Source organism: Triturus cristatus, chromosome 7 (assembly GCF_964204655.1).
Source record: "Triturus cristatus chromosome 7, aTriCri1.1, whole genome shotgun sequence".
Classification (NCBI taxonomy): domain Eukaryota; kingdom Metazoa; phylum Chordata; class Amphibia; order Caudata; family Salamandridae; genus Triturus; species Triturus cristatus.
In genome coordinates, this window is record NC_140590.1 from 591,691,804 (window position 1) to 591,763,892 (window position 72,089).

Consider the following 72,089-nt stretch of genomic DNA (forward strand, 5'->3'; position numbering starts at 1 on the left):
TAAAGTAACACTGCATGACTTTTCGTGGCCCTTCCATGGCTATTGCTGTGGATGTTCCCATGCAACATCTATGGAACCTGACACATTCCAAGATTTACAATGTTTTTTTAAGCTGAGAATACCTTAGAATCCTATGCCTCTCCTGAGGAGACCTAGGAGTGGTGTAATGAGGAGAAATACTTCTATCTCTCCTCCTTTTTTCCTGTTTCTATACGTGTAGAATTTTGCAACATGCATAGAAAGAGGTAAATGTAACCAATTATTGTTTTTATGCAGGAAGGTGCCACTTCCTACACAAAAACAATCATCATCGCTAGGAAGACACCCTTGCAACATGATGCAAGGGTGTCTGCATTGGGGCACGCCCACCATTTGTGGGTGCAGGGGGGAAGGACAGGAATGTGCCAGGTCTTGTAGTAGATATGACGCATTCCTGCTCTTTTATTTTGATGCAGGGATGCACAGCAGGTAGGCTTGCTGCGCTGTAGTGTGTTAAAATATAGTAAATAGGGCCCTGGATGAGCAAGCAAGAATCGAAGTATTGAAGATTACTTGTAAGTAGTACAGGCATTACCTCCTCTTCTCCATCCTGCTTCCATTCCTTACTACCTTGTGTGTATGCCCAAGCAGAATGCCCTGGCTTCATCATGGCCTGATGAACACAAAACCCATCAAACAAAACCAAGATAAATAAAGCGGGCGTGGTTTCGGCACCACTCAAGATGGCCACCTGAAGACGGAGGTCGGCCGCATCACGGATGAGCCGTAACATTTTGGTGCTTGTGCCCAAATTACAGGCACCTTAATAGGAACACACAGGGATGCAGACTAATCGTTTTGTTAGGTGAAAGGCAGCGTGTTTCTTATCGTCACAGCCATTTCCCCAGGAGAAGCCACCATTTTGGATTCCTACTATCGGATCTCATGGAGTCGCTCCTCACAAAGTAAGAATTATCTATGCAGCGGGTTGAAATTCAGTGCCTAGAAGCCTTACTCAGTGAATTCACCAATGCTTTCGTCAAATAACTTTTAAGGATATCATTATCAATCTTTTTTCCTCCTAATGCTATTTACCTTTCTGGATTTATCCCTGAATTCTTTGCTCTACTAAAAGTCTATGTGGTACTTATTTGTTGAAAGCACAGCTAGAGAGGGTAGAGCCTGACAAGTACTGGTAGCCTACAGAAATCCACTAATGCCACTTTAATATGACTCGATGTGACTAAATGTTATCTGGGCTTTATATGCCCTTTTGTTTGAAAATGTTGTACACTATTGGAAGTCTGAGGCTCCCTGAAGTGCCATTTCTAAGTGCAGGTTAGGCTGGAGGAACACATGCGTAGTCATTGTCCTGGCACTGGTCCACTTTGCATGGGGAGATTAAGGAAACCACAATTCATTTTTACAGCCAAAGGACGTCCCTTGGCTGATTTGAATAACTTCTCCTCATCTTTTTCGTCTACAGAAAATCAATCTCTTGCTGCTGGAGAAATGGCTAACTCGACCTCTGTTCGCAGCTCCATGGCACACCCTGGCCCTAGTAAGTCTGGCGCTTTTAAGTCTTCACCGCCCTCCTCTATATCAAAAAGGCTAAAACAAGATTCACCTTCACCTGAAAAAGCAGGGCCTCGATCTCCTTAGTGTTGTTGTTTGAGGAAATGTGGGCGTTACGCCCATTTTTGGAGGAAACCAATAACAGAATACAGTACCTAGTCGACAAATGGTCATCAGTAGTAAGTCGTGTATCAGTAATGGAGCAACAACCTTCGGTGGTTCAGGATGAAACGCATTAGATTCACTTCTTGAAGAGAGAGTTGAACAAGCTTCAACAACATACAGATGATTTGGAAAACAGGAATAGAAGGAACAATCTACATATTTATGGCCTGCCAGAAGCTTTGGAGGGAGATGACCCAGTCTCCTTTTCACTTCTTTCCTGCCTAAACTACTGGATATATCCTCCTCAACCTCGCTCAATATTCAGAGAGCTCATAGACTTGGTCCTCGTCCATCGATATCCACACCTTCGACCAAACCCAGAGGAGTCATTATTCTCTTTCTCAAGTTTATGAACTTGATTTTGGTTCTTTCTGTGGCCAGATCTTAACGCCAAGTCCCTTGGCTAGGTTAAAGGGTGTTCCTCTCTCAGGATGCTTTCAATGCAACTGCAACAAGAAGAAAATAATTTCTCAATCTTCGAGCTCCTCTTCGTTCACTTGGAGCAAGATATGGTATTTTTCATCCATGCATTTTTTAAAGTAACTCTTCACAATAATACTACTTCATTTGAAGATCCAGCGGAACTTCAGAAGTTTATTCAATCTCATACTTCGAATAGCATGGATACTGCTGGTTCATGTAATGGTTCACTCTAGTGTCATTGTATGTTTTGATTTGCATATTTGACTCTTTTGTTTTTCCCAGAGAATTGAATTGAAGTTTTTTCTATGCCTTTGTTTAATATTCTCAGACTGTAATTTTTTATATAATATATTGTTTTTTGACATATCTTACGCTGTATATTTTTTGTCTTATCTCTCCCCTGCAGGTTAGTATGAGGGAATTTTGTATGTTTGGTCCATTCTACTCAGTGTTTTTGGTCGTGGTGTGGCTGTGCCTCCCCCTTCTGTGGACGTGTCATCGTCTTATGTGTCGTCACCGCCCTTGTTCTATGGTTTTCTTTTTTTTTCAGGTATGTGTTTTTGATCATCCTTTATGGATTTGTACTATCTTTTCTTTTGGTACTATGCTTCTATTCCACTTGCATTTCCCTTTTCTGGTTCTTGCCCCATTTATCTCTCCCTTTTTCCATTTGTACCTGTCTCATCTCTGTTTTGATCTTTCTCTTTCTTATATTATTTTATGGAATTTTTGTGTATGCCTCACTGCTTTCCAATAATACTTTTTCTCTTGTATATAATTCAGAGTAATTCCATGGAATCAAAAAGGTTTGCTTGATCCAATTAAAAGACAGAGAGTCCCATTAAGATAGATCTAATCCTGATCTAGTTCTCCTTCAGGAAACCCATTTTACACAGTCTGAGGCGCTGAAATTCAAATGAGCATGGGTGGGATATGTGTTTGTATCCCCGTTGATGGGTAAAAGGAATTAAGTGGTGATATTGATAAGAAAGTCCCTTAATGTTAAGTTGGTTTCTCAACAATGGATGATATGGGTAGGTGGATTATAGTAAGCCTTATCATAGATAATGTTCCCCTTACCATTATGAATGTCTATGCCCCAACACAACCTGATACTGCTTTTTAGCCCTCCATTGCACACAAATTTACACAATTTCATGACTCCTAATTTATTCTTGGAGGAGACTGCAATCAAATAATGGACCACATTTTAGATAGAAAATCTTCAGTTGTTTGGCCCATAAAAAGCATAAACAATTTCAATCTGTTATTCAGAAAGGAGGCTTGGTAGACTGTCTAATCCTACTGCCCAGGAATTTACTTTTTAATCTGCCTCACATGGCTGACTTTCTAGATTGGATCATATATTCCTCTCTAAGTCCCTTGAGCAACCTATCATACAATCAAATATTTCCCCAATTGTCTTCTCTGATCATGCTATGGTTATTACAGACTTAGATTTAGTTCCCCCTCCCCTACACAGATGGAAATGTAATAATCACTTACAGCAAGAGGCTCAATTTTCCAAATGTATTTACTGCTTTTGTCTCTGATTTTTTTTCTTTCAATGACAATGCGGAAATGTTCCCTTCCGTGCTCTAGGATACTTTCAAGACATTGGTATGAGATTTCGTTTTAAATCATGTCTCTCGGCAAAAGAAGACACGTCTAAAGGAACATGCTAATCTTCTCTCATCAATCAAATCTTTAGAAAAGAAATAATTTTCCATTAAATTATCTTCTGATCTCAATGCCTTACTTAATACCAAATTGCAATTTAATACGATTTCCACTGAAGAAGCCTCTTCTGTGCTTCTTTGGAAGAATGCGCATTACTATGGGGGGAGAAACAGGACGGGCAAGCTATTAGCAAAGTATCTCAAGGAACAGAAGAAGCGGCACATTATTGATTCAATTTCTATAGGGACTGGAAAGTCTATCACTAATCATCAGGCTATTTTAGAAGAATTTGTCTTGTTCAATAAGTCCCTGTACACACCTGAATCAACTGCGTCTTCTTCTGAAATTGCAGATTTTCTACATCATTCCCCCCATCCTGTTGCTCCTATTTGGACTTTGGTTCTTTGGAGAACGACCTTTCTACTGAAGTAATTGTGACAGCCCTGCAAACGCTCAAATTAGGGAAAACGCCTAGTACAGATGGGTTTACTGTGGAATTTTACCTTCATTTCTATGATATTCTTCCCCCCCATCTTTTTCACCTATCCAATCATTTTACTACATCTTCCTCTACTTCTGGTACTTTTCAAAAGGCCATCAAATGTCTTATTCATAAAGATGGTAAAGACCTGCATGAATCTAAACATTATAGGCCTATTGCTTTACTAAACGTCGACTATAAAATCTTTGCTAAGCTCTTTACTCTTCAGTTAGAATCTTTTCTTCAGCAAATTATAGGTAAAGAACAGTTGGGATTTATTAAGGGAAGGCTTATATCGGATAGTGCAAGATTGTTTCTGAACGTTCTTAGTGGGGCACATTCGATAAAATCTTCCCTTGCATCTATAACAGTTGACGCTGAGAAAGCATTTGATAGAATAAATTGGGACTTCTTATTTCACTCTTTAAAATGGCATGTGTTTGGACTAAAAATCATAACTCTTATTTCCCTTTTACATCATGCGCACCGAGCATCTGTATTGGTTAAGGGCAGGATTTCTTTGAATTTACCTCTCAATAGGGGAGTTAGGCCACTCTTTCTCCTTTATTACTTGTTTTAGCCCTCCAACCTTTTCCTTCTTGGATCCGCCTTAACCTAGCTATTTATGGTTTTCCCCATGGAGATCATCACCTAAAACTCTCTGCATATGCAGACGATATTCTATTCTTTATTTCTCCTCCTGAGGACTTGCAACCTGCGCTACTGCAAGAAATATCTATTTTCCACCATTTATGGATATACAATTAATAAAGATAAAATAGAAATTCTCCCACTTACTAAGTACACATTCAGTAACTCTTACTCCGTTACTGGATATCAATGGTCCACTTCTGCAAGAATTAGATATTTGGGGGTATGGTTTCAAACTCCATTCATGACAAAGTTAAAATCAATTTTACTCAACTCAGTGTCAAAAATGATAAGATTCTTTCCTCTTGGAGTCCTCTATTTTTTATCATGGTGGGGTCGTTTGCACTCTATCAAAATGATGATCTCTCCCTTACTGTTATATCTTCTTTCTATGCTATCAGTTTGTATCCGAAAGCAGTCTTTCAAGAAAATCAACACACTACTCCTTTAATTTCTCTGGAAAAATAAAAAGTCAAGAGTAGCATTAACCACTTTACAAAAACCGAAATTAGTGGGGGGGGGGGGTAATTTTCCTTATTTTTATGGTTATTACAGAGCTTTTGCTTTTCGCCAAGTGGCTCTTCGGACTCAAGATCTATCAACACCCTTTTCTCCACTATGGCTAGATATTGAGCGTGTTTCTCTTCTTCCCTTTCCCTTTAAAGAACCCTTAGCACTGACAGCTAAGACGTCCCTTCTCCACTCACTTATTTTAAAGAAGACAATATCGTTGCTCAAATCGACTTTTCTTCCACTTACCTTGGATTCAGCCTTGTTTCTTAATATGCCAATATGGTACAATTACCCTCTCAAAATAAATAATAGGCCTTTCTTTTGGCATACTTGGAAGGATAAAGGTGTAATGTGGGTATCTCAACTCTTTTATAATTATTTCCCTATTTCTTTTCCTCAATTTTGCCATAAGCATCACTGCCCTAAATCATTTTAAGCTCGTTTTTTTTATTTTTTTTTTAAATTAATGATTGTGGTCCTGAATTGTATTTCTTCTTGCAACACTCCCCAAAGACGATCCCCTTCTCTTCCAGCATAACTAAAAGTCTGAATACTGGCTCCAGGGCTTCGGCTATTTATAAATATCTCTATCTTCCTGACCCTTCTGAGGCCAAATCCAAGTCTGAACTTTTGTGGGAAAGAGATCTAGGAGTTTCCTGGTTGGTCACTTTTTGGAATAAGATATGGGCATGTATATATAAAATCTAGAGGTCTGCTGTTGCTGCACAGTCCCTGTTTTCTATTTACCGCCGTTTATTTTTTACTCCCCTGTAGTTCCCCAAATTTTCCAATGATACCCCTGCCAAATGCTGGTCTTGTGACTATCCAAATGCTGATTTATTACATGTTCAGTCAATTGACCTAATACCCATACCTTCTGGTACAAAGTTTGGACTCAGATTAAGAGGATTTTTAATATCACTTATCTCTTTTTGGGAACGTTTTCCAATTTGACCACTCCAGCTTTCCCTAGGAATAAATTACTAGATAAATTGTTAGTGATTGATTTCTACCGCATCACTTTAAATTGGAAGTCATCAGCTAAGCTTTTCTATAAAGTTTGGTGGGACTCAGAATGCTCTCTTCATATATTGGATAACGTATACTACTCAGTGTAATTCTAAACATAATGTACATTTGTTATGGTTACCTCTTAGTTCATTTCTTTACCAGGTTCAGAGTAATACATCAAATAGCATGTCTATTCTTTCTCAAATCTTTCACCCTACATCAACCTTTCTCTCTGTCTTTATTCTATATTTGAATTGATTATATGATACGTTTATGGGCATATTGTTTATTATATAAGGTTACCTAGAAGCAATTTTTTGTTATTACTTTTACTAAGCAACTAAGATTTGCTCTAAGATTTCCCTTCCATCCCTACCTTCTCTACCCTTCTATAGTTTCTTTTTTTCCTTCCCCTCTTTTTCTCTTATTTAAAATTATAAAGACTTTTATGGTTTTCTTAACAGTCTTTAATACTGCATGCCTACTTCTGATTATTCTCATCGATCTTATTGTATTGTTGTGATGTAGTTTATACTAAACTTAATAAAGTCTTTCAAACACTACAAGATAAATAAAGCAACACTAGGAGCAGAAAAAACAACTTCACCTTCATTACTAATTCATTTTGTTTATCGCAACTGTTAATACCGTGTAAATGTAAAGATCTCTAATACCCAGACGGGTCATGTTCATGCTATAGAAAACACTGAATACATAAATAAATTAAATACTCCATCCCCAGTGATACACTCAAAATCAAAGAACAAAGGGGCAGCTGCATCAAGCTATTTTGCGATCGCAAACATTGCTAATCGCAAAAATCGTCCGTTTGCTATAGCAAAAAAGCCCTGAGCAAGACATCATTTGAATTTGCAGAATATTTATGGTACTCACTAAATTTGAGATTACCTATTTTTCAATTTCCAATTAGCGAATCTGTATAAGTAAATTTGCATTTGGTAATCGCAAACCTATGCATGTAACATTCGAAAATTGCAAATTAACCTGGATTTGCAATTTTGCACTTGCAAAATAGCACCAATCCAAATCAGGTGGTAACCAGGTGAAAACCATCCAATCAGTTGGGAACCATTGGCAAACTATTTAAACTGGCCAAGAAGGCCTCAGAATGTTTCACAATGGCAGGTCTGTACGTCATGGCGAGGAGGATAAGGCTACGAGCAGCAGCACGGAAATGAAGGAGGATACAGGAACGCATTTTTAGAGTGCACATTATATAGTTGGAGCAGACAGAGGGAGAGATTTATGACAAATATAGGTTTGATGCAGACATGATGTATGACCGGATAGCTGAATTAGATCCCCTACTGCAGCGTCAGACTCGCAGGACACATGCCATCCCCACTCATGTGTAGGTCCTATGTTCACTGCACGTCTTAGCGTCAGGTAGCTTCCAGGGTATAATAGCTGCAGTTGGAGGGTGTAGGAAGGTGGCATCTGACTATATGGTTGCCCCCACTTTTTGCCTGGTGTTTTGCTGGTTTATGACTTAGTTGGACTGGGATCCTGATATTCAGGGCCCCAGTTTATCTGCTTTCTCTGTAAAATGGTTTGCATGTACATTAGGTACATATCTAATTGGATTCTGGAGTGCCTTATAAGCCCCTAGTGTGTGGTATACTATGTACCTAGGGCATAGGTACCTCAGAGGCCTACCAGGGGCTGAAGCATGTATTATGCCACCCCTGGAAAGCACTCGAAAAGGGCACCACATGTCTGCTACTGCTGCCTGGGTAAGGGTGTGCTTGCACCCATTATAGTGGTATAGGCTACCTATATCCACATATATATACAGACACATATAAACCTATAAGCCACTCCTATGGCAGGCCTTGACAATCCTGAAGGCAAAGTGCTAGGTTTTATGTGAGAGGGTGCCCAAGCATGAGCTGAGCCCCTCTGCAGCTTTAGGAAATACTTCCTTATGGCTGTTCTGAGATACAAACACTCAGGAACCTATTTAGGTTCCAAAACCGGCAGCACAGCCACATAATTCAATGAGTCCAATCAATTAAATCTTATTATCCTTATTCTTCTTGTACTCCCTATTTTAATCCATTGCTTTAGTCTGCCATTTTTTTCATTGTCTTCAATTCATTTTACTCATTTTAGTTCAATAGGAGATGGATCACACAAACACAGGAGGCAAGGTGATTTCCAAATGTCACGTATTTTATTGAGTTACCCAATGCATTTCGGGACGAATCCCTTCGTCAGGAGTATCTAAAATGCAAAAATTAATATATATTAACATCGTTGTTACACATCAACCTCTGTGATACACTTGATGTTTTCTATATAATCATTGTATCCATAGTTTATGCTAACACCCATGAATACATTTGGACATATATATATAAAAATGAAAGGATTAATTTGTTTTAAAGAAAAGGACTGAAATAGAGATGATATACACAGGAGTCGTGTTTTCCTTAGGGGTTGGCGGAATTTGCGTAATTGCGTTACGCAAATCTCCGCGAAACGGTAAAAAATCTCCGCGAACACGCAGAAATTCCGCGAACACGCGGAATTGCTTGTTCGCGATGCTTTTTTCCTGTTCGCAATTGCTGTTTGCGTGCTCAAGGAGAAATATCTCGCAAACATGCATTTTGAGAACGCGAACAAGCAAAAATTTCGCGAAATCGAGGAAAGCAGACTTTTGAGCAATTTCGCGTTCTCCACGGAACGCGAAATTCCGCAAATTCCGCAAATTCCGCGAACGGAACGGAATTTGCCGCCCAGGCCTAGTTTTCCTGTCATGTCTGATTGCACAGCAGCAGCGCATTTAGTTGTTATTATGAACTTCAACTGTTGCAAACTTGAACTATATGAGCCTTATTGAACTTTAATTATTGTACCTGTGATATTGAGGTGATGTGCCGGTTAAGATTCAGTGGTTTTAGTTGAGGGGTATACAGTATGAGCAACGGGGGTGTTGGGGAGAATCACGGGTTTGAAAAAATACATTTCAAAGGATTCTGGGCAATGTAGTTTTCAATGGCAGAAAGAATGATTGTTGAAGATTTAACAATACCGGAAGCTTGTTGTTAAGTGATTTGCAGCTCTCGCATTGAGACGCATTCGATTGAGCACTTGGAGGTAATTGGCGCGTTGTGATAAGTAGATGAACCTCCTAGAAGCAGTGGATTCTATCATTACAGGGAGAAAGACGTGCGCTTGTGCACTTTTAAAATGTGAACCTTATGAGATGGCATGGAACACGCTTGTTTAAGTTTAAGCCGGCAGCAAGCGAGGTCGAGTTGCTTTTTATCTTGAAGGATCAACTACATATGTCACGGTAAGCGCAGTAAGGTAGTATTATATAAGGGATTTGAAAAACACTTTTTTTTTAAGCAAGGGAATAGGTGCTAGTTAAGTGTAGGTGAGAACAGGAAAAGGTAACCAGGATGTGGGAGGTTTTGTGAGGGGACCGTTGCAAAAGTTTTTTTTTTGTGGTTTTAGTATGTTTGTCGATGAACTGAGCTAAACTATGGATACAATGATTATATAGAAAACATCAAGTGTATCACAGAGGTTGATGTGTAACAACAATGTTAACATATATTAATTTTTGCATTTTAGATACCCCTGATGAAGGGATTCGTCCCGAAACGCATTGGGTAACTCAATAAAATATATGACATTTGGAGATCACCTTGCCTCCTGTGTTTGTGTGATCCATCTCCTATTGAACTAAAATGAGTACAATGAATTGAAGACAATGAAAAAAATGGCAGACTAAAGCAATGGATTAAAATGAGGAGTACAAGAAGAATAAGGATAATAAGATTTAATTGATTGGACTCATTGAATTATGTGGCTGTGCTGCCGGTTTTGGAACCTAAATAGGGTCCTGAGTGTTTGGTTCATATTGCGGCGCAATTGGGCGGAGCGCTTTCCTGGTGCGCATGCCTACAGTGTGTAACATGTTAAGTTTCAGAACAATTCCACAGGACGTTGGTGTGCATCTCGCAACTCACCTTCTGTTCTGAGATACAGCCATACCATATACTCTTAAGTGCATTATAACCTCGCGGTAAATGCTAACTTTGGAATGACTGCATCAAAACATGTTGTGTTTGGTGTCAAACATCTTGGAATACTACCCCCCGCCAGTTCTGGTGGGGGGTAGCATTCCCCCCCTTCTAGAGGGAGACACATGTTCACACTGGTCTAACCCGGTAGGACTTTCCTGAGCCCTGGCATAACAAAATGGAGGCCTCTGCCACAGACACGGGTCTGGCCTCCTGCTGCTGACTGAAACTCCAGCGGGGGAGGCCTGGACAATAGGTTTCCTATCGAAGGGAGGTGTAACCACCTCCCCAGACAGGCAGATGTGTATTGGAGCTGGGAGGGAGCACTCTCTGGTGCTTTGAAGTCCTGTACTGGGGCACACTTGGTGTCCCTGTGCATAGTCCAGTTCAAACCAGTTGCTGGGGCTACCTGCCCCTGCTCTGGCACGAAACTGGACAAAGGAAATGGGTGTAACCACCCCTCTTTCCAAACCCTCCCATAGGTGGGTCCCTAGAGTATGTCCAACCCCCAAACTTAGTATAAGTATGGGAACCCAGTCCTTGAGACTTTAGATTACCCTAGACGAAACTCTTCAACATATATCCTGGACCTTTGATGTTCTATCCTGACTAGAAGACTGAAGAAATCTCCCTTGGGGTCAAGGAGTGACTCCCCTGCTTGGCAGACACCAAAGAAGCAACTGACCGGTCTGCATCGCTGAAGCTCCTGCCGGACGCCGAAGTCTTTGCATCACCAGAGGTGGATTTCTAGACTTCCCCAGGCTACCCTGAGTCCACAGCAAAGCTGAGGCCCGTGGCTATCGTGGGTGACATGGAACCATTACCCCTGGACACCGTGAACTTTTGCAGCAACAATATCTTCCTGGTCCTCCTCGAAGTTGTGCTTTGGGCTCCGAGTAGCCCCAGCCTTGAGTACCTCCTGTACCGAGATTGCTGTCCTCCACTTCACCATTGGCCCGTGGGTCAGTTTCAAGTGTGACCGTTCAATGCTCCTTCGCGATCACTAGCCCATTGGCTAGCAGTTCCCCACGAAGGCAACTCCTATTCTACTTGGGCTTTTCTGATTGCTCCAGATGTGTCCTGACTTACACTCACTGGGTGAGTCCCTCAGACCTTGCTGGTCTGCACCGCAGTCCTTTCTCTGAATTCCTGTGACTTGCCGTTGCCAAGGCTTGTTGGATCCATTCTGGTCGCCGACACTGCAGCACTCAACAGACTTTGTGGAGTAGCTCGAATCCGGCTCATGGACTTCATCGACACCTCCTGGACCTCGTGGCTGAAGAGTCAAGACACCCATCCACTCACCTGAAGCACCCGACATCGGTGGGCATTGGTCCATCCTGCCCCTGGTCACTGGCTAGTGACCCAGACTCTGTCCCCTCTGCTTTCAGGTTCCTTCCATCCTAGATCTAAGCTTGGATATCTTCGGACACTTTTCCTCTTCACGGCAGCAGCAGTTCTTTGCAGGCTCCCATTGAAATCGACGACGCGACCAGACACCAAAAGACACCTAGGCACCTGGCTTCCCTGGGTGAGGTAACTCGAGTACTATGGTGCTCCCTTGGGTGCTAGTCCTAGAACTTCTTAAGTCCAAAAGGGTTTGGTCCTGACTCGATTCTAAGTGTCCCTAATCTTTAAATTTCCAACCGCGATATTGCCCATAGAAGGTAACGGAAACCCGCGGTTGTGTTTACACACTGCAATACAGTTCCCGTGGGTCCCCTGTGTCACTACCTTGGGTGGTTCCTTGGGGTCCCAGCGATTCTACAGGCTCTAGGCCTTGTGTCTAGTTCAGTCGTGGTTCTTATACCACTTTTTTGGTATATGGTTTGGTACACCCCTAGGGCCCAAACGTGTATTTGTGCTATTACTGATGATTGCTCACTTGTAACTTAAGTACTTCGAACTCCAGTCTCATAAAGAGACTAGAGGGGTGTGGTTGTCCTTGCATTTCATCATTGAAGAGATTATAGACTGGTAAAACAAGCTGCTTTACATTCCTTCAAGACTTAGCCTGAAGGCTGCTCTCCATAGCTACCACTAGGATAGCTTTCAATAAAGGTTGTCTTTAACATATCACCATAAGGGGTTGTTTGGACTGATACAAGGTGCCCACTAGCACTAGTGGACAGCATATATCAGGCCACCTTCTCACAGAGGGGTTCAGAAAGTGCCCTATTGCACTTTTTTAACTCATTCCTGAATGTCATGTCACAGAGGATATACCACCACATAAGGTTTCCTAGAACACCACAGAAATTCGAAGCAAACCAAATTTGACTTCTATGAAATAGCCCAATTTCCACATGTAATTAGTTGCATTGATGGGACGCATGTATCTAAATGTCCCCCTTTTAGTGAATGAGTATACAAGTCATATGTAATTCCAAAAATATCATCATAGACATAGTGGCAAGATTCCCAGGTAGTATGCATGATTCCTACATCTTTTGACACAGTGGCATACATACTTATCTCCTTCGGGCTGAATTTGATGTAGGATACCTGCTCATTAAATATATGTAACACTGTCTTGCTGACTCTCTGGTCATTATGAAACATAGCAGTGTGTTATCTGTTGCCTTCTACCCTGTCAGTGACAGCACAAATATTTTGTACGCTCCTTCATACTGATGCCATATCTATATCCAAGTATACCAAGTGAGCAGCAATACAAAGCAGCACACGTTTCTACCCGCAATGTGCTAGGGAGGACGTTTGGCTCACTGCAAAGTAGGTTTCTCTCTGCCTGCACAAAACTGATGGTACATTGCAGTACAGGCCAGATACCTGCTACAAACCTGTTTCCACTTGCGCCATGTTGCACAACATTGCAACTTCAACAGACATCTCCCTGGAACTATCAGACAGTGAGCCTGAGGAAGACAATCAGCTAAGACAACCACCACAAGCAGCTTGTGGGCCGAGTGCCGCAGAGGGGAGACTACTCAGGTACTGTTAATGCACACATACTAGGTGAAAACATGCAGTGTGACAGTCAGAATGCAAAAGTATAACATTGCCATGGAACTTGAACTTCAGACCTGACAAATGGATAATACTGGTTACCTCACCCATTACATTACACACTATTTTCTGCAGCCACGCTCTCCTGAGGCCATCTTGTGGGATCTGTCACATCCCTTTTGGAGCCTTCTGATGTAGAAGTATTCCTTGTACTGAGCCTCCTGCATGTGGTCACTGTGCTTAGGCTGGAGGCCTCCTCACTATCCTCTCCTCCCAGTACATTGCTGTCCCCAACTGAAGCATTTTACAATTGCTCCACAGCATTGATGACCTGTATGAGTCCCTTGGCCATGTCACCACAGCAATGGGTCATTTTGATCTGCATGGCCACAGCACAACGGGACAGCAGAGCTGTTTTGTTGCTTAGGCGGTTGATGGCTTTAGTGAAGCCATCTAAGTGCCCAAGTAACTGATGGTTCCTTTTGTGGTGAGACACATTGTCTTCCTGCATCACCTTGCATAAGTCCTGAAGGGCTTGGGTCACATTCCTAAAGTTTTCATTTGTTTCCCTCCGTCCTTCCTCCACTGCTGTTGTGAGCTCCTTCATGCTGTCTCTCATCTCTGCCATGTTTGTTGCAAATGTTCCAAGTTGTGCCTGCATTAAACGAGTTTGTTTGCATTGCAGGTGCTGCACCTTCAGCATTTGGTTATCCAGCCCACCAAAGCCAGTTGAACCATTGCCTTCAGTTCCCATTTGAGCCCTTGCCCTGTGCCTCCTGATAGGGAGATTTCTGTGCTGCATTTGGACTTGGGGTCCTGGTGTGGGGGTATGCCCAGCCTGTGTTGTCTGCGTGTCAGGTTGGCGCTCCTCTTCTATATCAAATACAGGTACTGTTGCCACAGTGATCTTGTGTATTGTGGGTGCAGGTATTGGGGGTGATGGGGCCACTCTGTTCTCTTCTTCTGACTGGGCCTGAGTCTCCAGAGTGTCATGGTTTTCTCCTAGATCAGACTCCCACACAGCTGCATCTGTGATGTTAAACAGTGCAATTTCAGTTTTTATGTTTGTTCATGTATGCCACATAGTGCATGGTTTTGTTTAATGGCGTTTTGTAGCAACACACAGTGTCTAGATATTTCACTTGTTTGTTGTACTTATATGCACCTATGATGTATGGATCCATCATTGCCTTTCCTATTGGAGTTGCTGACTGCTAATCCCATAATGCATTTGTGTGTAGCAAGTACAGTGTGGACTGTGGTAGTATTTGCGACACTAAGCCTGATCTAACTTAAGGGGTATTTTTTCAAATTTAGCATTGAATGGTCATTTGCATGCATCTTACCTTGTGACTTACTGGGCTGTACAGAGGTGTCACTGTGCATCACTCCAACTGCAGCTTCAGGCTGAAGGGTTGACTCCACCAGATCCTCTAGGGGTGTTTTGGCTGTTTGGATCGATGGTCCTCCTCCAGTCTTCTCTGCATCAGCAAGCCAGGCAGCAACCGGTTCCTTCACATAGCTCCACAGGTCATACCAAAGCTTGCGCAGGTCCACAGTGGTGTGTTGTGTGACCCCCACTGTGCTGATTTTAGCTTGGATTCCCAGCCAAATGTTTCCTTTCTCTGCCTCGGGGACCTGGATTGACTGTTTCCCGGACAGTTTTTCATGGGTCTTGACCACTTCCTCAATGAGGACTTCCAACTCCTTTTCGCTGAACTTCATCTTCCTCTTGCACTATGCTGCCTCCTATTCACTGCTTCCTTGCACAGGTTCAGCTGTCCCAATAGCCTTCCTTGTGCTATGCTCCTGCAGTCTGTCTCCTCCTACTCTCTCTCAGTACGCAGGTAACAGCATGGGATGCCTCACTTCCTGGTTGTGATGGCATCATGCTGCATCAAAATCCAGGAATTGCTATTAACAATTCTCTAATTACAGATTCGCTTTTTTGCGATTTGCAATGTGGCAATCTCTTATTGCGATTGCGATTTTTACCCCCCAAAATAATGTGAATTTTTCAATGCATATGCATTTGCAATTCCCAAATAGCGCTTTGGGGCAGATTGATGTATGTCCCCCAAAGACCTTTGTCTTTGTCTACCAAAACATAAGTAACTTAGAGCCATGGTCTACATCCATCCTGTAATGAGACATACAAATTTAGGGAGTATCCCAAGTAGCAGCTTAGCAAATGTCAACAATGGAAACCCCTGTCCAAGAGGTAGTGATACCCCTATAGAACTCAACTGGACTGACCCTGGGAGCTCCCCTTCAGAGTTTTAATAAGCTAAACAGGAGCTGGGGAGAGGAGTTGGTCTAATGGCTAGGACGGTCGACCTCGAAACTGGGGAACTGGGTTTGAGTCTCATCAATGACGCTGAACATCCTGTGATTCTGGGCAAATCACTTAATATTCCTGTGCTTAACACAAAAAAAATGTATGTGTCCTCATGTAACTCAACTGGTGCTATGTAAAGGGCTCTGATACCCGATTCGGGTCAAGTTCGCGCTATATAAAGCTCTGTAAAATAAAAAATTAAGAGATTACTGTCTAGAGTCAACTGCAATAGACTTTCAAGATTTACAACCTCTCTTTATTGTATTAAAGTTAAATTAATAAATGATATGATTATGTGTAATTAACCGACCTATGTGGATAAATTCTCAAAAGACTTTCAAAATCCAGAAGATGGAGCAAAAAATCAAAACCCGCAGAGGAGCTAGCACTCAAAAAAAGAAAACATAAGAACCATCTTCTTTTCTCTATGCAAGGATTAATTACCTTTGGAAAGAAATAAGGATGCAATAATAATCTCATCCTATCCTCAAATATTTCTGTGAATGGGTTGCAACAGAGCAAATGCCCTACTTCTCTCATTCTTCTTGCTGTAGTGATTGCTAATAAGATTTTTTTTATAAATCAAGCTGAAGAACTGAAAAGGACCCTCTTTCTTGGTCTTAATAAGTCAAAACCCATTTATAGTTAAGACATTAGGGTGCAAAAAGAGGCAAAATCCTTCAAGTAGAACTGAAGACAATAACTGAGGACCTTGAAAGTCACTGAAAGACCTCTGTCAAACCCATCCTAGAGGAATTGCAGACTGTTTTCCGAGGTACTATAAATATAATATATAGTCCTCATGCCCACCATTTTTCAAATAAGGCCTAATGATGGTTGTATGCTTTTCCCATACAGACTCTTCTTGTGGCTTGATTAGGTAAGGAAACTGAAAAAAAGACCCTTCCTCGTGAGTCCCAATTGTTCAACCTCCAGACCTAAGGTTTTAGCTACACGTAGGTTGTTAGTGTAACCGGAGGATGACTCAGTGGCAGAGAAAACCAAAGAAGAATGCATTCTTTCTACACTGCCAGAGAATAGGAAACCAAGTCCTACTCGATCAGTGAGAAAGAATCTTAGAAATGAGAAAAATCAGGGGAAAATATATTACAGACTCTTCAGCCAGAGACTCAAACTCAAACAGCATCTAATTTCATTGCTTGAAGATCCTCAAACCTCAAGTGAAACAGACTTAGAGGTGAGTTGCACCTGACTGCAAAGAGATCTACGGAGCACCCCACATGAAACAAATTGTCTGAAACACTAGAGTATTGAGAACAAACTCATGAGAACAAGTGAACAACTGACTCAGGTAGTCTGCTAGAGAACTGAGGATGGCCTCTATGCGTACTACTGTGAGAGACAGTGAATGTTCTTCTGCCCAAAAGCAAATCATTTAAAAAAAATAAAAAAGCCAGGCAGGGAGGGCGAGCCTTGTCTTACAAAGGCCCTATCCTTTGGAACTCATTGCCCCCTGCTCTCAAAAATATTATTAATTTTCAATCTTTTAAGAAGTCCCTGAAAACGTTTCTATTTGTCGCCTGTTAGGTCTCTCATCCCCTTCTTTTTTCTGATCAGTATAGGATCTTGGCTCCTTGGTAAAACGTAAGCGCGGAGATACCCCTCCGGGGGTTGACTTCCTGCGCTATACAAGAACACAAATAAATAAATAATAAATTTGGGTTAACCGATTCAAACACCTGGAGACATGGTAAAAAGTTGGTTCAAATAAGATTTTTTCACCATATTGTCTGTAAAAACAACTGACACCCTTGCCTGAATCAGAGCTCGAAACACCTGAAAAGGCATTATCCTTCTAGTTGAGAGACTGGAGTTTCTTCTGCTCAGAGCACAAACCCTGGATGAGTGTTCACAATGAACCGCTCCAAATTCCAAGCTGCTGGCATCTGTATTCAGAATAGAAGGATCTAGGAGAGTAAACCAAGTCCCTTGTTCCAGAAGTGCAGACATTAACTACCATGTCAACTGCTCCTACCTGGCCTAAGTTACTGGAAGAGAGCCTCCTTACCTCTGCACACAGGATCCAGTAAAGAAACCCTTGGCAAACCACCTTGCCCAAGTGAATCCTCACCCAAGGTATGATTAAGAGAGGGTACCTACAAAGAAGCACAAAGAAGTGAGAATTGTCCACTTCTAGATTGAAACAATGGAATAGAATATCACCTTGATTATTATATCTGCCAAGATACAAAGCCATTCTCTCACTGGTGTTGCTTGGATATGAAACAGGAACATGTTGGTTTGATTAAACACAGCAGCCGGTAGAGTAGCGTCAGAGTAGCATCTGAAGAAAGTATCTCATTGTACGGAAGTATTGGCAGACCATTTATACGATTCATGAGGTGCATGAATCAATCTGGAATTCTTGGCCTAGTCATAAACAACAAGTACAACATCTGATAAGAGGGACACAGGTAGCTCTCGACCTTGGGGAGAGCTAGTGTGGGCCAGTGTGTATATGTCCAGATGTCCTGCGTGGGGAGCGCTTGATCACTACGTGTGGTATGCATGCTGTGTCCTGACGGGCTGAGAGTTAATAACTGTATGTGGCATCTAACTTTATGGTATTTTGGGAGTGCATGCCTTTGGCCAAAAATATTTTATTGAGCCCAATTTCTTCTGACCTGTTTGTGGTGTAGCTGCCTATCTGTGGAATTGATCATGTTTTTTTCCCTAGGTGCACGTTTGTCTTTGGGCTAAGTATAACCCCACCAGTGACCTGTCAATTGGTAGGCTTCTTGTTGGGTCACAGGGCCTGTCTGACCATGAATTTCTGACTCGGGTAGCTGGGGGGATCACCTTGGGGGAATCCGACAGCAATGATGAGTTCACTAAATTGTGTACAATTAACATAGCAGTCATTGATATCATTTTTACCGACATCCTCAGTATTGTGCGTACAGTTGTCATAGCATTCATATTCTCTCTACTGATATTAACATTAGTATGCATGTATAGATTATGGCATACACTGATATTGTTTCTACTGGTATCGATATTGTTATGCGAGCATAGATTATGGCATACATTGACATTGCTTCTACTAGTATCGACATTGTTATACAAGCACATTTTATGCCATGCATCGACATTGCATTAACTGGTATTGCCATGGTTGTTCCTGCATATATCATGTTGTGTAATGACAATGTATTCGCAGATTTTATTATTGCCCCTCTAGTTGAATTTTCAACTACTTCATCCCCCTCATATGTCATGACAGTTACATTGATTGAGACTGTGTGTGGCTGGAATGTCTGTTTATCCTTTCCCTAGAAATTTGCATACTACTTAATTTGAGGACTGCATTTTTACAGCAAGAAACCCCCATTTGTAGGCAACACAGCAGTAATTTGCCCATAAAAACTGGAAGTAGTGGCGTGAATAGTTCGGACACCCATAGTGGGATCCAAGAAAAAATACTACTAAGCCAGTCCTGCTCAGGGGCACCACCCTTGCTCTCTTTGTCAGCTTGTAGACAATGCAGTGCTTGGATGGTACGAGTGAGAGTTCCATTCTCGAGATTGTTTCCAGAGATAAAAGTTCAACAGCAGGCACCAATTTTGGCACATACCCCACCCTCCATTGCAGTCATCAAGTCCAACACGTACCGATGTTGCGTTACCATTTTTAACATCTCCCAGCTGGCTACTTGTAACCAGCGGCATTCACCTTCATTTGCATGGTGAACATTTACTTGAGTCTTGAAAAACAGTCTTAATTATTCAGAATGTACTTATACAGAGTCCAGCCAAAATATCTAGCTGCTCTTCTTCGAGTTTGATGCAACAGAGTTGTTTTCTTCTGTAGCTGATCTTGGGATAACTCAGACAGATCTTCACTAGATATTTTCCATAATGCTGTGTGACTATTGTAGGTATGAAGTGGGTGTCTTACTGGGGATTCAGATTTATTCCGTGCTTGGATTGGGCGATTTGCGTAATGGTATTACCTCCCTAGGCAATTACCCCTCCCTGCCATGGCCCTGATGCTGGTTGGGCTGAGCTCCCTGGCTGCTGCAGTTGCCATGTGTCACCCAACTGTCCCTGGCAGTGGTAGTGTATTTGTGGACTGTTTTTCTCGTGGCTGAATGGGCTAGGCACTCAGGCTGATCTGAGCTTGGTTTGATGGATGGGTATTCTGTTGGGGCTTTTCTGCTCACTATATTTTTTAGGTGACAATGGTCAATCCTGTAGCTTCCTCAGTAGCAATAGGGGCATATTCTAGAATTTTGAGGTTGCCAGCATTTTTGCCCTCTGGTGCGGGCACTCTGGTGGATCCATCTGGGATTCTGTGGATGAGTCGTCCAGCCAGGTGTCACTTGCACACTGGTGGTCACTGCGGCCACTTTGTATGTGCTCTTGCCTGCTTCTTGGTCATTCAAAGGGGTGCCTGTATGAGGGATGTGGTCAGTAGCCTGCCCACTCCAGGCCCAGGGATTTCTTACCATTTGGCAAATCAAGACATTTCCTTGGGGTGTTACTCCTCCGGTTAGGCATGCAGAATTCTATCCAGAAGACACTTGTCCAGGTACCACTTTTGGTAACAGGCAGGGGGCGCTTAGTGTGAGGTATGCACCACTCACCACTGGGCCACCTTGTTTGTGATGCTCCTCCCATTCAGATTGGTGCAAGGGTGGTGACAGAGCCTGAAACTGGGGCGAGCAAGGTCTCATTGCTACTGCCTTTGTCCCTATACACATTGGGCTGACTCCCCACTTAGCCTCGGGGGATGCAGTGGGGGTGGCCGTGTCTTGATCCTGGGTTTCCAGCTCTCTGAACACCCTACATGCAATATTTTAGGCCGTCTCGATCAAGAGGTGGTGTGCACAGCCTGTCCACTGCTGAGCTAGTCCATCCAACCCTAAGAGGCTTCCTCTATAGTCCAGAACTACCCTCTTGAAGGGGGCTCGATGGACCAGTATCACCCTCGCTGGTGTCCATGTGGTGTGGGTGAGGTTTGCTGGTTTGGACTCTATGGGGCCAGCTTCAGGGAAGGAGCAGGCCGTAGCCCCATTCTTGGTGAACTAGATGGACATTCTTGGCTAGGACAGTAGGTCCTGTCCTAGTATATTGGTTGAGGAAGAAGTATAGTACAATATTTGTTCCCTTATCCTATTTTCACCTATTTCCAGCTCAAGGGTTTCTGTGAGGAGGACCTTAGCCACTGAACCTGAGATTCCCTGTATTTTGACAGTGGGTTTTTTTGATATAGGGACTGCTCCGTTCTTGACCTTGCTCCCCCTGTATCCACCAAACAGTGATATGGAGTCTCACCTATTAACATTGTGGCCACTGGGCCCTTCTCAGGAATTTCCCGGGGCTGTCAGTAGGGTGAGCATGTTTTTAGGTACCTTGGTGGTCTCTGACCTGTGCTTCCTGTCATTCCCCTGGGTTGGTGGGCCCTCCCCTATGCTTTCTCCCTCTCTGGTGGATTCTGAGGAGCTGGAGCTTTCTCCCCCAACATTGCAAGCTCTGTAGTTGTGTATTTTGCATGTTGGTGCCATGGGTGATCCATAGTCTCACGCCCATATGTCTGGTCCGAATGTAAGTTGCTGTGTGTTCTATGATGTTGGTATCAAACGTCCCTCCTCAAGTCAGGGTAATGTGTACCCTGTGCCACTTGCCACAGTGCTTCTCTAGTTTCCGAGCCTGTGTGGGTAACCTAGCTTGCAAGCTGTCATATAGAGTCTCTATGATGGATTAGAGAACTTGTTTAAGGATTTTACAAACTTGTGATTGTCTCTAGATTTCTAAATATTTACAAGTTCCACTCTGATTGTGGGGAAACTAAGTGCTCAATGAAAATTGATGCTTCAAAAACATTTACATTTTGACAAAGAGAAATTCAATGAAATAATAACACTCTGTAACAAAGTGCAATGGTTAGTTAAAAACAGTACAAGTTGATTTTTAGCAGTGAAAGAGCAAATATTGAATTCTGATTTGTGGAGTAATAGTTGTTAGTTTATAAATGCATAAACTCACAACATTTAGACATGAAGCACAATTGCAACATTTTAACAGCACCTCAATATCAATAATGCATAAATAGAAATTCTAAAAGAAATTAGAAGAGAAAAGGTTAACAGACAACATGATTATTTTGTCCAAAAGATCTTAGGCCCCTCCTAGCGCCCACAGCCCAAGGAGAGGGGATGCTCTGTTTAATACACAGACCTAAGTGAGCACAATAGTCTGTCAATATTGACTCAGTGGACAAAAATTGCAATGATTTGTGCAGAGAAAAAAGGAATACCCTGACAATTATCAGCCCCCTGTAGCCAGTCACAAGCCACAACTTATTCACCAAGGTCCAAATTGTTGCCTACTGTCCGAATTACATGTTATATCACACCAAAGGGTTGTGCGTACCACCTGCCAGATGCCCAGCAGTCCAAGTGAAAAAATCCACCTCTTCACTCCATTAACACACCAACGGTGTTAAGAAACAGACAACTCCTAGGAAAAATCCTTAAACTAAAAGTAAGATCAAGGAGGTGGCACTATATAACACACTCAATGATTCAAGCAAAATAAATAAGACCTTCTGTGTATTTCTCAGTGGCACGAGTGAAAGAAATAAGTGGCCCTATATAACACACCAAGGGCCTGGGTGTACCAGTTATGCTACGCTCAAAAGTGATAAAACCTTAGCTACCTTCACCCTCTCTAGCGTGCTGACAATGGAAATGTGATCTATTAGCTTGTTCTAGTTTGCCACACTCCACATGTTAGGACTGAGGCTCAGATGTAGTCTCTTACCCTGTGACTGAGGTCTCCAAACAGACCTCTGCCCCGTGGATTCAGCAGAACTTCTAATCAATTATGGCATCTGCTCACTGATCTTTATTGCACAGATGTGAATCAGTTCAGGTAGGGATCTTTGTCCTTTGACAACAGTCGGGATCAATAAGCCAATCTCTACTATCTGGCTCGCCAAAATGTTGCTCGCATATGAATTTACCTTAAAAAATGAAAAGAAAAGAACCATTTGACAACACAGTAACAAGGTGCCGCTTCGCCGAGGAGTTTTACCATGGTCTGTCACTGCTGCTGTGTCCTGTTGGGGCATTTTGCTGTCTTCTGTGTAGGGAGCTTTGCTGTATACCTGCCGGGGGCCGGAAGGAGGGAGAAGGCGAACACCAGCCTTCCCCGCTCTCACCTGCCTGCTGTGAGGGACTCTGAGTCTACGAGTCCCAGCAAACCCAGCGCTCGCCACAGCGCGGCAACACCTGAGGACTGTTAGCCCCACTGCCACCAGTACTTAACCTCTTGCAGCACCCGCTGCCGCGGGTGCCGCTTCGCCGAGGAGTTTTACCGTGGTCTGTCACTGCTGCTGTGTCCTGTTGGGGCATTTTGCTGTCTTCTGTGTGGGGAGCTTTGCTGTATACCTGCCCGGGGCCGGAAGGAGGGAGAAGCCGAACACCAGCCTGCCCTGCGCTCTCCAGCCTGCTGTGAGGAACTCTGAGACTACGAGTCGCAGCAAACCCAGCGCTCGCCACAGCGCCGGCAACACCTGAGGACTGTTAGCCCCTCCTCTTCTTAGCATATCTTTGCCCAGCTCCCCCCGCGGCGCGGGACGCACGCGGGTGGGTGCCGGGCTAAGCCCGGGCCAAGGGCGGGCCCGTCTGAGCCCGTCCGAGACTGTAGAGGCTGGGCTGGGCCATAGAGCTCTCGGTTTATATTTACTCCACCTTCTTACGTTGATCTAGCCCTTGTTGCAAAGAAGGAACTTTAAGACCACCTGGCGGGTAAGGACTACTTGTACTTTACTCGTTTGGACTAGACCGGTTAAGGGTCCTTGGGCAGCACCCATCCCTATTTTTATTTAATAACAACAGTATTGTGTATATGGTTCATTTCATAGGCTTTTTCTTTTAGAAGTTTTTATTTTCTAATTGTACAATGCCGCGGCGTAAGGGGTGTAAAATCCCAGTTGAGCGTGCCAGCTCTACCCTTGATAACTATCTTGTGAGAGCTGTGAGTGTTATCAACAACCAAATAGTTAGAGCAGAGCGGCGACTCTCGCTCGATTTAGGTAGCTCAATAGTATCACCTCTAGCCTTGCTGTTATCACCTGAAAAAAGTAGGGAGAATATTAGCACAGACGCTACATCACAAGTTAGCTTAGTTGAGATACCCACTGTATCTGTTGCTACCCCTAATTCATTTATACATGGATCACGCGCCCCAAGAACCAGAAGTGGATGTAGGAAAGCTCAAACTAAGCGTGGTCCAATTAAGTTGGGCAAGGGTGTAAAAAAGCTAACTGGGAATGCATCTACTGTAGATGACCATTTGGGTAATATTAACACAGCGGTACTAAACGATATACAGGTTGAGCGACTTATGAACACCTTTGTTGCCAAAATTGAAGGATCTATTAAACCCCAGCGGATAGACTGGATAATCTAACTAGTGAGGTCAAGAGTATTGGGGGCGAGATTTCTCTTCAAAACTAATTATTAAAAACCCAAGTTAAAGCCCTGGAGAACTGTCAGGCTATTATGGCCACCGGGGAAATGGCTAATCCCGAAGTTCTAAATAGTAATGGGAGGGCTTATGCATCTACAGAAGAGTTGAATAGGCAAATCCCTAGTATTGAAAAGAGTAAGACAGTCGCAGAATCTAGGCAGGAAAAAACAACCTATAATACCAAGCGTAGTAAGACTATAAATGTACCCCCTGATTGTGCTCCATATGTGGCAGTCTTAACTAATGTACCATCACTGAATGAAAATCTGTCCCCAAACCAGTTGGAGACCCATGAATCTCTTAAAAACAAAACTGTCTCGTGGCTTAACCATCAATGTGGGTTCTAGCAGTGGGTGGAATTTGCGAAATTCACTTTCGCAAATTATCGCGAAAATGTTAAAAATCTCCGCAAACACGCGGAAATATCGCGAAGATGCGGAAGTGTTTTTTCCCGCCCGTTCGAGGTATTTTCTGCGTGGTTGCGGCTCGCCAACTTACCCATGCGGTTGCTCGCAGGCGCGGCCATCTTGTTTTCACTTGTCTCGTGGTGCATGATCGCGAGAAGAAAGACGTGATCGCGCGACGAATGACGTTACTGTGAGCGCGAACTCGACCGGATCGGGAAAACTTGTCGGCGAACGCGGGGATTCAGGTAAGGCAATCGCGCACATGCGAGAATGTATTATTTTACAGTGCGAGCAAGCAAAAAATTTCCGGTAAATGCGGATTGCGGAAATTTTGACATTTTCGCACTCTCCGCGAAAATGTCAAATTATCGCAATTTCCGCGAGCGGAACGGAATTTTAGCCCAGGTCTAGTGGGTTCCCGGTGGCTTTATCCGACCAGATCCTAACCACGAGAAGGGTCAACTGGATTGGAAAGACAACTAAAAATACCAAGGGAGACTGTGTTATTATAAATTTTCAAAATCCCCACTTTGCCACAACGTCCCTGATTACAGCAACATCATTACCATACAATGAACAGGGATTCACATTACGTCCCCTGGGTTATTTTTATAGCCACTTAATGTACCAAACTAATGTTGGACCCAATAGAGACTCACGGCCACCCAAGAATGTTTGAGGTGCCTGTATCTAATAGATATCAATTTTTGAGCACCTTTGATGTAAATGATTGACTTAATCAGGATCATACTGTTATGGCTGAGGTGGTTTCCCCAGAAGTGCCGAAATGGAGAGGGGTAACACTGGGGAGACGGGGGCTATGTATGTGGTTGAATCTAGTAATGATACCCAGGAAAGGGTTGGCTTTATTAATATGCAAAGGGAGGGGGGTGATTGGTCCGGAGTCCCCAGCCCGGATCAGATTGTCATGCCGCAGAATAAAGGGAAATATCTCTCCCATTGTTCTATTGTTAGCTGGAACATTGCTGGATTAGCCTCAAAAGGGGACACACTGGGATGGTCAGATTTTATTAATTCCCATGACATCATTTGTTTCCAGGAAACTTGGTGTCAGGATTTGGTTAGCTATGATGGTCACTTCTCCTATAATCTACCAGCACAGGGTTCAGTCTCTGGTAGAGCAAAGGGAGGCCTTTTGACATTGGTATCTGTTAATCTCCCCATTATTGGGAGGAGGTACCTGAAGATTGGGGCTCACTCACAGATTTTATTGTTGTATGAGAAACAAGCCTGCAATGTTCTTCTAATTAATTATTATAATAATGTTTTTGATAACACGCGGCACCAAGTTGTGAAGGATTTAGAGGCCGCTGTAGGTGAATTGATTGCAGGGGAAAATGTTACTTTTGATTTTATTTGGGTGGGTGATTTTAACATTCCTACCTGTTCAATGTCTACCCTAGGGGTATGTGGGGTTAAAAGCAATCTCGAGGAAGATGACTTGCACTTCCCTCATAATTCATATGGCGAGGCACTAAATAAAATAATGGCGGATCATGATTTAGAACTTTTGGCCTATGCCAAGAACGAACTTGGTGATACTATTCCCACATATACGGGTCGTCATGCAAATACGGTGATTGATCATGTATGTGTATCATCTAATATCACACCGCTATGTAAGGTCCCAAAGATAGAAGAAACCTTGTGAGTGACCATAACTGTATTATTTTAGAAATTACTATCTGGGAAGGCAGGCCTTCTCCCATTTTGCGTACTGTGATGAACATTGAACCCCACAGACCCAACGGTGTGAGATTAATATGGAAAGGAGAAAAATTTGAGGCGGTTCTAAAATTTATTGTTAAAGGGTGCATTGGGGGAATCAATGCCATCTTAAATACCGATTATGACTCAGTATGCATCTTAAGGAATTTTATGTTTATTAACAAAGTTATTGACACTATGTTTACTAAAATTGGCTTGTGGAAAATTGTTCATAATAAGGGGTGGTTTGATCACACCTGTACTGTAATGCTTATCGAACTAAAGCAGGCCTTAGCAGCTAGGCCGAGAGATAAGAAAGCGGTAACCCAACTGAGATCTGATTATAAAGTAGCCCTTAAGAATAAGAAGTTAGAGTTACAACAAGAGGCCTGGGAAACGCTGACAGAGGCTGCGGAAACTTCTAACTGTGTGTTATTTTGGGCAACAGTTAATTCCCCTTTTCTTAAAGACGATATGGCCCCTGAACTTACATCTAATGTTACCAGTGAGGCATGGGTAGCTCACTTTTCCACTATATTTAAGTCTGGCATCCCCCACTGTGTTAATGATAGTTCCTGGCCTATAGTCCCTCTGGATTTCACTATTGCCGAGGTCGAACAAGGCATTAGTGCTAGCCAAGGGGGGAAGGCCCAGGGGCCGGATGGGATTCCCATCGATGTGTATAAAACTGTCCCGATGCTGTGGAGCCCCGTGTTAACTATTGTATTTAATGCTGCCGTGAGCAACGGAGTTCCATCGACCTGGGGGGAATCCATTATAATCCCGATCTATAAGAAGGGGGAAAGGGGGTATGCTAAAAATGACCGCCCTATTTCCTTATTAGATTCCGCTGTCAAAATTATGAGCAGGATTCTGCTGGTAAGGCTGGAAGAATGGGCAGAGGACAAAGGTATCATGGCCAGCACTCAGTATGGCTTTAGGAAAGGGCGAGGAACACTAGACCAGTGTTTAAACTTAGATTTGCTTATTGGGAAGTATACCCAGGCTAAACAGGGTTTTCTCTACCTCTGCTTTGCAGATCTAAGTAGTGCTTTCGACTTGGTGGATCACTCCATTCTTTGGGGGAAGCTGCTTGAACTTGGGGCCCCGGAAGGTATTATTTTCTTTCTAGCCCGGTTGTATGATAACCTTCAAACTAGTGTCCGTTATGGCGTAAATAGGGAATGCACTCCTAAATTTAAGGTTAGGAGTGGTATAAGACAAGGTTGTGTTCTTGCACCCTTGCTTTTTACACTTTTTATCAATGAGGTAGATACAGTTTTAAAAACAATCAGTGCCGATGCTCCACAGGTTAATGGCCTTGACATGCCGGTATTGTTATATGCGGACGATGCCGTGTTACTGTCTAGGCCCCCATCGGCCTCCAACGTTTGATTGGCAGGTTGTCCGTTTTTATCAGGGAAAGGAAACTGCTTATAAAAAAAACCTAAAACTTATACTATGATCTGTGGGGTTGGCCGCAGGAGATCCCACTCCTTTTTCATTGATGGACAGAGAGTGCTTCAAGTTGACAAATTTTGTTACCTGGGAATCACCAATGCCAGAGATCGAACCTGGGCACATGAAATTACCAATGTGCAGGCCAAAATGGCCAAAAGTGCCCATGGGGTTTTTAGATTTTCGGCTAAGATAGGCGACAGACGCATCAGGGATATGTTGCTGATTTATCAATCAGGATGTGTATCAATTGCCTTATATGGGGCTGGGGTCTGGGGACACTGTTCTAATGGCTGCCTGCAAATTGAGGAAAATATTTTTCTCAAAAAACTTTTGTGTTTACCAAATTCTGCCCCAAATGATTTAACCCACAGAGAATTAGGGATCAATTATCTGTCAGACTTGATATCCTTGAGACCGTTAATGTTATGGCGCTCAATCTGGCAAAAGGAGGGACAGCCCAGAATAGATCTGTAATTAACAACTGTCTCTCTCTGGATAACCATTCCAAGATCCATTTGTTAAAATACATAATACACAGTTTTTAGTAAATCTTTGATATAAATATTTTGGCCGACCCATATGCTGTCGTAGCAATGTCAAAATATGAGATGAAGAGCATATTCATGAACTACAAGGCAGAGAGGCGGATGAGTGGCAATGGTCTACTGTCCACCTGCATGTTTTATAATACATTTGTGGGTTACGAGGGTTTTCAATCATATTTAAGTTAGGTGACCAGACCATCGCATAGATTTGTCCTTACTAGGTTGAGGCTCAGGCTAGTACATCATTTGGTGGCCTTCCCGTCTCCTAAAAAACACCCGGTTGGCCCTTGTCCCTGTGACGGTCAATCTAAACAATGCACTTTCTTTTGCTATGTAACCTTTATAGGAATTTCCGCATTGTTTATTTAAAACCGATCCTTGTAAAATATGGAGTCCGTACTGTTAACGATGCTATGAAACTGCTTTTTAATATGCATAATCCGGATGTTTGCTTTTTTACTGCTACCTTTTTATACAAATCACTTCATGTTAGGAAAAGTATGATGTTTTAAAATCTTGTGTGTCAACTGAATTAATTATTCCTGCATTTTTGTTTGCTTATGTATGCATGTTATTTTGTGCTTTTATGGTCATTCTTGATATGTACCGAATAAAGCTTTATGAAAATTAAATGAATTAAGCACAAACGCCTTGAGAGTATCAACAGAGTAGCGTCTGAGCAAAGTCTCTCATTGTACAGCTGTTTTAGCAGACCATTTATGCCATTTGTGAGGTACAATAAACTGATCTGGCATTCTTGGACTAGTCATAAACAACATGTAGAACCATCTGATAAGGGGGACACAGGTTGCTCTTGACCTTGGGTGAGCTAGAGTGGGCCGGTGTATTTGTCCAAATGTCTGGCATGGGAAGCGTGTGATCACTATGTGAGGTGTGCAGGCTGTGTCCTGATTGGCTGAGTGTTTCTAGCTGTATGTGAAATCCATCTTTTTGGTATTTTGAGAATGTGTGCCTTTGGCCAAACGTGTTTTATTGTCGCCAATTTCCTTGGACCTGTTTGTGATGTAACAGCCCATCTACGGGATCGTTCAAAGTTTTCCCTTTGTCTTTGGCCTATTTGCAACCCCAACTGTGACCTGTCAATTGGTGGGCAGGGCCTGTCTTGACCACGTATCTCTAACTCAGGGTTGATGGGGAGGTCCCCTTGGGTGAATCCGACAGCAAAGGTATGAGTTCACTAAATGGTGTGCAATTAACATGGTGGTCTTTGACATCATTTTCACCGAAATCATCAGTAGTGTGCGTACAGTTATCATACTTTACTGATATTAACATTGTTATGCATGCATAAATAATAGCATACATTGACATTGTTTCTACTTCTATCGACATTGTTATGTGTGCATAGATTATGGCATTCATTGAAATTGTTTTTACTGGTATTAATATTGTTCTGCAAGCGCATTTTAGGGCGTACATCAACATTGTATTTATTGGTATTGATGTGGTTGGGACTAGATACATCATGGTGTGTAATGACATCGTATTCACAGATTTTAACATTGGTAAACAGTTATGGCCCAACTGCAAAGTCAAGAACCTCTCTGTTTTGCTAGTGTGAAGGAGGGAAGACCTTCCCTATATCGATCCTGAACTAAGCCCCAATGTACTAGACACTTTATGTGGGAGATAAATGAGACATTTTCCCATTCACCAAGAATTAAAATCTTGAGAGTCCAAATCACCACCTCTCTGTCTCTCTCCATTCGAATATAGGAAGAGGAATAGTTAGACTTGTCAGCTTAGGGTTGTATTCCTCCATAAGTTTTGCCTTTACCCTCCTATTATGCTGAATTCCACATAGCAGGCCTTAAGACTCCATGCACTTTACCACCGATAACCAGTGAAACATTACTCGTGCCCACTCCCTAAAATATGGTAAAATTGGCATACACTTAACTGTATTTTTAATTTACTCATAAGTGCCAGTATAGCAGTATAGCATATACCCTGGGCATGTGCATTAAATTCTATTAGTGGGCTTGCAGCACCCAATGTGCCACTCACTTAAGTAGACCTTTAAAACATGTCCCAGGTTTGCCATTCCAGCCCTACTGCAGCTTTAAACTGTCAATTCAATATGGTAAAATAGCCCCCTTGCCAAGCCTTAAACTCATCTTTTTAATATATATAGGTCACCCCTAAGGTAGGCCCACAGAATCCCATGGGCCTGGGTGCAGTGTAATTAAAAGTTTGGGCATGTACTTTTAAGTTTTACATGTCCTTCAAAAAACTCCTACATCTTTTCATGGTGAGGTCTACCTCTCAGAGTTAACACATTTAAGGAGTGTTTCACTACTAGGACATGTAAAACCTATCAGTACATGCCCAACCTTTTAATTGCAGTTCACCCTGACTAACAATTTATTGGCTTATTAGATTTAATAAGTGCTAATGGTTGATTGAAAACAGGTAAGATTTGGTGTCTGAAAATTTATGATTTAAAATCCTTTTTAAATGTGAAAGTCTGATTTTAAGTTACAATTTTGAAAATGGAACTTTTTGAAATCAGCATTTTTCAGACCTAACTATCTAATTCCGTCAGCCTGCTACAGGGTGACATGACTACATGTAGTTGGCAGTTGGACTTTGTTTATCCCGTCTAGTCATCAATACACTAGAGGGATTAAGTGTGTCTGGCTGGGCCATCAAATGGCAGGATGGGAGATTGGAGCTGGGCATAGGCCTAGGCGTAGTTTGCGGAGTTTAGCTATGTGGAGCTCCTCAAGGTTACAACAAAAACTCAGCGAGTGGCGGAGTGCAGTGCGAACTGCAGTTTGTGTTGGTATTCCTGCCGCTCAGGTAGAAATTCTACCTGAGCGGCAGCTCGAGCTCTCTAACTTACTGTTTGCGATTGTGTACTTACCATTCACGATCACGAGCCGGAAAAAACTCTGCTGCACAACGCGAAGCAGAGTTTTTGCACTCCGTGAGGTCCGAGGAGTACGGAGTGCAGAAAACTCTGCAAACTCTGCAAACTCTGCGAACGGAGAGAAGTTCACCGGCCAGGCCTAGCTGGGCACAGCCATACTTGGAACTCAATAGGCTGTTCTCTGCCTTCACACAATGGACTTATCATCTCTGCATTGTTCATGCAGCCATCCTTGAGCCAGGGCAGAGGAGTAAGGAAATTCCAAGCCCTTCAAAGGAACACTTCTAGAAATTTCTCCGACTTTTTTTTGGGGGGTAGTTTTATATAGCGCAAACTAGACCAGAGAAAACGGGTATTGAAGCACTTTACATAGCACCAGTTTCATTACACAAGGACACATTCATTTTTCTTAGGCACGGGGAGATTAAGTGATTGTCCAGAATCACAGGATGTTGAGCATCGTAGCTGAGACTCGAAGCCGGTTCCCCAGCTTCGACGTCGAACGCTCAAGCATCCTCTCCCCAAACATCCTCTCCCTGACTTCAAAGAAGGCACCAGGTATAAATATGGGACCATCACACCCACTCTTGAATTTACTTTCTGGTCTTGTGGAAGGAATCTCAGAGGACTGCCTGTTAGTGTGGTGCCCTGTGTACTTCAGAAGATAGCTTTGCTTTGCTGCACCCGGAAGGACTGCTTTGCTGTCTGAAGCCTACCTTGAAACCTCAAAGGTCTGCCTTTTTGTTTCAGCCCTGATCCACTTATTGAACCCAGAACTACTAGTGTGACTCCAAGTGACAAAAGAGCTCTACCAAGCTACGCTGAGTTCCGCGAGCTGCGGTGTGCGTTACCACACTCCGTTTGCACTGATTTTTAGTACCAGGTGTTTATCCTTCTTTGTAAGATCAACGCAAACTGCATGATGCGCAGCGCCAGAGAGTGCAGCTACTTTCTGCTGCATGAATGGAAGTTCTACCTGAGCTGCAGCTTCCTTAACGCATATGGAAGCTTTTTCAACACAAGCGGTACTGACCATCTGCGACCCCTAGCTTTGAGAAATCTTGCTGGGAAGCACTCTAGCGTTGGATTTCCCTTGCTTGTGGCGAGTGAGAGCGGAGAAAAAACTCTGTGAGCTTCCTGGGGCATGGAGTGCAAAAAACTGCAAGCTGTGCAAACATAGCGGATTCCAAGCCTGTGCCTACTCCAAGAGCCAGTTGGCTGGCCACCTGGTCAGAACCTCAGGGACAGAAAAGGCTCCAACCATCTTGAACCCATACCTGCACCCAGCCTTGGTGAGTCCTAACTAGGCCTGGGCGGTAAATTCCGTTCCGTTCGCGGAATTTGCGGAATTTGGGTAATTTCGCGTTCTGCGGAGACCGCGAAATTGCCCAAAATTCCGCTTTCCGTGACTTCGCGAAATTTTTGCTTGTTCGCGTTCTCAAAATGCGTGTTCGCGAGATATTTATCCCCAAGCACGCAAACAGCGATTGTGAACAGGAAAAAAGCATCGCGAACAAGCAATTCCGCCTGTTCGCGGAATTTCTGCGTGTTCGCGGAGATTTTTTACCGTTTCGCGGAGATTTGCGTAACGCGATTACGCAAATTCCGCCCACCCCTAGTCCTAACCACACAAGTGGTGCCCCATCAAGTCCTGGGTGGTGATATTAAAGGTGTCCAGATAGCCAAAATCCAAAACTTCGAATGTATACAAATTTTGGCTAAAAACTGAAAAGAGACCACTATAATCGTCCATCTGTCGAAGGTGCATCTCCGGTCAGCCTGACTTCATAATATGTAGCTCCTTCTACCTTGTTCTCTACAAACACAAGTAGATGATGGACAGAGTGAAGAATCTTTTCAGACACTCACCCCCAGTCACAGATCTGGGTTGAATCTATCATATCATTGTTCTTTAGCTCACTTTGCCACCCCAGTTGAGACCCAGCCATATGCAAATCAGTCTTGACACTGTGTCTCATGGGAACAGTCCAGACCGAACTGCCTAGTCAGATCTTTCCTGGACCGGAAACAGGCATCCTGGGACTGGTTTGGGGGTAACACCCCTTATCAGCCAGGCTAGCATGAATCCAGTTACAAAGTGAGCAGTGGACCATGCCTGGGCATACCCTGCCAAATTAGGGCAAACAAAGCAAACACAAGTAGATGATGGACAGAGTACTGAAACTTTTCAGGCACTCACCCTCAGTCACAGATCAGGGTTAAACCCATCATCGTTCTTTAGCTCAATTCGCTAACCCAGTTCGGACCCAACCATATGCAAATTAGTTTTGACCCTGTGCCTCATGGGAACAGTCCAGACCAAAATGCCAAGCCAGGTCTTCCCTTGACTTGAAACAAGCATCCTAGGAATGGTTTTGGGGTAACAGGGTCAAGACTGATTTGCATATGGATGGGTTCAGACTGGAATGGCATGGGGAGCAATACAACTATGGATTTAGGCCCCGATCTCTGTACTGGGGAGAATGTATGACATTGTTCTGCATTATGTTCATCAATTGTTCTTTTTGCATTTGCCACCCCTAGTGGGATGGGTGTGCCCAGACATGGGTCCAGTTCTCTCCATGCCATTGGAGTCAAGCTATCCTGGCTGATGAGGGGTCAAACCCTGAAACTGGTCGTAGGATGCTTGTTTCCAGTCCTGGAGGACCTGGCCTGGAAGTTCGGGCTGGACTGTTCCCATTGGGCGCAGGGTCAAGAGTGTTTTGCATATTACTGGGTTCAAACTGGAATGGCATGGGGAGCAAAAAAACAATAGATTTTGGCCCAGATCTATGTACAGGGGTGAATATATGATATTGTTCTACATTCTGTCCATTAATTGTTCTTTTTTACCTTGTTCTCTACAGCAGCAAATCATGTTCAGTGGTCCTTCACTAAAAGGGATGCCGGCCTCATCAAACTCTCATCAGCCACAGCCTCCAGTTTTATCTGTGAAGTCCATGCCATGTGGAAACAGGGGTGCATAAAGACAGAGGGGCACACCAAGTGCCTTTCTACACATATCCCCTGGCCCTGAGACAACAGGGGGCTTGTAGAGGTCCCTTAGTTTCCTAACTGCCACACTTTTCATGGCGGGCTCACTGGCAATATACCTGGTGGTGCTGCAGCTGCACCGCCATCATATTGCAGCCTCAGACCGCTGTGCCACCACTGAAGGATCAGGGATCCCCGGCAGTCTTAGCGGTCTTTTGGAGGTCTGATGACCAAATTCATAATACAGCGGATGGACTACCAGTGCGGCGATAGCCACACTGCACCCGTAGGTGTGGCAGTCCATGGGACCACCAAACTCATAATTAAGCCCAAAATCAGAATGTGCAATATGCCACTGCTGCTTTGCCCAGCGACCTCCCCAATGACTCCTCGTACACCCCCTGCAGCCTTGCACCACTGAACTTTTAATTTCTCAGAGACTTTTTCTGGAATTTCTTGGAAAGTCCAAAGGTAGGGGCCAACCGGGCCTAATCCACTTCTGTAACCAACTCTCCCTCCATCGCTGTAGGTCATTTTTTTGATTGGATTGTTGTCCTTATGGTGTAATAATTTACTGAACTTTACTCTGTTTTTCCGAATTGGTATGACATTTTTCTTGTTTTGTGTTTTCGATTTACTACTGTTTATGTGCTGCATAAATACTTTACATATTACCTCTAAGATAAACCTACCAGAGGGTTAAGCACAGGTTAATTTAGTGATTTTTGTGGTTCACCTTGACTAGGATCTACAACCCAATTTCTCACAGGAATCAATTGGAAGACTGTCCAAGTATTGATGAATTTCAATGTCCTGAATGTGAAAAAGGGAGATTACCACAAACAAAACATTTGTAAACAACTACAGGACAACTTTCAGGTCCAAGAGCAGGAGTTGGAATTGTCAATGCAATTTCCCCGAGAACCTAGGGAAGTTCTGATGGAACCTTCTAATTGGTATATGCAAGTACGCATTTGGAACAACAATTTTCATTTCAAAGAATCCCCTTTTAATTTCATAGGAATTACTTGCTGCCTTGAGTTTATTTCGAAATGAACCGTTGAAATGTTACTCTTGAGAAGCATGAGTTCTATTACTCAGTACTGGCCCGAGGCCTTTTGGACCAACGACACAATGGAAAACATGTATCTTCTTGAGTGACTGGCATGATGTCATAATTCTGATTAATAGGAGATCACTGTCCTGTACGACTTCCAACTATCTTCATATGGTTCCTGGGAAATGGAGTCTAGATAAAATAAGAATCTAGTAACGGTATTTGGAAGCTCATTGTGTATTTTGGGGAAATCACCTCTATCACTCATTTGTCACATATGAAGTAACTCCAATGATAAAGACAAAAAATTAAAAGGACATCCCACCAGTCCTGAGTTTGCTTCTATCCTGGTATACTCATGAGTACTGCTTCTGGTTCCCGTTACCTTGAGAGACCTGCTGAGAAGAATCAGTATTCTGCACAGATTTAGGAAATGTCGTCTGGAAGCAAGATCTATTAAAAGAAAAAGCTTGTCTCTCTCATCTGCTTTTTTGAAATCACTGCTTACTTCTACCAAAAGTGCATATGCACATGACAGAAGAGTTGTGCATGCTTCTGGACTTATTCAGAACTTCTCTGGTTTATTGCCATCAAAAGGCATTCCTAAAAGACAGTCACTGGGCTAATTCTGCTTTCCAATCTCTCAGATGAAGATGATGCCAAGCAGCAACTAGTCTTCCTGTAGCCAAAGTGGATGCCTTAAGGTTGTTAAAGGCCACATCAGAGATAAACTTTGCTTGCACCTTCATATGCTGCAGGAGTTGTGAACAGTCTTCTCCCTCCTGAATACATGTAGTTGTTGGTGTAAAACCTTTTACTAGAGATTATAAAGCATGCACTACATACCTTTCTGAAATCATAGGCAAGTTGAGTTCCCTTATAAGCTCTCTTAAGTGCCCCTTCTGCCTTCTTGTCTACTGGATCAGAAAGTACAGTGGCCTCTATTAACAGGGAAGCTGACACCCTAGATTGTCCAAGAAAGGATATATCACTAAAGTCTGAGGAATCTCCCTTTCCCCCTTTCCCAATGGGTATAGTCCATCTATAAATATTGGGACTAAGGTCCTGTCTGAACCCTTCCATTCCCTCTCCTTGAATAGCATAAATGGCACAAAGCAAAGACGTTCATGTGTGGAGTGCCTGTTGGACTAAGGATATGGACCAGGTATCCCAGATGGGATTGGCCTACTCCTGAATATGAGGATTGAGACATAAAACATGCAATTTGAAATATTCGGTTGAAGAACCCACTTTTAGGACTAGAAAGACAAAGAGACTAAATTGTGGTGTGTTTTTTCGAATGCTCAATGGATAATTGCCAGTAAAAATTTACAGGCTATCGATAATGAAATGCATTGGTTGAGACTGTATCAATCAAATTATGAAAGATGAAAATATAAAAGCTTTTTGGAGTACAAAACTAAAAAAATAACAAAGAAAATTGGACAGTTGAATTGAATTTTTTTTTTGTATCTATACCTGTTTCTTTCTTGAGTACACCACTATATTAAATTATATTTTGTGGTCTCCATGGCGGAGGCATCCAGAACTGGTGGATATTGATAAGGTTTGCACCATACATACATGTTTAGGGATAGGAAAAAAGTTATAGTACTTGCCACCATTTTTGCTGTTGAATGTAAGTCTTTTAATTTATAACACACTCATTTCGAAAGTGTAGGACTGACTTTCATTTTAGAAAACCTTTTTTATTGGTGCAAACTCATACCTTTCTAAGGAAATAACCATCTCAAGCAGACAGCCAGAAAATTGTCTGACCAAATCAAGAAATGAAACAAGGAAAAAGGCGCTTATGATCTGGAACAACATTGTCACCAACCTAAGAACTGCTCCAACCCTTCTGCAATTTAGGAAGAAACTAAAGACTGATAAATCATCCTCACAGTAGACCTTACTTATCCCATGCCTTTTATATATGTTCAAAATATACTTATGGGCCCTTATTGGCAGTTCAGCGATCTGTTGTGCCCTAGATAGGTATGCGCTACATGAAGCATGATACACATCTCATGCAAGTGTTATTTGTGTTAAAAACATATTTTTGGATACTGTTAGCACATGAGTTTATGTGGCCTGTTGTAGGCCCTTTAAATAGTGGTCATTGGTACATGCTGCTTTGTTATTTCAGACCTTAAGGAAATCATTGTTAATGTATGCAATTTACATTTGCAGGTTCAGCAGGTATTTACTTTTTAATTCTTGACTCTCATAGTAGGGGATTCACTAAACGAAGATACTTTTTTTAAATCCATAGTTTATTGATGACACATGATCCTTTAATCATAATGTGCGTCTAATCTGTTACTTGCAATTCATAATTTCAGTTGGGTGGTTTGCAATTGTTTTTTTTCTTATGCAGTACCAGTTGTATATAGATGACCTTGGAAAGTACTTCAAAGCTTTTCATTTAAAGTCAGATTTAGGAAGCATTTTCGTAGCTCCTGGCCTTACGGTCTTTGGTAGTTATGACTGTATCATGAAATCCAAACCAGGAAACGTTACTTCTGACATACACAGTGCAATATTTCTATATATTAGTATGTCCAGCATGTAACTTAATTAATTTTTTTGTACAACATTTGTTATTGTTTCAGTATCCAATAAGTGATGCACTGAGGAATTCCCCTTGGATTTTCCATCATGCATATGATTTTTTGGGATATAATTTTGTGGTAAGTATTTTTCATAAATCAAATGTGTTTGGTATATTATCTGTGCATAATATGTATTTAACTATAATACAATAGTATTTATGAAAATAAGGATGTGAGGAATAGCACCACTGACAACTTGTCCCGTCTTGCAATGAATTTGCAGGATTCAACTATTTAGTTCAAACATTAATGTACGTGGACATTAGCATAGCAGTTAACCCCTTTAGCATCTGAAGTCCTCTGGGATGGGGTTTCTAAGGTTCCTCGGAGCTGGCCAACCGCAAGCTCAAATAGTGCAGTTACTCACAACCCAAGAACCGATATAAATTCAAAGCAAAATTATTGATCTTTCCAGTGCATCACTTTTGTCTTTCCTGCCCAGGGCAATAGTCTTACCTACAAAACTGAGTTTCTGTTCTTATCAGGAGAAATGTAGGGAAATTAATGATAGAAAAAGTTTTGTTTTACAAAAATACTTAATTTGTCAGGACTCTCCATCACGTAACTTCAGAGCACTTTCAAGTATCTCACCCCACCACATTGCTGTTGCATAGCGGACCATGTCACTCATTGATTTTATGACCTTTGATTCATGCATTGGCAGAGTAAGGAGAGGGCAACATGTCACAGAGTACAGCAGCTATCCTGATCATGTTTGATCACAAATTATCACTATATGCCTATGGGAGCAATAGGAGGTGCATGATGTAGCTCTAGACACAGAGGAGGTGGAAAAGAGCCTAAGAACAAGTTTTATGGGGGCTTAACCACTTTAGTAGGATCATCAGTGGGCTTTATTAGTTTTGGCTTGTTCGGGGCACTGACAAACTGTGGATATGGGAACTAACTTAAGACTCTGATTTTTTTTCCTGATGGCAGCAGCCCAGACTGCAGAGCGCAGACCTGCAGAGATTGAGCCTTGACAATTTGTTGTAGGAGTAGTTTTTCAATTACTTACTTTAGTTGGTCCAATTTTTGAGACTCTATAGCAGATGTAGGAATAGACCATAACTGTTACCCTGTGAAGACCATATTAATGCTATATTGTCTTCACATGGTCAGCTTTGGCAATTCCTGTCCTGTGCAATAAACCCACCCACACATGTAGAGTAGCTATTATATCACTAGAAGGGTAGGCATCTCTTGCATGCTGTAACCCCATATTTTTGCTTTGACTGCTTTTGCTTTCCTGTCTGTAGAACTATGTGCACATTACACCTGCTAACCAATGGTAAGGTGTCTGTGCTCCTCCTTCCAACCTGATAAAATAGACATAGCCCTAATTTGCATATTTAACTTATTTATGAGCCTTTAGTATGTATATACAAAATCCCCAGTGGGTTGCAGTGTTATTTGTGCCGCCCATTGCAGTGATGATGCAAACCTAAATGCAGGCCTGTCATGTGGAGCCTGGTTGTGAGGGTTTTAACTACAAGTTCAACCTGTCATAGTGTCCCCTTTTTGACAGACCTAAACTTTCCTCTTAAATATTAAGTCACCATAAGTAAGCCTTACTGCCCATCAGGAAGGGTAAACTGCCTTTAAAAGTAGAACACGTAGAATCCTTATGAGAAACGTCCTTACAGTGAAAAAACCCAGGGTTCGCTTTTCCACAAGAGAAAAATAGAATACAATAATATATTTAGTATAGTTATCTATGGATAGGAAAAAGCTCAAGGTTCATGTTTGGGTGTTGGAATATTTAGTACAACATTGATAAACTGGTGAAGTGAAATTTCTAATAAATATTTTGGAACGGATACTTTTAGAAAATGTATTCTTTCCCTTCCTTGAACATCTAGAGGCCTGTTTCCATGAGCTGCAACTGTCAGTTAGAATCAGTTCCCTTGACAAGTTGTGAACTTGATCTCAGAGCTGAGAATAGGGAATAGGTGTGGGTACGTGATCTGTTCCTTTGGCAAAAGACACACAATTGATGGACGTAATGCAGAACAGATCAAAACATTCACCCCCAGTCAAGTGATCTGGGTTAAATCCATCATTCATTGGCACACCATGAAACCCCAGTTTATACCTGGCCATATGCAAATCAGTCTTGACCCTGTGCCTCATAGAAACAGTCCAGTCCAAACTGCCAAGCCAGGTCCTCCCTGGACAGGAAACAAGCATCCTAGGACCGGTTTCAGGGTTTCACCCCTCTTCAGCCAGGAAAGCTTGATTCCAGTGGCTCAGTGAGCCCAGGACTCATGTCTGGGCATACCTGGCGCACATAGGGCGAGAAAGCAAAAGACACACAGTTGATGGACGGAATGCAGAACAAATCAAAACATTCACCCCGAGTCAAGAGATCTGGGTTAAATCCATCATTCTTTTGCTCACCATGCTACCCCAGATTAGACCCGGCCATATGCAAATTAGTCTTGACCCTGTGCCTCATGGGAACAGTCGAGCTCGAACTGCCAAGCCAGGTCCTCCATGGACTGGAAACAAGCATCCTAGGACCAGTTTCGGGTTTCACCCCTCTTCAGCCAGGATAGCTTGATTCCAATGGCATGGAGAGCACGGGACCCAAGCATGGTAGACATGGAGTTCAGTGCACTGCTGTTGAAGAACAAGTACATAATTATTATTATTATTATTATTATTATTATTATTAATTAGCATTTCTTGAGCTACCCTAAGGCATCCCAGTGCTAGTGGCAAAAACAGTCAAAGAGAGGCAGTTATCAGTTAATCTTCTAGAAAAAGCCAGGTTTTAAGCCCCTTCCTAAAAAGGAGGTGGGAAGTATCTAAGCGCAAATGCAGAATGAAAGAGAATTGCACTATTTTGCATAGGTTTTTGTTTGATAATTGAAGTGACTGTTCTGGTGTCTGAAGAACCAGAAAAAAAGGAGAAAACCCCTGCAATTAATTACATCTTTCTAAGTGTGACAGGGCTGATCATCACCTGCAGGGAACGAAAATGAGAGCCTATCACCCAGGCCCCAAATAATGCAAATCAATAATCTTCTCAAGAAATTTTGCATATTACAGTTCAACAAACACCCTCCCTCAGTGTCTGCCACCACATGAATCGAATTGTATTTTACATTTCTAAAGTGCGCAGCTACCCAACAGGGTCTCCTGGCGCTGGACGTGTGGAGGCTGCCACAGCTGAACAGAAATAAAGAAAAAAATGATCACTCCCTTGCGGGTCACTGACTCCTTTGCCACACCCAGCCCCCACTCTGACTTCTGGCCGACTATTACATCCCAGTAGTGTCGGCCTTGGTCGAAGCCAGTAGCACCCAGCATGCATGCAGCAGGGTTGAAGCATTCAGGCCCCTCTGGCACTGACCTTCACACTGTTCGTGATCACCAGGAATGGGCTGGCCTTGTTCTGGTCTAACTTCATGATTTCTGGAGCAACATCGAGAATTTTCAACATCTTCTTCCACACCCAGAACTGCATGAGGCCAGTGTAGTTCTCCTCCTTAAGTTCCACTGGGGTACTGTCCACATCCACTGTTGGGATAATGGTTCTGGAAGAAGGGGAGGGTGTCCTCCTGCTGCAGGTTTCTCTCAGCCTCCTGCAGCCAAGGTAGAGTTTCTTCACCACAACGCTAAGCTGTGCAATACGCTCGTCCAGTGTCTGCCAGATGGCATCTTTCTCCTTGTGCAGTTCTTTCAGCATGGAGCTCTCCTCCTCATGGAAAACCGGTCCTAGGATGCTTGTTTTCAGTCCAGGGAGGACCTGGCTTGGCAGTTTGGGCTGGACTGTTCCCATGAGACACAGGGTCAAGACTGATTTGCATATGGCTGGGTTCAAACTTGAACAGCATGGTGAGCAAAAAAACGATGGATTTAGGCCCAGATCTCTGTTCTGGGGTGATTGTATGACATTGTTCTGCATTCCGTCCATCAATTGTTGTTTTTGCATTTGTCACCCCGAGTGGGAAGGGTATGCCCAGACGTGGGTCCATTGCTCTCCATGTCACTGGAATCAAGCTATCCTGGCTGAAGAGGGGTGATACCCCGAAACCAGTCCTAGGATGCTTGTTTTCAGTCCAGGGAGGACCTGGCTTGGCAGTTCGGGCTGGACTGTTCCCATGAGGCACAGGGTCAAGACTGATTTGTATATGGCTGGGTTCAAACTGGAACGGCATGGTGAGCAAAAAAACGATGGATTTAGTCCCAGATATCTGTACTGGGGTGAATGAATGACATTGTTCTGCATTCTGTCCATCAACTGTTGTTTTTGCATTTGTCACCCCGAGTGGGAAGGGTATGCCCAGATGTGGGTCCCGAGCTCTCCATGCCACTGGAACCAAGCTATCCTGGCTAAAGAGGGGTGAAACCCCGAAACCAGGCTTAGGATGCTTGTTTCCAGTCCAGGGAGGACCTGGCTTGGCAGTTCAGGCTGGACTGTTCCCATGAGGCACAGGGCAAGACTGATTTGCATATGGCTGGGTTCAAACTGGAACGGCATGGTGAGCAAATAAACCTTGGATTTAGGCCCAGATCTCTGTACTGAGGTGATTGTATGACATTGTTCTGCATTCTGTCCATCAACTGTTGTTTTAGCACTCCTCCTGGAAAAAGGCATGAAGCTTCTCAAATAAGGCCCTAATACACTCCTCCAGCTCCTGGGTCTTGCTCGCAATGTCCAGAAGCTGGGCCTCGCAGCTGATCTAGGAGGTGCTTAGAAGCTGCCGCTGGGCTTCCAGGTGCTTCAAGCTCTTGTTCAGTTGTCCCTGCAGTAAAAGTGCTGGCACCGGCTCAGCTCCACAGGCTCGCTATATAGATCGTGACAAAGGGAGCAGGTTAGTCCCCCGCACAGGGACCGCATGGGAGGGGAGGCAGATGCTCCATCCGTGGCAGCTGCCGGCACTAAATCAACTTAAATCATCACTCACCCAATCAGTCACTCACCGTTGCTGTAGTTAAAGTTACCTCACCCAATCCAAGCTCGGGTAGTTCAACATCAGATAGGTATTAAATCATCTTTGAAGCAGGCAACACATTGGAATTTGGTCTTGGCAGGCAGTCTTGTAGGATGATAAATCATTTTAAGGGGCAGCCCTTCTAGTGCCAAGTGATGCAAAAAGAAATCAGCATTAGGCAAACGACATATGAGGGGGCAGGCATTGTCCCCAATGTCATTAAGGAATAGTAGAGGCTTCTTCAATGCACACTGGTCCAACTGCAATCTGGCAATATATGTGACTAAATAAAAAGAAAGGTGGGGCTGTGTAAATCAGACACAAAAATAATAATGTTCCTCTAGCTAATTTCTTTTTTGTTTTTCTGCAAAGAAAGAACTAAGTTCAACAAGAACATTTTAAAAGTTCAATGGGGCACTGAAATACTTAGTTCATCCTCAAATTCAGGTGGTTCACCAAGAATTTGGTCAGCTAATGCATTTGATTCAATTTCGAACCAATTACCCTCTTCTTGCTTGTGTTCTGCTGTTTCAGGAACAGTGTAATTGTGTGGTATAAAATGTTGGTTCATTTTGATCATAGTCATAGTCATAGTCAATCTTTCCACATTTTGAGGCAAGAGACTAGTCCTTCTCACTGTGACCGCACCAGCTGCACTGAACACATGTTCAGAAGACACACTGGCAACAGGGCAAGACAGATACTTTATTGCCAGCCTGCTGAGCTCTGGCCATTTGTGCATCTTCCAATATGAATACATCAATGGATTTTGATACAAATAGTCCTATTTATGATCATCCAGATACTCCTGGAACGTCATGTGGATGGTCATTGGTGCTGCCACTTGCTCTACCTATTTTGCCATCACCTCTGGACTGGACTTGAGCAGTGCCAATTGAAACCAATACAATGCAGGGAGTGGGTCTGGTCCTTCTTTTGCTCTTGTTGCCAGTGTTTTGGTTAATGGTGTTGGTGGCTGCTGTGAGACATGACTGCCGTCTCTGGAAGTTGAAGGTGGCACCCCTGAACTGTGGGTGGGACTCAAAGTTTCAGCTGTTCTTCTTCCAAGACTCCGGCTTTCTCTACAATCCACCTGTTATATTTTAAAACATCCCCTTAAAAAAAAGATAAGAGTGGGCAGAAATGTTTTGTACCATGGAGTTGATGATGTGATGCTACAGCCTTAGATTAGAAGCCAAGCACAGGACTTAGCTCTAAACCAAGGCATATGTTTTTGTTTTTTCATTCCCACCTGCAGGTGCGAACCTTTCTGACGCCTTCTTTACCTGGTCGTGTAGGAGATGCAACAGCAGGATAGCTAGACCCATTGTACTGTCATCCTTGCTAACTTCTCATGTGAAAACCTCAAAAGGGAGTAGCATCTGTGTCAGGCATTTGATTAGGCCCCATTTGACTGCATCTATGGTTATAGCTTTCTCAACTGCATCCTCTCCTCTTTTAATGACAAAGTCATTGATCTGTTTGTACAGCTCAAAGAGACGTTGCAGAATGTAAAGGGTGGAGTTCCAATGTGTTGGTACCTCCTGTATCTTGGCTTTTATTTGTGGTCTATTATTATTCTGGACAATCCACAGCTGTTTTCAGGATTACAAGAATGGCTGAAATGGGTGCAGACTATGTCTTCTTTTTTGAGGAAGTATTGCACCACTGGGTTGATGCAATAGGCCAAACACAGGACTCTGAAATAACTTCCATCTGGCATGTCCTTGACTATGTTACTGTTATTGTCCGAGGCAACAAATCCATTTTTATGACCTCTGAGTTGCAGTTATTCATATACCTTGCTGTTAAATTCTTCCAAGATGTTTACAGCTGTATGTGATTTCTCCATCACGAACATGGCCACTGTTGCATGCCGCCGAATGCTCTTAAAACTTTCTTCAGGGCCAAGACCTGCAAATATCTTTTTCTTTACCCCTGCAAAAGAGATCCAGTGTGCAGTAATACACATGTATTTAGTCACTTGACAACTGGTCCACATGTCTGCCATCAGGTGGATGGTGTGAACAAAAAGGGACACCTTCCTCCATATAAACAATAATTTCTCACAATGCAGGCTCCCTTGCACTCACACATAAGCTCCCATTGTGTGTGGCTATTGAGGAGGAATACACAAAGCTTAACTGAAAACTACACCCAGTCAAGTCAGCAGAGAGAGGCTACAGGCACCAAGTAACTTAGGAAGGAAAATGTCAACCTTCTAAAAGGGGCATTTTCAGAATTGTAATTTAAATTGTGGCTTCCCCATAAGTTAGGATTTTAAATTTGGATTCCATAGAAACCAAACATGAATCAGTTATTACTTCCCATTTAGAAACTCATAAAATGAAATAAGGCAACTCCAATGTTTTCCTAAGGAACATCTAAGCCTTGGACTCATGAAAACAGATTTAGGAGTTTTTCACTATCAGGATATGTAAAATCTTTAAAAAAGTACATGTCCAACTTTTTTAATTAATTGCAACCTGCCTTCTGGGATGTCCATGGCTGACCGTAGGGATCAGTAGCGGCCAGCAACATTAAAATATGGTGTGGCGCCTGCCCAATAAACTCACCTTATTTGTTGCGCTGGCAGGCAGGGTCCCAGTTGCCTCTCTGCTCTTGTCTGTGGTGACTAGGGGTGGCCTGGTGGAAAGGGAAAGACTTCCTCCCTTGTGGAAAAATGAAACCAACCAATCCCGAAGCTGCAGCGCAGCTCCAGGATTGGCTGGGTCAGGCTAACCCAGCACTAATTTTGGGGCTGGTCCCCTGAGGCTGCAATCTCTCTGCTGTTTCTAAGAAATGGGATTGAAGGCTCTGAATTGTGCATGTTAGATTGGCCAGCCGTAGGCAGCCGACCACACTTGACATGTGCACTAACAGGGAGCTAATGTAGTAGTGCAATTGCAGTAATCAACCCTGCCCTCACGCTATAACAACGCGAGTTAGGGGCACATTATAATAAAATTGTACTTACTACCATTTTATTATTAATGTGTGTGCCTGCTGCACTCACAGGAGGGGGGACACCTCTTATGCCATAACGGAGGAGGCGTTGCTGCTAGGGAGGACTTTTATGTATTACAAGGAAATTTAGGCCTGGTAAAAGGTCAAAACTGCACACAAAGGCTTTGCAATTGCAGTACTGAGACATGTATAAAGGTCTACTTAATTGGGTAGTACAACAAGTGCTGCAGGCCCATTAGTCAAAAATTAATATGTTTAGCTTAATTCGAAACACTGTTGCTACCATATATCAATTAATTGTATAAGGTTGGAACCCCGATAAGATAAAGATTTGCTCTGACTTAAATATCATTGTTATTTCTTTCACGGTACCACCCATAATACATTCAATGGTATACAAACAAAAGATTATACACAGTTGAGAAAAAATCCCTAAACAAATAAAAACATAAAAGAAGTATATACAAATTATAATAACATCACATAAACATTCACATTGATAATTTCTGTGCTCTCACGTCATTGTAAAAACATAATGTAACAAAAGTGTCTGATAGTGTAGCACTAAAAAAGGTTACCTGTTTGTTAATTGTGGATGCATGTTTTAACCCTCAATGATGTAGTCTAGATAGTACTATACGACCCGTTTTGAGATTGGAGATCATTGGCCCAGTCCTTGAGGCATCAATACACTCCTCGCCGTAGTGATGGACAGATTCTTTCCTTCTTGATTATAGATTGATTCCTGGCCACTTAAATTTATGCGCCTCAGCACCACCTGTAAGGCCCTCAGCTGTGAACAGAAAATAGATTATATACAGTTTGGAAAAATTCCTTATACAGACAAAACATAAAAGACATGTTAATACAAATGATAACAACATTACATAAACATTGACATTGATCATTTCTGTGCCATGTCATATCACTCCAAAATTATAATGTAACAAAAGTGTCCTATAGTTTAACACTAAAAAGTTACATGTTTATTAACTGTAGATTCATGTTTTGTCAAATGTATTTTTATTGGTTTTAAAGATATCAAGAAACACAAAAATGCAAAAATAACATATAGGGGAAGGTGACCCCAATGCATATTATCATCCAAACAGTACAGTGTGCTAATAGATCTTTTACAGTTTGTGAACTAGGAATCAGCGATTTACAAATAACTTTGGCAGCCAACTTTCGCCTCTACCCCTGCCCCCCCTCCCCCCACCCCCCAAAGCATAAGAACAGGAGAACTAATCAAAGGTGTCACGGTCAATAAAGAAATATCACTAACAATTGGTGTAAAAGGTCACTGTTTAGGGAGCGATAACCTCTACATCTTAGAGTTCCTTTTGACAACTTGAGGGTGTTAGTGGAAGTTCTAGATAGGAAAGAGATGGAGAGCTCGTAGCCTCAGACCGCATGCAAACAGGGGCAGTCCCTCGGATAAATATTCTACCGTGGGGCCCACACAAATCCCTTGCGGGTGTCCTCCACAATGTCTGTCATTCTTTCCAGCGCCAGTGCCCGACACAATCTGGCATGCCATTGCATGAGGGAAGGGGCCCCGAGGCAGAGCCACATTACTGAACGGTCCCCTTGCATCTGGCGCTTCAGCTTGATATCCCGGATCCCCAGCAGTGTGTGTTCTAGCGTGTCTGGAATTGGGTAACCCAAGATCTGCTTGATTTGAGCGAGCACCTCCTTTCAAAAGGGCGTGATATGGGGGCTGTCCCACCAGATGTGCCTAAAGTCACCCAGCTGCCTGCATCCCCTCCAGCACCTGTCTGAAGCATTAGGGAAGATGGTGTGTAGCCTCTGCGGTTGTAGATATCATTTGTACATCATTTTGCAATGTTTGTTGCTGCTGTAGTGGGGTGTCCAAGAGTGTATCCCAGAACCTTTGGTGTCTCGGGGTCTGCGGGGAGCTCCGCGATTGAAGAAGGGAGTAAAGAAAGGAGATGGTTCCCTTCGAAGAGGCCCCAGATTGGGCAAATTTATCACTGGGAAGTAGCTCCCTGGTAGCGGCCAGCCGTACCTGCGGGTACAGAGCCCAGTGTCTAAGCTGGAAATAATGGAATTCCTCAGCAGGTTGGAGCTGAAATTCCCTGGTACACTCCGGGAAGGAGAGCAGTTTCCCACCCTTGAACAAGTGAGAAAGCATAAGGCATCCCCCCTCCCACCAAGCTTCAAAGGGACCTTCCTGTAATGCCGTAGTTGAAGTGTATGGGCGTGTATGGGGAAGGAAAGGTGGTGAGGGGAGTAGTTCTGTTCAAAACGTCCCAGACCCCTAGGGTGGTCGCCGTGGGTGTGCTGATGGAGGCGTTGCATGGCCGATGCTGTTTGTGTTTCCACAAGAGGTCCCAGATCATTCTCTCTGTTATTTGTTTATCCATATGGAGCCAAACTTTTTCAGATTCTCGAAGGGACCACTCCGTGATCACCCTCAATTGGGCCGCCCTATAGTATCTCAGGAAGTCAGGTAGCACCAGCCCTCCCTCCTCTGTCGGCCTTGTTAGCATTCGATTGGAGAGTCTGGCTCTCTGCCCCAGCCAAATGAACTTGGTGACCATTGTTTTTAATTTGGAGAAAAGTGCCCTGTCCACCGGGATCGGAAGGCCCTGGAAGAGATACAGTAAGTGCAGGAGAACATTCATTTTTATAGCGTTTGTCCATCCTATCCATGAGAGGTAGGCCGTCCGCCATCTGGCAAAGTCCACTTTAAGTTGGCGCAACAGCGGGGGGAAGTTTGCCCTATAGAGGTGCTCCAGTTTGGGGATGAGTTTTATGCCCAGGTAGGCCATGTCTTTGTGGGCACTATGAAAGGCGGTCGTGCCCTCAATAGCCTGCATGGTTTCCTTAGGCACTGTGAGGTTCAGGAGGAAAGATTTCGAGAGGTTCACCTTGAAGCCCGAGGCCCGTTCATATGAGGTGAGCCCAGCCAGTATCGCCGGGAGGGGGGAGTGTGGTCTCGTGACAGGTAGGAGCACATCATCTGCGAAGAGGCATATCTTGCGTTCATCAGTGCCAAATGGGACTCCCCCTCTGTCTGGGCTGGAACGAATGCACTCTGCAAAAGGTTCCATGCTGAGCGCAAATAGGAGGGGGATTAGGGGGCAACCCTGACGGGTGCCCAGTGAGAGATTGAAAAATTCTGAGGCCATCCTGATCACCAGGACCTTAGAGCGTGGCGCATGATAATTTGCTCTGACCATCCCAATAAAAGTCTTGGCGAAGCCAAACCGACATCGAGTGCATGTCAGAAATGACCAGTCAACCTGGTCAAAGGCCTTCTCCGTGTCCAGCATGAGAAGGACCATGGGTATTGCCTTCCTTTGTGCTTTCTCGATGATGCAGACAACTCTTCGCAGGTTGCCATGGGTTTTTCTTCCCGTGATAAAGCCTGCTTGATCGAACTGCACCAAGAACGGCATAATGTTTTCCAGGCAGGTAAAGCTTGGTGTCCAAATTTAGGAGCACTATGGGCCTGTAAGAGGCGCAGTGGGAGGGGTCTTTTCCTTGTTTGGGAATTACAGAGATCATGCTTCACCCATCGAGGGGGTCATCTGTTGCGTGGCAGCGATATTGAAAAGCCTGACCAGGAGGGGGGCGAGATCCTAGGCGTATGTACGATAGGAGTGGGTGTTAAGGCCATCAGGGCCAGGTGCTTTTTGGAGCTTAAGCCAATCGATTGCCTTCTGAACCTCCTCGTCGGTGAAGCGGCTACTCAGCTCCTCGTTGGTGAAAGCGGGTACCTGGGACAAGGTGGGGCCCTCTAAATATTGTTCTTGGGCTCGCAAGTCTGGTTGGGCCACCATGTACAAAGTGTGATAGAAGTCCCCAAAAGCCTTGGCCTTACCTGAATCGCTCTGGTGGAGGACCCCCTCTTCATCCTCTATACTGTTGATGTAGTTTTTCTCCTGCCGGATTGGTATCTGGCATGCCAATAGTGAGCCTTCCTTGTTCCCACCCTCATAGTTACCGGCTAGGAGTAAGAGAGTCTTTTCGACCTCATTAGTGTAAATCGCTTGGAGTTTCCCTTTAAGCCGGGTAATCTTACGGAGGGTTTGTACTGAGGGAGAAACCTTATGGTCATGCTCAGCGGAGCGGAGTTCGCTCTCGAGAAGGAGGCGTTCTCCCTTGCATTGCATCTTAGGCGTGGCCTCTAATTCAATACATTTTCCTCTGATCACTGCCTTGAAGGCGCCTTGTTGGCAAGCGAGGTGTGTTCCAGGTCATTAAGGTCAAAGAAGTCTGTTATTGCTTTTCGTAGTCCGTCTCAGAGGAGTTTATCTCTGCACAGGTAGTTGGGGAAGTACCACTTGGCAAATTTGGAGTGTGGTGCACGCCAGTCTAAGGTCAGTTCTAATGGCACGTGGGCTGGGAGGCAGATCGAGTTCCCGACACTGGATAGAGGCAGGACTGACTCATGAAGGCATGATCTATTCTGGAGTAGGTCCTATGCAGGTGGGAGAAGAAGGAGTAATCTCGAGTCAAGGGAGGGCATTCCTCTAAACATCTACCAGGCCCAGCAGCCGTAAAGTTGCTTGAAGCAGATTGCTGAAAACCCCCCCTGCTGCCCTATGGACATATGTGGTATCCAGAGATGGGTCCCATATCAAATTGAAGTCTCCAAGCAGTAAGATGTCGCCTCTTGCGAACCCTCCCCCAGGGTAGCTAAGAAAGAACTGAGGAAATCATGTTGACCTGTGTTGGGTGTATGGAGCGTCGCAATCATGCACGGTCTGCCCTGTATTTCCCCCCTCGCCATAACAAACCTCCCCTCCTTGTCCATTTTAGTGTCTTGGTGAAGAAAGGGGGTCAAAGTGTGAAAGAGCAGCGCCACCCCATTGTGTATGGTGCGTGCCGAAGAAGGAAAAATTTGAGGGTATGCCCTGTGTTTCAGTCGGAGTTCCTCTTTACGGGAAAAGTGTGTCTCCTGGGGGGGCGGCAATTTTAATCTGGTGATCATGTAAAAATGTCAAGATCCGTTGCCTCTTTAGGCCCCCTGACATTCCATTTCAGACAGTTAAACCTTGCCATTTGTCAGCAATATCAGGTCAGCTAGGCCCCTCTCCCGTCCTCTGTACACTGGCCATTGAGTTCCCCCATTCCCTTCACCCTGCATCAGCAAGAAAAAAGCAATAAGGTAGACAGTGACAGCAAAAAAACAAAAAGAAAAAAGGAAGAAAAAGATTAACCGTGTCCAACGTGGTCCAACAAGTTGCTCTCGGAGGTCCTTGATTATGGAAGAGAACCTCATTACGAGCAAAAAACTGGGACGGATCAAATTCCGCCGCGGAGGCCCATTATCAGTTCCGTAAATGTTGTAAAGAGTAGAAGCCAATAGCTAGCAGGCTCTTTGGTTATTGTGGCCTGCATTGTGAGTTCAAACCTTTCCCCTCACCGCGTTGGCATTAGTGGAAAAACAAGTCTCTTCAGTCGCTAGAAAGCCAGGGGTACGTCAACCCACAGACTTTTTACTTGGTCGTCGCTGTTGAAGCCAAGGGCCTCCCCCCTTTTTCTTTGGGCCCGTAGCCGCCTCCGCCCTCCTCTTGTCCGTCACCTGTGTTGTGGTCAGCACCTCAACGCCCAGGATAGTTACTGTCTCCTCTAGCACCGTGCAGTGATAATTCTTATTCTCCAATGTGGATGCCAGCCCAAAGGGTTATGTCCAACGGTACCTCATCTTGCGTTCTCTTAAGACAGTGACAGGCCGGAGTTGTAGACGTTTGGCTAGTGTGGCTTGAGCCACATCGTGCTAGAGTGAGCACTCCGTGTTTTGAAAGGAAACCTTGTCCAGGGCTTGTGCTTTCTGGAGGACCATCTCCTTAGTTTTAAAGGAACTGAATTTCACCAACACGTCTTGGGGCTTTCTGGCATCTCCTGGGCTCCGAGGCCCCACTCTGTGCACTCTCGCCAGATGCACTTACAGTTCAGAAACCCCGAGTACTGGGGAGAAGAACCCCACGATAAAGGCTGCCAGGTCCGGGCCCTCGCACCCTTCCACCAGGCCTCTCACTTGTATGTTCTCCATGCTGGAGTGATTCTCAAGGTCCTCGCGGCGGAGCATCATGGTCTTCAACTGTGCCCGAAGGTCTTCGGAGTGGGTCTCCAACGGTCTCATGCAGTTCTCCAGTTCCTGATGTTTGGCCTCCAGGTCAAGAGCATGGGCCCCAATTGAGTCCATGTCTGATTACAGGGGCCACCAGCCGACCCCCCATTTCTGCCTTCAATGCGTCACAGGAGGCCCCTATGTCAGGCTTGATGTTGTCTATGAGCTCCTGCTTGAATTCCCAGAGTGAGGACAGCAGGTCTTCTCTGGTGATCACCATACTATTGCCTGACCACGTGGGTTCTTTGCTAACTGCCCCCTTGGTGGTGGGGAAAAGAAGCTGGTGACCTTTGGGGGCTGTGCTTTTTGGGTGGCATAGGGACCTTCACCCACCTCTTGCGCTGGCCTCCCATGGAGAATGTCTCTCTGCGGCGATTTGCCAACCCCGCTTTGTCGGGCCGATCCAGGGAAGCCCCCAACTCAGGTAAGAGGGGATCAGCTGCGCATAGGCTAGATGTCCCGGAAACCAGGGCTTGTTGTGGTGGGGGTGCAGGCGAGTAGGGCGTGTCCCTCCACTTCTCGGTGCTCACACGGTCAGTCCAGGGCCAAGGTGCTCATGCGGTCCCAGGTCCCCCCTCTGCTTTTGGGCTTGATAGGGGTTATCCAGAGAGCCGTTGAGATCAACATAAGTTGCAGCACTCCTCTGGTCCTTAAGGGAGCACTTGTAAATAGCACCTCAACCTTGCTCCTCTATGCTACTTCGAAAACTCTCATACCTGGGCAAGTAGGCAGATCCAGCTTGGGAGAGTCACCATTTGCTATAAGGCCCCCCCTCGGGGCATTGACACATCACCGAGTTGGGGAGAGCCCACGCCTGGGCCCTCTCACGAGGCTCTGAGCCGGTGCCTGGCTGCCGCCATCTTAGCGCTAGGCACTGCTTTTCACAGCATCCGTCAGCGGGCTGTTATGCTGAAAGGGAGGCCCCCTGTTCCTCACCAGTTTTATCGCTTGTCTCTGGGTGGGGCCCCAAGCATCTCCGGTCCCTTGGGGGTCCCGTTCCATCCTTCAGAAGTGCTGGTGGGAGGATGTGTCTGCCCTCGTAGTGCCGGTGGCACCGGATACCTTCAGCCTAAGTGTGCAATCAGCTCCCGAGGCACTGACATGTCGCCTCACAGGGGAGAGTCACCGGGGGCGCGAGACCTCCCATCTGGGCCTTCTCACGAGGCTTTGAATCTGTGCCTGGCTGCCACCATTTTAGGGCTAGGCACCCTATTCCTCAGAATCTGCCAGCGGGCTATTTGGTGGTGAGGGGGGTCCCCGCTCATGACCGGTGCTATTGGTCGCTGCCAGGTAGGTCCCCGAGCCTCTCTGGCCCATCGGGTACCCTGCTACATCAGCCAGAGATGTTGGTGGGAGGGCACTTCTTCCCGTGCGGGCTCCAATGGTGTTGATCACTTTTCAGCCTACTTGTGGAGGTAGCCCCCGGGGGACAAACAAACGAGACCGTCTGCTCTCTCAATCCGCCTCCCGTGCGCAAGATCAACAGAGGGATCTGCTGAGTCGGAGCAGGTCTTCACCGCCGAGACGGCCACCATTTTGATCCACCTCGGGTGCATGTGAGAGAAATCTCTTCCTCCTTGCACCTCACCGGGGGGACTGTTCTCTCTCTGTTTTTGCTGCTCCTCAAGCCCCAGAAGCTTAGGATGAGCCCTCAAGCCAAATTTGAGGCATTTGGTGCCCCCTAAGCTACTGTTTTCTTAGGGCCTGGCGCGGAGCCGGTCGAATTCACGTCCGGTCGGCCAAGCTGGTTAGCCACGCCTGGTGGATGCATGTTTTATCCCTCAATGATGTGGTCTAGACAGTACTATGTGACCCGTTTTGTGATCGGAGACAATTGGCTAGGTCCTGGAGGTATCAATGCACTCTTCGCAGTATTGATGGATTGATCTTTTCCTTCTTGATTATAAATTGACTCCATGAAAACTTAAATGTATACACCAAAGTGTTTTGGCCTTCCTATGTGACGGTATCTTTGTTTATGAAGGTCTTCTTCAGGGCTTGTAGAAAGACAATGCAAGACACTACGTAGGAAAAAAAGGGGGGGACATCGGATGGATGACCTTGTCATTCTAAAATGAGATAGATGTATTTAAAAAGCATATATGTTCCAAAAAGCAAGCCCTTTTGTGGCTTCATGGCATACTCGCCATAATTCTATGTAATTTTTGTTATGTGTAATGACCAAAATTGCACTAGGACAATAAAAATTTCTCCCAAGGCCAAATTTTAATCAAACAAGACTTCGAATTCTCCACATGTTGAGATGCTCGCGACTTAAAGCCATTCCACCACCATAGGGTTAAAGCAAATTTCTGTAACTTTACTTTAACAGAAGTTGAAATTTACATTGGAATGACATTTTTTATGTTAATTAATATTACAAATATGCCTATAAATAATATTTGTGAACAAAAGAAAAATACAAATTTCAATATATTGCACTGAGGCAATGTTTAGGTTCAGTAAAAGAAAACACCTTTTCCGACAAGCAGCATTACAAATCAGACTCAATACTAGCTTCTAAACAATGTTATAGTTTCTGAGACTGATAGCACCATGGCAACAGGCTATGTCAGGAACCAATTCCCTTTTCCGCTCTTACAGCAAGAGAAGACTTATAATTTTCAAATATGTTCGGTTCCTCTATATAGCTGGGCAGTTACATATGAGCCACACCTTCTTTTTAAAGTTGGGAAACAAACTTTCAGGTACATTTAAGTCTGGAATTAAACAATGGATAATGCTGGTTAAGATGCACAGAATATACAAGTAGAAGAGGGTAATGTAATATGGTAGGCCTTGAGGGGTGTTGGAGTACACACCCCAGCCTAAGTAACCCAGCACCACAAACAATGTGGAAAGGTCTCCAGCTATGCCCCATCAGACTCGTCAGCACATGGCTCACATCGCCATCGCTGGGTAGCCAACGAGAATCTCCACTGCATTCCCCACCCTGGGCAGGCCGCCACTGGAGCTTCCACACATGTGTGTATCACCAGGTGCAGCAGACAGCTGGTAAGGAACCACACCACCTCCACCTTTCGTCCCTCCCCACCTCTAGCACTGATCACGCATGCACATGGTGTCCGTACCCACCATTGAACATGTCTTTTAACGTATCCTCGGGGGAGGAGCCTAGCGCGCAACCAAGATGGCCGCGTAGGTGCGAGGCTCCCGAGGACCTCCGCGACCTCCTACGTTTATCCTGTCTTCATCCTGCATCGGTTGAGGGGACTGTGTCGGTGAGCCTGAGCCGAGGTGGTTTCCCGTTTTCGAATCGGACCTCGGGTGCCGGAGTGAGCACCGATTGAAGTTTGCGGCCTCCTTCGCTCCTGACCCCGGACTCGCGTTTGGGGGCGACCCGGTGACAAAGTGAACAACAACGGCGGGCTGGGCCTGGCGAGTTGCGTACCCCGCACTTTCACTTTCACTTTCGCGCCCCCTTGCCGTCCTGCAAGTGGGATCGCGGCGCTCTTTGTGTGGGGGTGGCCTCGCTGGGTGACCCAGCCTGCCTGCCTGCTGTGGCCCGCTCCGCCGTCCTGGGGTGACCCCCCGGAGCCCGTGGCCTTGATTGCTTGCCTTTTACTGCGAGGCTGGTGAGGGTGTGAGACCCGCGACGATGGCCACGAAACAAGATGGCGATCAGTTGAAGGCCAAGTCGACCCGGCGTGGCGCCGCACATCAGGCCAACATCATGGACCGCTACACCCTCCCGAAAGGATCTCCCGGTGGACCGCACAAGTCCTCTGAGTGCCCTCCGGATGCCCCGGATTTGCCCACAGAGTTGACTCTGCAAGACGTCATGGGCGCCATTGCTGAGATGAAGGCCTCGGTGGGCCAGCGGTTTGACACCTTAGCCCATAAAATCGACGCGGTCCTAGTGGATGTCAACCTGGTGAGGGCTGATCTCTCCAAGACCAACGACCGGGTCGATTCTTTGGCCCACACCGCGTCGGGCCTCACGACTGAGGTGGCGGTCCTCCAAACGGAGGTGCACCGACTTCGTCAGGCGAGTGCGCTTATGGATCGGCGCCTGGAAGATTCCGAGAGTCGGGCCCGGAGGAATAACATCCGCATCATCGGAGTACCCGAGGGACGGGAGGAAGCGGCGGCGAATCTTTTTGTAGAGGACCTGATCGCTACCCATCTCCAGCCTCGGGGACTGAGTAAATTCTTTGCCGTGGAGAGGGCCCACAGAGTTCCCGGGGGAAGGCCGAAGGTCGGAGCCCCTCCGCGGCCTCTCATTGCCCGGATTTTTAACTTTCGGGACAGGGACGTGATCTTGCAAGCCTCCAGACTGCAAGGGCCGATTAAGCTGGAAAATATGGAGGTGAACTTTTATCCCGATTTCACTCAAGCGGTCCAGAAACAGAGACTGAGTTTCCTGGGTGTTAAACGCCGGCTCCGGGACATGAACTTAAAATACGCCATGCTCTTCCCGGCCAAGCTGCGGGTAGAGGTGGATGGTCGCACGCACTTTTTTGATCGTCCCGAAGCAGCCGGGGACTGGCTGGACACTCTGTCTGGGGGTAGTGCTCGTGATGGTGGGGGGGGGGCGGCGGGAGGAGACGGCCCACTGGATCGGGACTGAGGGGTTGATATTGGGCCTCACTCTGGACGACTATGATGCCACTTTCGACCAAGCTTCTGTCTTTGTTCTTCCCCTCCCTTGGAGGTTGTGTGGGGTCTAGAAGGGGTACTCTTTCCTCCTCTAGGGGGTCTAGCTAGTTTTACTATATAGGGGCGACAGGCACACTGCAAGTTGGGGGGGCTGTCTGGGCTCATGCAGGGGTGCAGGGAGGGGGGAGTTTTGTTGTGGTGGGTGGGTTGGGGTGGGGTGTTGTTCGTTTCTACCACAAGGCAAAAGCATCGTTGTGTCATTTCTAAAGTGCTCTCTGGGGGACGAGTGATGGCTTCTGTTTATGATGGGGGGTAGGGGACTGAGTCTGTTGTCCTGGAATGTTAATGGATTGGGGGACAGGATAAAACGAGGTGTGGTCCTGCAGTTCTTGAAGCGAATTTCGCCCGATATAGTTTTTCTGCAGGAGACACACCTCATTGGCAACTCCTTTTGTGCCATGAATCGACGGGGCTACTGCCTTGTGGCCCATTCGGGCTTCACGTCTGGTTCAAGGGGTGTGGGCATTATGATTAAGAACTCGCTCCCATTGGAGATTGATGAGGTGCACCATGACGACAGGGGACGCTACACGGTTTTGGTGGGTAGAATGGAGGAAAGAGTAGTCGTTTTCGTGTCTGTCTATGTCCCACCGGGGCTGCAGACGACCACCTTTGCGGATCTGGGGCGCCTCCTCCTTGGCCTTCCGGAGGGGATTCTAGTGGTGGGGGGGAATTTAATGCTGTGGTTTCCGGAACTGTGGATCGTCACCCCCCTAGGGATCTCCCCCGTGCCCAGGCATGGTTGTCTGGCCTCTTGGATACCTTGGGGCTGGTGGATTGTTGGCATTTGAAACATCCCACGCAGCTGCAGTACACCTTCCATTCAGGGGCTCATGGTAGTCTCTCACGGCTAGATTATGTCCTGGTTCCGGCGGCGCACGTTGGGAGGATAGGGGAGGTGCGCCATTTGGCACGGGGTATTTCGGACCACTCTCCACTCTTGTTGCACTTTGATCTTCTTCCGAGGGGAGAGGGTAGGGTGGTCCCGATTAATCCCTGGTACCTGCGTGACCCCACCATTCGCGCAGAGCTGGTTAAATCCCTTAAGCGCTACTTTGACGAGAATGTGGGGTCTGTGTCATCGGCGATCTCATTGTGGGAGGCGTTCAAGACGGTACTCAGGGGAGAGGCCTTGTCCCTTATTTCCCATTCCCGGAGGTGCGAGTGGGAGGAGGTGACTCGTGTTGAAGCTGAGATAACCGAGTTGGAGGGTGATCTAGAATGTGGGGTGACGGATGACAAATTACATGTTCTCCGACTCAAGCAAGCGGCTTATAAGGCCCTCGTCACGGAGGCGGCCAGGGGCCTCAGTAGAGAGCAACAGGGGAGACTGTATGATGTGGGTGACAAGGCTGGTAAATTGATTGCATGGTTGGACAAAAAGGAGAGAGCGAGTCGAGTTATCCCGTTGATTGAGAAACAGAATGGTGTGTGTGTCACTGAACCAGAAGAAATTGTCTCCTGCTTTGCGGCCTATTTCCGTGGGGTGTATTCCCCGGTGTCCTCCCGCTCTGAAGAGGATTCCCACGCCCTGCTCAGGGATATCGCGCTGCCTTCCCTTTCGGAGGAGGACAGAGTGTCGTTGGACGCCGCTCCAACTTCCGAAGAAATTGCCCTCGCCATACGTTCGGTCGCTTCCGGCAAGGCCATGGGCCCTAATGGTCTTCCCATCGAGTTGTATAAACTGCGACTGGATGCGCTGGCACTGCATCTCCGTGCTATGTTCCTCGCGGCCCACTCGGCGGGTTCCCTCCCGCTAGACCAGCGTCTAGCTACTATCGTGGTTATCCATAAGGAGGGGAGGCCACGGGACCGGGTCACATCCTATCGGCCTATTTCGTTATTGAATGCAGAGCCCAAAATCCTCGCCAAGGTGTTGGCCAATCGGCTGGTCGGCGTAGTGTGTGACTTGATTCACCAGGATCAGTCCGGCTTCATCCCACATCGCAATACAGCGCTTAACCTGCGGCGTTTGCATGGGGTGCTCGCACGTGTCCCGTTCATACGAGAGCCGGCCATTTTGGCGTCCTTGGACGCCACTATGGCGTTTGACACGCTTGAATGGCCTTATATTTGGGCGACGCTCGCGAAGTTTGGGTTTGGCCCAGGATTCATCAGTTGGGTAAAATTGTTGTACTCTGGCCCGCTGGCGCAGGTCGTGGTGAATGGTAGAGTGTCGGCTTCGTTCGAGCTGGGTAGGGGTACGCGGCAGGGCTGCCCGTTATCGCCGCTCCTTTTCGCGCTCGCCTTGGAGCCCCTGGCGGAGTGGCTGCGGTGGGAACCTTCTATTCGTGGTCTCCGCTGGACCCCCGAGTATGAGGACCGCGTATCTCTATACGCTGACGATATTCTCCTGTACCTGGCTTCCCCACGTAAATCACTGATAGTGCTGGTTGATGTGTTGCATTCATTTGATCTTAACTCCGGCCTTGTCATCAACTGGGCTAAATCGTGCGTCTATGTTCTCTCTGGGGAGGACCCTATCCTTCCGCGGGGCTGTCCTATCCAGATCGCCCCGCGGGGATTCCGGTACCTGGGTGTCTTCATTACCCTGGACGCGGAGGCCCGATATAGTCAGAACTTGCTTCCCCCCCTCCAGCGCCTGAAGGAGGATGTTGTGCGTTGGAGGCGCTTGCCGCTCTCGCCGCTCGGCCGGGCGGCATTGTTTAAGATGATGTCACTGCCGCGTTTCCTGTATGCTCTGTAGAACACAATGGACGTCGTCCCGGCGCGCTACTTTCGCGAGGTGGAGAGTTTGCAGCGCCGACTGCTCTGGGAAGGTAGACCGCGTATCGCCCTGGCGAAGCTGACGCTCCCGTGGTACGACGGGGGGATCGCCCTCCGATTAATCACGGCCTGTACGGGCCCGCTCTAAACCCGGCCTTTGAAATGGATAAGATGTTACTGCCGGGTGGTGATTATAACCGAGCGCTTTACTCCAGCTCGCTTGACGCACGCCTGACGGGCCCCACGCGTGTCATGGTACGAGTGTGGCACGCGGCTAATGTGGCGATGGGGTGGAAAGGTCGTTTGACCCGGGCGTCGCCACTATACGCATCTGAGCAGTTGGGCTCCCTGTGGACCTCGAAGGCTTTGAAAAGTGGGACATGATAGGCATCAGCAGGGTGGGTGATCTCTGGACGAGGGGGGGATTCAAAACGTTCGAGATGCTACGGACAGAATTCCAGTTGCAGGACAGGGAGTACTTTCGGTATATGCAGATCCACCATGCGCTATGCTCAGTATTCCCGGACGTTGCCTCCATCCCGGAGTATTCCCCTCTGGAGGATAGAGTGCTAGATGGACATGTACCGGACAGCACGATTTCATTGATCTAAAAAAAACTTATCAATGACCGCTCGGGACTGCTGACTAACCTTCGTGAGGCATGGGTGGCAGATGGATTGGAGCTGGATGACGAGGACTGGGTATCGGCGGTGGCCTCCCCGAAAGAGGTGGCCATACCGGCCCGCCTTCGCTTCGTCCAGCTCAAGATACTCCATAGGGTCTATGTTACGGGGCCAAGGCTACTGCGTATGGGATATGCTGTAGACGGGTTGTGTAAGCGTGGGTGTGGTTCTTTGGGGACCTTTTTCCATATTTTGTGGGAATGCCCGGAGGTGGAGCGATTCTGGCGTGGTGTGCATGAGGTCCTGCGGGCGGTTACGCGTGTGTCGCTGCTGCCCGAAGCGAGGAGATGCCTGTTGAATGTGTGGGAGCCAACCGACTACTCGGTGCCGCAGACGCGGTGGGTGACTCTAGGATATATGGTGGCCAAACGCGACATTGCTCAACTGTGGGGTTCCCAGAGGTCGCCGACTGTCTCGGCATGGAAGGATAACATGCATGTTTCGGGAAAAGGTGGTGTATGTTGCGAGAGGTAAGCCTGGGACATGGGTGAACGTATGGGGCCCCTGGAACGCCTACCGCGGGGGAATCTGTACCCCGCCGTTATTGCCCGATCCGTCACCGGCCCCATCCCCTTAGCCAGTTTATCTCCCCGGTCCCGGGCACTGAGTCCACCTAATCCCAGTCTTGACCTTTTTCCCCCCCTTGCTACTGCTATGGATTGGTAGGGTCCCCCCCGCTAGGGGAGCACATGCTGCTGTTTCCGATTGTGGGTTGCCTTGTGGATTTGTTCTTTTGTTGTTATCTATATTAAAATGAAACCGTTATCTGTGCCCGGATGGTGTGGCTACCACCGCTTCTAACTCCTGTGCATTTCCCTTTGCCGCGGCATGCGCGCTATTGTTTGTATCACATGCTCCTCTTGCTTGCTAGCGGCCGGCCTGAAGGTTGTAGGCCCATCTTTGTATATTTTTTTGAATTTTGTAATAAACGGTTTCAAAAAGAAAAAAAAAAGGAAAAAAAAAAAAAGAACATGTCTTAGTCTCTGGTCCATCATCCTCCCAAACCGCCAAGTGAAGTGGGAAGTGTGGGTGGACCTTCTGGAAACCTATTTTTGCAGCTTTCGGACTTAAGGTGAACAGACAGCAAGCCATGTTCCTTCATCTTGGTATCACCATCATGACAAACTTTCCAAGTAGGTAGATCAAGTCAGCCCTCCATACACCTGCACCACACCCTAGATGGCACTCACCTCTCATTTCACACCTCTAGCTAATCCTTACTGTGAGTGGTTCCTGCTCAGACAAGCATGACAGATGCCTGAAGAGTCAGTGGATGAATGTTATGCTAGGCTCTCCGAGCTGGCGAGCACGTGCACTCTCCCTGATGAGCAGGATGATGTTTACGCTCAATTCATCTAGGGCTGTGCATCAGCAAAACTACATTTATGCATCTCGCAGGTTCCTCACATTACAATGGCAGATTTCCTCACCATGAGCAGGTCAAAGGAGATGTCAAAAGTGTGAGCCGCCCATATGGAAGCCATGCTCCAGCAGACCGTCAAGGCAGAGCCTGTCATCCAAGTAGGTGCCACCTCCTCACCTCAAAGCAAGAAATACGTCCCAAGATGCCACAAGCTACTAGACCATGCAGATTGTGTGGACCAGCAAAAACAAAAGAAAATACTCAGCATGCAGAAAAATGAACCATTATGCCAAGGTCTGTCAGGCAACACCTGAAACAAAAAGGCCCAAGAATAAGACAGCCAACTGAGTGGACACTGACTCTGTACAATTGGATGATGATGAGTCAGACGGTACAGTCCATGTCAATCACATCGTGAAACCGAACCCTTTAAAGCCCCTAAATTCAGTATTTAAGTGACATCCCTGGACATTGAACCTTAGATTCGATGGACACAAAGAGGAAATGGACCAAGAAGACCTGCTGCCTAAGAACCAAAGAGAAATTGGTGCCAAACCCTGCCTGCTGCTTAAAAGGACTCGACAATCACGGTGTGCTGCCTCACCTTGCCACTGTGAGGACTCCAAGAACCCTGGAGCATCTTCAGTCTTTGACAAATTACCAAAGAACCTCCCTTTGGGCAGAGACAGCAGGCACGAAACTGCAGTCTCAGGACTTCTCCCCGGAGACTCAGATGCAGCACCCACACCAAAAGTAGTGCACCAGCTCTTAAGGGTCAGACCTTTGGGAACACCAGGACCCACTGGAGCTCTGTGGCATCAATGCCCGGGGTACCCACCTCCTGTTACCCATACAGAGAAGAAGAGTCCCCTCCGGACTCCAACTGCCAAGGAAGCAAGCACCCATTGAAATCATCAAGAGTAGCTCAGGTGTTATGAAATTGCCACTCCAAGTTGCCTTCTCCTGAGGACATCTTGATTCATATTGCCAGGCTGACCTATCTGCTCTGCACTTAGCCCAAGCAGCACGTAAATGAGACGCAGCTGTACTCTCATGGTCCTGAGACCCTTGTAACCTGCTCCCTCAAGTTGGCCCCCTCTCCCATAGCGTACTAGCTACCACTGACCTCAGAGACCGCTTGTGGAACAATGCACCTGGCCTTGCTAACTGCAGAAATACAAGAGGTCAACCTTGAAAGTCGTCTGTACTTATTGTAAAACAAAGTCCTTGGTCTGAAAAATTATATACAAATCGTTTTTTTTTCGCAAATTGGTCTAGAATTTTTGTGTGTGTGTCTCCTTTATTGACTCTTTGAGTACAACAAATGCCTAGCACTACCCTCTGATATGCCTGACTGCTCACCCACACTGCCACAAATAGAGCATTAGTTTTATCTACTTTTGCCTCTGTAAACCACCAAGGGACTCACTGGACTCTCTGCTAAGTCTGTGTGGTGAACTCCGCTCCACGGAAGGAGTTTGTGGAATTTTGCAACTCCACACTTCACTCGGATATCAACGAAAAACTCACATTCTACCTTGAAGCAGAGTTTGCCCCATCTGTGGGAGCCTTCAGCTAGTCACGAGTAACGTGATGACTCAGGTCTAGAGCTTTCTTATCTGGAACGCATTGTGCAGTTCAAACCTTGTTATCAGATCCCAAGAGAATGGGACAGAAAACAAAGTTTGAACCGCACAATGCATTCCAGCTTAGAGACATATTGTTTTTTTTCTCTGCTCTGGCCGTAGGTGCAGGTGCTGGACAGTAAGGGAAGCCGAGCTGCTGGCCCTGAGGAGAAGAAACTACCTCGCTTGGCCTGGCATATTCAAGGACAGTACTTGCTGGCAAAGGGCAACTATGGGGCTGCGCAGCCACTCTGCCGGGTCCGTGGTAGGTCTCCCTGACCATTGAACCTGCTGGTCCCTTCAACTGTAAAACAGGCATGTGACCGGGGAGTGGTCTGGACTCCTGGAGGTGGCCGGGGTGACCTCATGGACCTCGTTGCCCTTGCACATCATGCTGTGATGGTTTGGTGCCCACAACGGCCAATGCTCTTCTGCTAGGGTGGGCGAGTGGAGCAACTCCGCATGCTTGCGGAACACCATGGAATTCCACTGAGGTTTCTGGAGCTCCACGGAATTAATCTCTGCACTGTGTACTTCATTTTAGTAAACTATATAGAGAGCCAGCTTCCTAAACTATGTCACACAATGCGGGGCAGACATGTTGCTAAGATGCCACACAGCTGAACGGCGATAGCTTGTCCCAGTTCAAGTTTGGCATCCATGTCAGTGCCATTGACTCCATGGGGAGAGAATGTGTCCTGACGGCTAGGGCTGTCGGCCTTGATGCTGGGGAACCAGGTTCGAGTCTCGGGTGGGACGCTCAACATTCTGTGATTCTGGACAAATCACTTAATCTCCCCCTGCCTAACAAAAATGGATGTGTCCATCTGTAAAGTAACTCGTGCTCATTTAAAGCGCTCTGATACATCTGGGTCTAGTTCGCGCCATATAAAACTCCACAAAAACAAAACTCTTGTTGAATTTGACAAACTCTACCAGGGCATTGGATGCCACAAAGGTTGGGAAGTCCACCTTCACATTGACCAATTGGTGCAACCGGTTGCTTTGCAACATCATTAAGAGGGGTATTCAACCTGAAGTGGAGACCGGGTTCCTGAAATTGGAAGAAGCCAACATCATTGAAAAAAATGGAAGACCCAATACCCTGGGTGTCACCCATTGTAGTCAACCACAAGCCAAAACAATCAGAGAACCATCATGAAGACCAGTGGCATTGCACATGCAAAGCAGCAAAACTTAGAGCGTTCCATATACACTTTTTAGAGGACTACGGACTAACTCGCACTGCACCAAGCATCCTCTGTTTTGGGTGAAAGGTCATGGATGTCATCCTGCACCATTCCACCTGAGAGCAAGCCCTCGTGCTATCCAACCATGATCATGCTCACAGAGTACAAAACCTCCAAGCAGGTGAGGGTAAGCCCCAAAGCTCTCCATAGGGAACTGGGTGCTCATAAAGGACCCGCATCCCAGAAGCAAGTATGACTTATGTTTGAGTTAAGGCAGTGGAAATTATCCTGGATCAGCGGGATAATGGTAACAGCCTCCAACGGCTGGGAGACAGTAATATAAAACAGATTACACTTCAAGGTGTTCAAGGGAAGCCATTGAGCTCCACCATAGTCTTCAGATGGACACATGCAAGAGTTCTCAGATGACCAATGTATACTGATCCATCACCAACCCCTCATGAGAGACTGCCCTTTCCACTGTCTTCCTAAACAGTACATGACCCTGATGGACTATCTGCCATGGAGAGGGAGGTAGAGACTGAAAGACCCAATGCCAAACTACCTGGATATGATTGTGGTCTCTCAAGTTACATCTAGCGAAATCCAGTGCCATCCCAACAGTTCCAAGACCATGCAATGGAGTAATTGAAAAGGGGCAGCCAGCAGCTGTAATTTGAGATTTGAACCACCTTTATCCTTTTAACAACATGTTGTTTGTTTTAGATAGTGCCTAGTCCCTCACTGGTAATGTTTCTCTGAGTCAATGTCAATTTGTTGCTCACACAGTTCTATTTAATTCCACTGTTCTTTCTGGTTATAATAAAGGAGGAAAGTAATGTGGTAGGGTTTGAGGGAATGCTGGAGTCTACATCCCAACCTCAAGTTTAGCACACTATCCCATAACCAACAGGGCTGCATGTAGGTAGTCTGGTGCCAGATCTGGACCTGAGTTTGTGCGTGCATTGATATCTTCATATCACGTATCCCGCACTGCATGCTCTGGGTCCCGACCAGCACCTGGGCCAAGAACGCAACAGGTAACATTGTAGAACATGCACCTCTTGCATCTAATCCAATGAACAAAATTAAGTACAAATGCAACAATAGCTAGCTGGTCTCTTTGTACTGCCTGGATCCTGAGTGTTGGGGATTGTTTTAACCTTTAAATGCTGCCAATCATATGCACGCAGATGAGGTAATTTGTTGACAATGTGCTGGATCTATTTTTTTTTATAGTTTTTTTTTAACGGACTTTTATATAGCGCAAATTTAACCCAGTATCGGGTATCAGAGCGCATAGCACCAGTTGTGTTACATGAGGACACATTCATTTTTGTTAGGCACAGGGAGATTAAGTGATTTGCCAAGAATCACAGAATGATCAGCGTCATTGCTGAGACTCGTACCCGGTTCCCCAGATTTGAGGTCGACCACCCTAGCCGTTAGGCCAACTCCTCTATTACTGCGTCAATACAAAGGATAACACAACTGTAAAGAGTTCACCATAACCACATTCCTTGCAAAATATGTCTACAAATCCAAGTTAGAGTAAACAGCATAGTGACTACAGTGAAGTATGCTGAACAACAGCGTGTGTTATATGAGAAGGACAGCTTTCAAATTTCAGACTTCACAACTATCCACACGCTGTTTGTAGCACAGTTTCCAGGGGCAAGCAATTATCTTGAAAAGCCAGTAGTAAATAGGCAAACGAGCAGATATATATGAGGTGGTGGACAAAGCAATGAATATCTGTGGGGTATCATTTGTAGATATGAAACTGACAGTCCATAGCCAGTAAGTTTCCATTTTCTATAATGTTTTACTCTCTCCTGTCTTGTTAAATATTGTGGACTTTTCTTCACTATTCCCTTTTCTTTTGGAACACCTAACAATTAAAAATTGCTGTGATAATTTTGAAATATAATAATAATTTGTTTATTTTGTTAGAATTAACAAACTCTTTGCAAACCTTGTAATCAAAATAAGCATCTTTAAAAAAATTGAATTAAACATTAATAAAACATATAGAAAGGAAATGGTAGATCTTTAAAAAGATGTCTAGTTTCCTGACCATAGATGAGGAGGACCCCTGCCTCTTGACATTACTGGATGTCTCAGCTGCCTGCTAGTCAACCATCCAACCCTCATCCACACCATTGAGTCTTGAGAAGGTTTCATTGATGTCTCCACGTCACAAAATCTCCTGGCATCTGCAGCGTCTACACAAAGCCACTTGGGGCTGGATTCACAGAGAACAGCATCTATATTTACCAATATACCGGCGAGACAAAAGTCTAACTCAAAGTCTCCTCTGCTCCAAACATACTGTGCCTCAAACACTGGCCGCACCTCATCTAGATAGGATGGTAATAGCCTAAGTGAAGCTCAATCCAACCATAACAAAATTCCTGTTATTTAACAAGAACAGCAAGCAAGAAATAGTACAAACGCGGCTCAATGACATGAACCTTGACAGCTTCAAACCCCAACTTTCATCAAAAGCTAAGTCAATTTGATTCACTTTAGACACCAGCCTCACTCTCCAGAAACAAATTCCCCAAACTACAAAGACAGCCTGGTATCAGCATTCTGTTCTAAAGAAAGTGTAAGCATTTATTCCAGAAAATGACCTCAGAACTGCTATTCAAACCCTTGTACTAAACTTCATGGTTTTTAAGACTCCACACAGGTACCCCTTTGGGAATGGCAAAGCATATCTCATCAAAGGCTGGTGGACATCTGACGCCATCTTCGGAACCAGCTGCATAATTTACAAACCAATCATAATGAGCCCCTCTGGCTAGCTTGTAGACAAGCTCATCATTTCCTGTGACTCCCTGCACACCCTTCCCAAGGGCACCATCAGACTGGAAATTACACAGTGTAAAAAAGAAAAAGAAATGAGGCAGGAGGCCAATGTTGTTGTCCTTGGCAACGTCAATATCATAAAGTTTATTTACAGCCTGTTTGTTCTGGTGCTTGTTACTTTTCTTGGGCTATTGATTGGATTTTAAGGTCACCGGGGAGGAGTGCGGTACACAGCTAGGTGATCCCGTGGAGAACGCACCTTGATGTAAGTTTGACTACAGGGGTTCTCCTTTACTCCCCCTCCCATGGAGTACATGGAGTTTAGGTTGTAGGGTACTTTTCTGACCCATATACATACAGTGGAGAGTGACCATGGTCTCTCCACCGTTGATTCCATTTAACCAATAATTTGGTAAGAGTGGAGCCCGTTTCTTGGTAATATACTTAGGTCCTGATGAATGCCGAGTACCTCTGGTGACATTAGGCAGAAACATGTCGACCCACTTTCAGACCAATGACTACATGGCGAGGGGATAATAATTTCTCCCAATTGCGCCGTACACTTGTTTTTATAAACCATATAGTTTCCTTAACCATTAAATAGAGAATGAGGTTACTATAATGGCTTTTAATTTCACTTATTCACTTTGGGCCCCACTTAGTTAGAAGTGCATCCCTGTTGTCAGGTGTATGCCCGCCCTCTATCAAACCAAGTTTTTAGAGGGCGAGGACTGGCCGATGATGAAACATGACACCAGGTGGTGTGTGAGGCCAGTCCGTAATTTTTAGTGAGATGTCCACAGTCACATAACACTACTCAGCTGTTCTCTAGGTCATTCTGATAGGAGCGGACCCATTTGTGTATATCAAGTTGTGTTGGAGGCAGGCCGTCTCCTATTACCCTAATAAGCCTCTAGGCACAACTTTGGTCCCCTTGTTAGAAATACAATTCCTCTAGTAACCTGTAAGTCCTAGAAAAGCTGTCACCTGAGTATGGGTAGTGGAGTCCTGCCACTCCAGCACACTGGATCTTAGTGCCTAATGCACCAATCTTCTTGTTGTCCACCTGATACCCCAGGTAAGGATTGCCCTGCCTAGCACATGATTATCTTGATGGTCAGTTTTATTCACTGCACTTGTTCAAGGTGGCTCAGGTGGCCCTCCTTCAAATTGTTAAAAATGTAAATGGCATTGAGGCGGCCTTCTGTAATCCCTGATAGAAATAGTACAACCAGTGCTAAAAAGTGGTTTGGGCATTGTTAAGAGAGAAAGGTTTAACCCTAAAATAGTGAAAGCCCTCTGGTGTTTGGAATACAGTATTTGTGACACTAAGTGTCAATGTGATTGGCCCACAACCATTGGTCAGATCCAATGTGCCGAAGAAGCATGCATCATTCAAAAGGTCCATCAGCTCTGACACTCAGTCTTCACAGACTTGGTCACTTCTTTAAGGACTAAAATCACAGATCTGGGGGCCCTTGCTTAGCACCAACAGTATTAAACGGGTTAAAGAGTAGGGGTGGGCGGAATTTGCGGAATCGCGTTACGCGAATCTCCGCGAAACGGTAAAAAATCTCTGCGAACACGCAGATATTCCGCGAACACGCGGAATTGCTTGTTCGCGATGCTTTTTTCATGTTCGCAATCGCCGTTTGCGTGCTCGGGGAATATCTTGCGAACACGCATTTTGAGAATGCGAAAAAGCAAAAAATTTCGCAAAGTCGCCGAACGCAGATTTTTTAGCAATTTCGCGTTCTTCGCGGAACGCGAAATGACCCAGGGCCCGATTCACAGAATTAACTTAAGACCAAATATTAAACTTACTACTTTGTGGTATTCACAGAATGCACTTACTACTTTTGGTATTCACAGACTGCACTTACTACTTTTGGTATTCACAGAATGGATTTACGACTACTAACTTTACGTCCGCACTCGGGCCGGAAATTCCGGCCCGGAGGCGGGGCTTCCAGCCTGGAGGCGGAGCTTCCGGCCCAGAGGCAGAGCTTCCGGGCCGGAGGTGGAGATTTCGGCCATGCCTAAATCTCCGCCACCGGGTGGAATCCCCACCTCCGGCCCGGAAGCTCCGCCTCCGGGCCCGGAATTCCTGCCTCCGGGCCGGAAGCCCCGCCTCCGGGCCGGAATTTCCGGCCCGAGTGCGGACGTAAAGTTATTAGTCGTAAATCCATTCTGTGAATACCAAAAGTAGTAAGTGCAGTCTGTGAATACCAAAAGTAGTAAGTGCATTCTGTGAATACCACAAAGTAGTAAGTTTAGGATTTAGTCTTAAGTTAATTCTGTGAATCGGGCCCCCAAATTCTGCAAATTTCGCAAACGGAACGGAATTTACCGCCCAGGCCTATTAAAGAGTACAGGAACACTCAATCACATCCAAGTCCAACATCTTAGCAGCCTCTATGGTGATGCATTCTTGGTCCTATTCTGACATCCTATAGGTCTTAAACTTCACTGGCAATCTCCTTTGTTTATAGTGTACGCATAGACTGGTGTCAACCCTGGGGTCAATGAGAAGAGTTGGACAATGGCCACAGTACCTCTCCACCATCTTCTGGCAGAGTTGCCATTATGCTCTTATGGATCTAGTCAAACCACACCACTAACACATTGGTTTTTGTGTGACGTGGTGGGAAGAAGTGGTAGGTTACACCAGCTTGCTCCCACAACTCTCTTATATAAGAGGAGATATAGTTTGTTCACCAGTTGGAATTTAGAAGTTTAGGAAACCCAGTCAACCACCTTATCATTTGTGGCTTTGGATACCTGGTGACATGGTCCAACAAAAACCAAGAGATACTTAGTCCTTGATAATGAAGGAAGTCAGTCAGGCCAATGTTGTCAATGCCCAAACACTGAATGAAACACCTTCCACTATTAGTGGCACCTTGGTCCTACCTCCTGCCTTGATTCCTCGAGGGCAGTGCTTGCAGTAGTCAATTAGCACTGCAGATCCCAGCACCTGGTCTGATTTTGGCATCTCTTCCTTCTCTCCATCTGGAGCAGGAGGGCAGCCACCAGGCCTCTGCCTTCTCAGAGTCTGAACTGATTTGTTTACTATCTTTTTCTGTAGTCTGTGAAAATCTGGGCTGGACCCCTTCAACAGATTCAACAAGATCCATGCCATGTAGACTTCTTGTCACGGTACTAAATCAGCAGCAATCAAATCAATGTCCATGAGGCATTCATCGCTTTGCTTCTCCTTTAACCCGATATCAATTATGGCTGTCTGGTCGTTGATTACAACCTCAACACAGGCAATTGGGCACTCTCAGTTAATTCAGTGCAATTGGCACTAGGGAGAGCTTCCTCTCAACCATAGTCCTGTAAATGCATGTATGCCCCAGGTCAGTAACATTCCTCACATAGATACCTGCTTCCAACACAAGTCATATGTTATTTGGAAATTAATGCACTGGGGTCACTTTCCTAAATGTTCACATCCACTAAACTGAGATCCACGACGCCCTGTTGGGTCCTCCCAGCCATATTCAACACACTTATTTTGATGGCTGCAGCTGGTACAGGGCTTTTCATTTTCCATTCTCTTTTAGAGTGCCCCCTTCTTGTGACACCAGCAACAATGATTCACTTTGGGTTTCACGGAGCCTTGCTTTCCTCAACGGTCTGTTTCTTCTGATTTGGAATCAAGTTTCCTCTAACCTGTGTCCTTCTTTCAGAATTGCCCTGGGTTCTACCCTCTAGTTTGGAAGCAGTCTGTTGAGAACAATACTCTTCCCTTCAGCTAAGAACCATGTTGTTCCCGGTCTTTTTTAACCTTTTTATCTGCACACTTGCCAGCCAACACTTCAAGATTCTCTGGTTCCCTTTCTGTCACATTTAAGGAGCATTGATTAATGGGTTTACATTACTCGTCATTAAGTCACTGTTACCATCAACTGGTTAAGGGCATGGAAATCCTTGGTCTCCATCCATCTTACCCACTCTTTCCAGACAACACACCATGAATTGTTACTAAAGCAAGACTTTACTACCACAAACTATACCATTTACCCATCCAAGTAAGTTGAACTTTCACACAAAAATTCTTGTATTTGTACCAGTTAGTTATATGATATATTAATTAATTTATGTTTTCCTCAACTGACAGATTTTGCCCACAAATTTTACAAAAGTTGGCCTGACAAACACGTACTGTAAGCGTATAGTTGAAATTATTTTATATAAAACAATACTGCAGTTTTATAAAATATTATCTATGTAACATTGTATATATTTTATATACATAAAGAAAAGAAATAAAGTAACAAAATGTTGCGATATATTTTTTTCCACAATAAAATTCCTAAATGTCAACTTAAATAACTATAAAAAGCAAACACCAATCATTTATTATAACCAAAAATTACTATTAACCGCCACCATCTTCTTCCCTCAGATAATGTGGTGGACAATAACTGGGATGAAATCTTTCTATCCTAACACCACCAGATAGGTCACTTCCAGAGCATGCAAAACAGTCACTATACCACAAAATTACTATTCTAATTCCACCTCAAACTTACCTCAAGGTAGGTGCTAGATAGTGAATAAAAGGCAAAATTACTACTCTAACTCCACCAAGTACTTACCTAAGGGCATGTATTTGAGAGAAACTAGCATTCAAAATTACTATTCTAACTCCAACTATGTACTTACCACAGGACAGGTGTTGGAAATTGACTACGGTCAAATTTACTATTCTAGCTGCACTCAAAAGTCACCTCAGGGTAGTTGCTATACAGTGACTAAGCGGCAAAATTAATTTTCTAACTCCACCAAGTACTTACATCAGGGTAGATACTGGACAGTGACTAAGGGGCAAAATTACTATTCTAATTCCAGCAGCAACTTACCTCACAGCAGGTGCTGGACAGCGACTAGGGAGCAACATACTATTCTAAATCCACCAGGTACTTACCTCAGGGCAAGTGCTGGAC

At 45.1% G+C, this 72,089-nt stretch overlaps 1 pseudogene; it reads right to left on the reverse strand.

The window, feature by feature from the left end:
* Positions 1-41,150: 41,150 nt before the first annotated feature.
* LOC146810170 (zinc-binding protein A33-like) lies at positions 41,151-44,307 on the reverse strand (annotated as a pseudogene).
* Between the last annotated feature and the right edge of the window lie 27,782 nt (positions 44,308-72,089).